The 72,089-nt window shown below is 39.5% G+C and overlaps 3 protein-coding genes and 1 long non-coding RNA gene across 5 annotated transcripts in view; all 4 read left to right on the top strand.

The window, feature by feature from the left end:
- LOC311095486 (nuclear factor 7, brain-like) overlaps positions 1 to 14,401 on the top strand; it is a 15,961-nt gene extending 1,560 nt beyond the window's left edge. The window contains exons 5-6 of the mRNA XM_084134016.1: positions 26 to 144; positions 12,184 to 14,401. Coding sequence (XP_083990142.1) covers positions 26 to 144; positions 12,184 to 12,728 — 664 coding nt within the window. The 3' untranslated portion in view covers positions 12,729 to 14,401. The remainder of the gene's footprint in view (positions 1 to 25; positions 145 to 12,183) is intronic.
- Positions 14,402 to 21,866: 7,465 nt separating this feature from the next.
- Positions 21,867 to 27,586, top strand: LOC311094818 (uncharacterized protein). The gene is made up of 17 exons (XM_084132991.1): positions 21,867 to 22,116; positions 22,215 to 22,268; positions 22,546 to 22,608; positions 22,698 to 22,813; positions 22,970 to 23,089; positions 23,232 to 23,279; positions 23,413 to 23,490; positions 23,582 to 23,659; positions 23,793 to 23,797; positions 24,381 to 24,441; positions 24,528 to 24,578; positions 24,656 to 24,700; positions 24,819 to 24,883; positions 25,323 to 25,518; positions 26,843 to 27,046; positions 27,273 to 27,361; positions 27,479 to 27,586. The coding sequence occupies exons 1-17, from the start codon at positions 21,972 to 21,974 to the stop codon at positions 27,537 to 27,539; spliced, it is 1,479 nt and encodes a 492-aa protein (XP_083989117.1). The 5' UTR covers positions 21,867 to 21,971; the 3' UTR covers positions 27,540 to 27,586.
- A 3,868-nt stretch (positions 27,587 to 31,454) lies between these two features.
- LOC311095496 lies at positions 31,455 to 34,073 on the top strand. The gene is made up of 5 exons (XR_014608840.1): positions 31,455 to 31,949; positions 32,438 to 32,505; positions 32,683 to 32,789; positions 32,927 to 33,030; positions 33,319 to 34,073. It is a non-coding gene; the product is annotated as an uncharacterized lncRNA (long non-coding RNA).
- Positions 34,074 to 57,966: 23,893 nt separating this feature from the next.
- On the top strand, positions 57,967 to 62,972 carry LOC311095492 (sialidase-3-like). 2 transcript variants are annotated; one of them, XM_084134027.1, is made up of 3 exons: positions 57,967 to 58,042; positions 61,236 to 61,499; positions 61,609 to 62,621. In XM_084134027.1, exons 2-3 carry the CDS (start codon positions 61,251 to 61,253, stop codon positions 62,581 to 62,583), a joined length of 1,224 nt encoding a protein of 407 aa, XP_083990153.1. In that variant the 5' UTR covers positions 57,967 to 58,042; positions 61,236 to 61,250; the 3' UTR covers positions 62,584 to 62,621. The 2 variants fall into 2 exon arrangements, with proteins under 2 accessions (XP_083990153.1, XP_083990152.1); XM_084134026.1 differs by lacking the exon at positions 57,967 to 58,042 and adding an exon at positions 59,948 to 60,245 and having other exon boundaries at positions 61,609 to 62,972.
- The last annotated feature ends 9,117 nt before the right edge of the window (positions 62,973 to 72,089 follow it).

Below are 72,089 nucleotides of genomic sequence, written 5' to 3'. Positions count from 1 at the left end.
GTTCTGACTCCTGAATGTTCCTCAGAGTCCAGATCTCACAGCCGGATCCACGGATGAGTTCTGGAGCTTTGATTCATGTGTCGCGTTATCTGGGTAACCTGCCGTTCAGAGTCTGGAAGAAGATGCTGGAAACTGTCCAACACAGTGAGTCTCAGCAGATTTGACACCAGTGCAGAAGATGGTTCAGATATAAACACACACAACATTAACATTTGATAGAAATATATTTAATAATCACTTGAATTTCTAAGTGAATCTGAACTGTATTTCAGAAAATCATCAGATCATTCAGCGAACTCATAATGAAAAGTCTATTCCTCATGGTTCATGTTTATGTATTAGGATACAATAGTGTTTTTTGAATACTGATATTAAACCTGAAGCCTCAATCCATTCTGACCATTGTTATGATAGCATAATTTATGATCTCTTTCAACAAAAGGAAAATGTTTTACATTTACATTTCTAAAACTTCATATTTCATCCTCTAAAAAACTGAGTAGTTTTTTTGTGTACTTCTACTTTTTAAAGTAGTTTTTAAAATATGTAATTTTACTTTTACTTAAGTACGTTTTGTTTGAAGTATTGTACTTCGCTACATTTTAAATCATAATGCGTTAATGCGAGCCGTTGAATTCTTATGAAGCGAACCATGGCCAGTGTGGGAATAATTTGGATGTAGAAAAAACGTGTGGTTGTCCTCGAGGATAGATATCCAATTTGCAAAAAATGTGGATGCAAAGTGGCTGCAAAAAGAGGAAACAAAGAACACCATAGCTCCGTGCAGATAAAGGTATGTCAAGGTCGGTCATTCCTGGGATTTGGTAATATTTCAGTCCCCCAGACATTTTAAAGTGGTGGTTCACCAAAATGAAATATTAACCCTCTGGGGTCTGAGGTGTTTTCTGGGCCCTGGAGGTGTTCTGACATTTGTGCTTATTTCTGTTACTTGTGACATGTTCATGGCTAAAGTCTGATTACACTGTATTTAGCACAAACTCTGCTACAATAATATATCAGCAGCATGTGTGTAAAAGTTTGTAGTTTTGAGATAATGACGTTTATGCGTGGTTTGTGAAAAAACAAAAAAAAATTGTCACTGAAATAAGGTCATGAAACCCATACTGATTATTTATTCACAAGAAAATTGTGTCACGTAGCCAAGAATATTTGCTCCAAAACTATGTGAAAATCATCCTGACAACTCATTCAGATAAAACAATATATCGATTTTAAATTTGTATGACGTTTTGTGTAAGAAAGCTTTATGCGAGTAGGCATGAACACATCATGAATATTGATGGATTTCATAACTGAGAAAGACAAAGACCCTCCCCTAATGGCCCTATTAGGTGCTATCAGGCCCTATCAGCTAAAACCAACACGTCCCTCATCAGAGAGCCAGACGAACACAGTTAGAGTCTAATGGGGAGAGGACGCTTGCGCTGTCTGTTCGCCGCTTCTCCAGTCGCGCCGAAATAATGCCAAGTTTTTAACCTTTTAACCTTTTACTATCCTCGCCACCGACCAGTGGACCTTTTTTAAAAAAAACGTTTACTTTCCGGACCACCGAACTGTGGACCTTTTTGGATAGCTATCAGGTAGCTTTCAAGTTACCGCTAGCAAAACACCTGCTCGGAGACTCCTTGGAATCGGTCAACGCTGCTGCTACCGCAGTCGGAAAAGTCTCCTCCTGGAAAGCCTGGACTCAACTTTTCCATGCCATCGTGAAGTGCATCTGGGAAGCCTGAAACCACTCTCTGGTCAGCAACACGAACTGTCGCTCCACGCACACGTCATCAGAGTGCTGTCTCCTACCAGATAAGTAGTTTGGACGTCTCCATTGCAACACCTCTCAGTGAGCTGAATGGGAAATGTGGAGTGGACTCCAGTCTGCTACGGCCAGTACAAAGATTTGTTGCATCATCAAGCAGCAAAATTGAACTCTTAAATGCACAGTTTATTACAAACAAATCCTGCCTCATTCATGACCATATCCTGGATAAATGTCTGGATTATATGTGCATTACAGAGACCTGGCACCAACCAAATACCTTTTCTTCTTTAAATGAGAGCTGTCCCCAAGGATATAGCTACCTCCAGAAAGCTCGCAGCACAGGGCGTGGTGGCGGCCTGTCAGTCATCCATCGCAGCGATCTGGAGCTATCTCTGCAACCATTACCTGAACTGTCTTCATTTGAATGCCTTGCATTTAAATGTAAGTCCCCTTCCCCTGTGCTGTTCCTCCTCATCTACTAACCACCAAAACCAAACCTATCATTTGTCACTGAGATGTCAAATCTCCTCACAACTTTCTGCACATCCTCCGCCGATGTTATAATTTTAGGTGATATGAACATCCATGTTGACACCTCCCTCCTGCCGTTTTGCAGCTGAATTTCTTCAACTACTGGACTGCTTTAACTTAAAACAACTTGTTGGTGTCCCCACACATACCAGGGGGCATACCTTGGACCTGGTCATTACAGACTCTGCCCCTCTCACCAACCTGCAGGTGTATGACCTAGGTGTGTCTGATCACAAGGCCATTTCTATGGATTTGCCATCCCCATCCAGCCTCTCCAAGCCTAAGCGGAATATCTGTTTTAGAAACCTAAAAAACATAAACCCAGAACTCTTGGCAGCAGACTTTCAGCATCTTTCCACACACTTTTCATCAGCCTACGAAGCAGTGGACTACTACAACAGCCATCTGAACAGCCTCCTGGACCTCCATGCCCCTGTTAAAACAAGAACAGTCACCTTCACCCGCTCAGCACCCAGGTTCACAGATGGGCTTCGTAAGATGAAGGCAGCAGCAGTCCTTGATCAGCGTTTCAGAGCCTCTGGCCTCACTGTCCACAAACAAATTTACCAGGAGCAACAACAAAAATATGCACAGTCCCTCAAAGAGGCAAGGTCACAGTTTTACTCCGATGCCATCAGAAACAGCACAGGAAATTCCAAGCAGCTTTATTCCACTATAAACCACCTTCTCAAACCACAATCTCCCCCATTTACTGGCACTACAGAAGAGCAGTGCAATAAATTCATGGATTTCTTCACATCAAAAATTGCACATATCCGCTCTGCCCTTTCTAGTCCTCCAAGCCAAACTGTTCCCCCAACATATACCGTCTCCCAACCCCTAAACTGCTTTCCTGAGGTTTCATCAGAAGAGGTGCAGAACATCATCAGGAAGATGAAATCCTCCACCTGTCCCCTGGACCCTCTCCCAACCTCCCTGGTAAAAACCCATATTACTGTCCTAAGTCCCCTGATCACCGCTGTTATAAATCATTCCCTCCAAACTGGTCACGTTCCCCCTGTCTTAAAAAATGCCATTATCACACCATTGCTCAAAAAACCCACTCTTGATCCGGAAGTCCTATCCAACTATAGGCCCATCTCCAATCTTCCCTTCATATCAAAAGTACTTGAGAAAGCAGTTGCCACCCACCTTCAGGACCACCTCAAACATAATAACCTCTCTGAAAAATTCCAGTCAGGTTTCCGCTCTGCCCACAGCACAGAGACTGCCCTCGTTAGGGTCACAAATGACCTCCTCATATCATCCGAAGCTGGCTCTCCCTCCCTCCTCATCCTCCTGGACCTTTCTGCTGCATTTGATACTGTTGACCATGGCATTCTTTTAAATCCGGCTCCACCTCACTACTGGACTAAATGACACTGCCCTCAGTTGGTTCAGATCATACCTCACAAACCGGACAGAATACATCTCCCTGGGCCACTCCAAATCAAATCCACACACAGTTACTTGCGGTGTCCCCCAAGGGTCAGTCCTTGGCCCCATCCACTTCATCATCTACCTCTCTCCCCTTGGCCAAATCATCAACCGTCAAAAAATGTAATTCCGCTGCTATGCCGATGACACACAGCTCTATGTAAATGCTACAGCTGAAACCCCACCCTCACAGTCATCCCCATCAAAACGCACCACCTGTCTGGAGGAGATAAAGGTATGGATGGAGCACAACTTCCTTCAACTCAATAGCTCCAAAACCGAAGCCATCCTGGTTGGCACTCCTCACCAGACCAAATCATCTTCCATAACCAGCATCACCTTTTCTGGCACCAACATTCCCCTCTCATCAACAGTCACTAATCTTGGTGTAAAAATGGACTCCCAACTCACTTTTGAAGCACATATAAATCACCTATGCAAGACCTCTTTCTACTACCTCCGTAACATCTCCAAACTCCGCCCTATTCTCACCCCCTCAGATGCCGAAAAGCTGGTTCATGCCTTCGTCTCCTCCAGACTGGACTACTGCAACGCACTTCTCATTGGGATTCCTAGAAAGAGTCTGCAGAGGCTTCAGTACATCCAAAACTCTGCAGCAAGGATCCTGATGAGAGTGCAGAAACATGAGCAAATTACCCCCATTCTCCACTCACTCCACTGGCTTCCCATCTCCACCAGGATTGAGTACAATATTTCCCTCCTCACACATCAATGCATCCATGGACATGAATATAATGTATTATTATTATTATTATTATTATTATCATTATGAGCAACCTTGCACAAAGAATGAGGAGATTTAAAAAAAGAATGGCTTTTTGATTGTTTGGATTTATTTACAACACAACATAATCCAAAGATACAAAACAAATGACCAAAAAATGCACATTATTTAACACACTGAACTAAAGACAGAGACTTAATCAGTCACACACCTTTGTGCCATTCCTGAAACTTAGTACATACCTATAATTTCCAAGGTGTTTGATTTTTCACTTTACCATGTTCATGTACTCATGTGAATGTTGAAGTCAGCAGGACTCATCAGTGGGGCATCTGGTCTCTGTAAAAAAACAACAACAACAACAACAAAAAAACAGCTGCGAACATGCTCATACCAAGAGAAACTATAGGGCTGCACGATTTTGGTAATACATTGTAGATTTTTCTGGTTAAAATTGCGTTTTAAAATTTACAAAATACACACACACACACACACACACACATACATATACAGTATATATATATATATATATATATATATATATATATATATATATATATATACACTGCTCAAAAAAATTAAAGGAACACTTTGAAAACACATCAGATCTCAATGGGGAAAAATATCATGCTGGATATCTATACTAATATGGACTGGGTAATGTGTTATGAACGAAAGGATGCCACATCGTTTGATGGAAATGAAAATAATCAACCTACAGAGGATTGAATTCAAAGACACCCCGGAAATCTAAGTGAAAAAAAGATGCAGCAGGCTTGTCAATTTTGCTGAAATTTCATTGCAGCAACTCAAAATGGTACTTAGTAGTTTGTATGGCCCCCACGTGCTTATATGCATGCCTGACAACGTTGGGACATGCTCCTACTGACACGACGGATGGTGTCCTGGGGTATTTCCTCCCAGATCTGGACCAGCGCATCACTGAGCTCCTGGACAGTCTGAGGTGCAACCAGGTGATGTCAGATGGACCGAAGCACAATGTCCCAAAGGTATTCTATTGGATGTAGGTCAGGTGAGCGTGGTGGCCCTTCAATGGTATCATTCCTTCATCCTCCAGGAACTGCCTGCATGCTCTCGCCACATGAGGCCGGGCATTGTTGTGCACCAGGAGGAACCCAGGACCCACTGCACCAGCATAGGCTCTGACAATGGATCCAAGGATTTCATCCCAATACCTAATGGCAGTCAGGGTGCCATTGTCTAGCCTGCAGAGGTCTGTGCGTCCCTTCATGTATATGCCTCCCCAGACCCTCACTGACCCACCACCAAACCGGTCATGCTGAACGATGTTACAGGCAGCATAACATTCTCCATGGCTTCTCCAGACCCTTTCCTGTCTGTCACGTGCTCAGGGTGAACCTGCTCTCATTTGTGAAAACCACAGGGCACCAGTGGCGGACCTGCCAATTCTGGTGTTCAATGGGAAATGCCAGTCGAGCTCCCTGGTGCTGGGCAGTGAGCACAGGGCCCACTAGAGGACGTCGGTCCCTCACGCCACCCATATGAAATCTGTTTCTGATTGTTTGGTCAGAGACGTTCACACCAGTGGCCTGCTGGAGGTCATTTTGTAGGGTCATTTTGTAACTGACCAGATCAATATCCCAGGAGTTTAACTGACTTGATGCTATTCTCTGATTAAAAAGTGTTCCCTTTATTTTTTTGAGCAGTGTATATATATATACACCAGGTTTGTTGTGCCTTTTAGGCATATACATGCAGTGCTGCATAAAATATTAATAACAATAACCTATAGCAGGCGCCCTATCAATCGTTAAAAAGGAACACTTCAGTAACACTACACTAGAGAAAAATATATTGATTATCATATGTTAGTTCAAATGTTTACAATCGTTATGGCGTTATGAAATGGGATTGGAGTAAAAACATGAAGCCTAATGTTTGGTGTGTTTTGCTTTTCAAATGTACAGCGCGACTGACTGCAGAGTGCAGAGAACATTTACTGAAGCGATCGAGCCGCTCCAAACTATGAAACATTATTGTTACCATATTATACATATCTACGTTGGAGTCCACAAACACCGTATTTAACAGTAAACCCGGGTCTAAACATTATAATATTCACCATATTAGAGTAAACACTCACACTAGCCTACTTTTATATCATGCTGTGTTTTATTATCGAACATAAAAAAATCCTTGTGTCGTACATGAATATAAATTTCGCATTGAAAGGTAGCCTGCCTGTCTATAGTTCATATTTCAACATGTTTCTGTCGATTTCATACATTTCATTTTAGTCTAGCAACAGTTCAACTGCAATGTGAAGTTTATACAACAATAACACTAACTAATATAATTCAGAATCCATTTCTTACCTTAAAATCTTTCTTGTCTTCAAATCGTGTTCTTCTTCTGAGCAGGGCCGTTTGAAGGAATTTGGGGGCCCCAAGCAAAATGGACATGGAGGCCCCCCCCAATACACCCCCCCCCCCACCGCAGCATAGCCATAGTTCTCCCACACTTTATATAAATAAAAAATGTTTACAGTGCAAATACTGCAGTTGCATATACTGTGCATAAAATTTTGAACATTTTCAACAATTGAACATTTGCAGTAACCTTGAAGTAACTGTTCAAGATCCATTGGTAACTTAAAAATAATGTCATATTTGCATAAACTGTCACTACAGAAGCCTATATCCCGACACTAGCACATTAAGATAAGCTATGAAAAAATCATGTTCCTCTGCCACTTTCTGGTTGTTTATAGATGGATTAACTTAAAAAGTATTTATTAAGTAAAAATACTTGTTTGCTAACAGTTAAATGACAATTAACTAAAGATTAAATTAAAGACTAACAATTTACCATCTATTAATGATGGTTATTATAATAAAGTGTTACCAAAAAGATATGTTAGCATTTCCATATTTTGATATTAGAAGGGAAGGGATGCAGCTGCTTTCACAACTACCCAATGCTTAAAAACATCCCGAGCTAATGTTTGATGCACAGAATTTATTGTGTGGTTTTCCTAACCCCCATTTGGGAAATAGATTATAACGGTGGAATAGTTAGTTGAACAGACAACTAACATAAACATATTTTTGCTAGCCTAACGTTACCTGCTGCAAAAGTACACCATTTGTACAAGACAAGTGGAGCTATTTTATCCAGTGTAATTTATCACTTATTACTATATTTTATATTTTTTACCTTTATCTTATTTCTTTTCTGGCTTCCTGAAGCATAATTCGCTTCATGATAACTGCCGAGGAGGTTTAGTATTTTGCCGGCAGCAGAGATCAAGGGGGGCCCCCTTGAGGGGGATCCCGATAACAGTGTCATTGCACTTTACTGCATTGACTATCAAAGGGGCGCTCACACAGTTTGTCGTTGCATTTTATTCTTAACCAGTCGTTGTCTTGGGGCCCCAGGCCAGCTAGGGGCCCCAAGCAATTGCTTGGTTTGCCTACCTTGTCGCGACGGGCCTGCTTCTAAAGTAAATCCAATGTATGCTCAAAGCTTGTCTTCCAAACTCAACGAAAAGCAGAGGACTGATGAAGTTTGGTGCTTTGTTTTTGAGGTAATGAGCGCGTTCGTGTTCCTTAACGTGGAGATTTGCATGTCAATCTCTTTTGCGCGCGCGGGTGTGGTCACATTAAAACTAATGAGCAAGCGTTTGAGAAACTGGACATCTTGTTGGTTGTAGCGAAGTCCCACTACAATTGAAAGTTCAGCTGGTTGAGGCGGCCAAATATGGATCAGATTCCGATTAGAGAATCAGGAGTGGAGAAGAGATTCTTGATAATAAGGCCTATAATATAAGGTACTTCTCAAAATAATAATTACAACAACAATAATAATACAATTTATTTAAACATTATTTAAAGACTATATTTTTTGTCCATGGTTTAATTTAGTAAATCTGTTTTGCAGCACTTCCCCAAAAAATAAAAGGATATAAGTTTAAGTTTTCATTTGATTACCACTGTTTTGATAATATATTTGAATTAAATCATAAAAAGAAACATTGATTTTCTGAATAATATACATTTGATAGGACTCTATTATTCTTAAACATTTGAATTCATTATTAATGTTAAAAATAAGTTGTTAATCTAATTCATTATCAATTATTGAATTTAGTTGATTAGACATGTTTTATTGAAATTTTAATAAACAAAACAAATGGTTTCAAGTTTGTTATAATAAAAGCATTTGTTCAACCAAAAAAACAGTTTTCATTCATTTAACTGTCATTTTAACTGATGATAATAATAATAATAAACATAATGTAATAATACTGTTTATATATTTAATAATTGATTAATACCAGAAACTGTGATATTTTCTGAGACGTTGTCATACTGTGAAAATCTCATCCCGTTACAACCCCACACAGGAGAGTCCCCACCACACCCCCGCTGTAAAAAAGTAACTCAGTAACTTTTACTCTGAGTACATTTTAAATGAGCTACTTTTTACTTTTACTTGAGTAGATTTTTAGACAGGTAATTTTACATGTACTTAAGTAAAATTTCATTGAAGTAGTAGTACTTTTACTTGAGTAGAAAATTGTATTACTCTTTCTGAGAGACCACTGTTATGATAGCATGATTTATGATCTCTTTCAACAAAGTCTTTATATGTGTTTTACATTTACATTTAAATACATTATATTTCATCCTGTAATCTGATGTTCTCTTACGAGAGTACTCTCGTGTTGCGTAAGTTTAGCTTGCGCTACGGGAAAACTCCTTTTCTCGAGAATACTGAAGCAAAAAATTATCCTTAATTTTTAGAATGTAAAACGCATTTGCTGCAGCAGGCAGACCTAGGCGAGACCGCTCGCGCGCCTATTGGCTGCTCTGCGGCAACTGCTGCAACCTATCAGTGCGTCAGACATGATGTCAGCGCCAATGAGAGGCTCGCCTCGCGCTGTCGTCATGGCCTGCCAAAATGGGTGTGGCCTCAGCCTATAAAAACCCATCGCCCAGGTTGCACAATGACTTTGTCTCCTTTCAGCGAGTGACTACACGTCGCTGGATCTCTGAGAGAAGAAGCCGCGCTGTTGAAGCTCTCAGAGCTACCCTCAAAGTTGGGTCTCAGAATCAACTGGGCCAAAAGTATTCTATCCCCCAGCCAGGAAATATCTTTTCTGGGGATAGAGTTGGACTCCAGAGCTATGGTGGCGTGCCTGATGCAAGAACACGCGGCAGCGATCCAGCACCTAGCAGCAACATTTACTGTAGGGAAGAATCTCCCCCTCAAGAGTGTTTCAGAGGATGATGGGTCTCATGGCCTCAGCCTCGACGGTACTGCGGCTGGGTCTGCTACACATGCGCCCTTTTCAGCTGTGGCTGAGACGGCGTGTGCCAGCGCGAGCGTGGGCTTCAGGTTTGCTTGGTCTTATGGTGAATCAGACATGCGTAGCAGCTCTGAAACCGTGGATGAGAGCTGGCTGGTACCAGTCCGGCGTGAACCTGGGCATCGCCTCACGAATCAAAGTAGTCTCGACAGATGCTTCCAACACGGGTTGGGGCACCCTATACGAAGGGAGATCTTCAATGGGCCCGTGGTCAGACGCGGAGAAGCGTCTACACAAACTGTCTGGAGATGAAAGCGGTCGAAAACGCCCTTCAGTTTTTCCTCCTCACGTTAAGGAACCACCACGTTCTGGTCAAAACGGACAACACGTCAGTGGTGTCCTACATAAATCGCCAGGGCGGCCTCAGGTCCCGGAGCCTTCTTGCAATAGCAAAACGCCTCCTCATATGGGGCCAGCACAATCTGTGCTCGCTGAGAGCGGCGCATGTGCCGGGCGTCCTGAACGTGGGCCCAGATATGCTATCCAAGGCAAAACTCTCCCCAGGGGAGTGGTCCCTGCACCTCCTGATGGTGCGAAACATCTGGGACACTTTCGGCAGAGCAGAGGTAGACCTGTTTGCGTAGCAAACCAACGCTCACTGCCCAATGTTCTTTTCAAAAGAAAGAGACGCGCTGGCCCTAAACTGGCCCAGGCGCCCTCTCTATGCATTTCCTCCGGTCGCCTTGTTACCAAAGGTAATCAAGCGAGTCAGGGAGAGCAAATGCTCGATACTCCTGTTCGCACCGCTATGGGAGAATCAAGTCTGGTTCCCAGAACTGATGGAACTGGGGAACATAGTTCCATGGCCGATTCCGCTGAGGAAGGACCTGTTGTCCCAGGCCCAGGGCGCAATTTGGCACCCATACCCCGAGCTGTGGGCCCTACATGTGTGGGCAATCAACTATCATCATTTCACCTCCCGGAGGGAGTGCTGAACACAATCACAGAGGCTAGAGCTCCGTCTACTAGACGGCTCTATGCGTCCAAATGGTCAGTGTTCACTGAATGGTGCTCAGCTCATGACTTAAACCCGCTAGATTGTGAGGTAACGGTGGTGCTTTCTTTCCTATAAGAGCTGTTGGACAGCGGGAGAACCCCATCCACGCTCAAGGTGTATGTGGTGGCTATAGCGGCTTTTACGAAGCCTGTGTGTGGCCAGTCGCTGGGAAAGAATGACCTCATAATCCGTTTCCTCAGGCGAGCTAGGAGGCTGAACCCTCCTCGGAGCTAAAGTACCTGTCTTTCAAAACCGCTTTTCTGCTGGCACTAGCCTCAGTAAAACGGGTGGGCGACCTGCACGCGCTCTCGGTGAGCGCTACGTGCCTGGAATTTGGGCCTAATGACTCTAAGGTCATCCTCAAACCAAGGCATGGTTACGTCCCAAAGGTGTTTGCAACTCCTTTTAGAGCGCAAGTTATTTCCCTTTCGGCCCTCCCTGCGTCTGACAGTGAGGCTGGGGTTAACTTCCTTTGCCCAGTAAGGGCTTTAAGGATTTATGTGGAGCGCTCTGCTGCCTTTAGGCAAACGGAGCAGCTTTTCGTTTCGTTTGGTGGCCGCGTCAAAGGGCTAGCCATCTCGAAACAGACCCTGTCCAGATGGATAGTAGACGCTATTGCGTCAGCTTATGCGTCCAAGGGCCTGGATTGCCCTTTGGGGGTTAGGGCCCACTCGACTAGAGGTATGGCCTTGTCGTGGGCCTGGACAAGTGGGGTCTCACTTCATGACATTTGTATGGCCCTGTGGGCTTATGCCGTTTCAAGGTGGTCATACTGCCTTAACTGTATATATATGTGTATGCACCTATCTCATAACACTGAGTCTTCCCACCCTGTTCTGCTGTTTCGATCACTTCACTTATACATGAGCCCTGGGCTACTGCCCTTGGGACATAAGTGTTGGAATCTTAGCACGCATGGCGTTTTACATAGGGTTCCCGTAGCGCAGTGGTTCTCAATTCCAGTCCTCGTGACCCACTGCTCTGCACTTTTTGTATGTCTCTCTTATCTGACACACTCAGTTCAGTTCATGGAGTCTCTCCTAATGAGCTGATGATCTGGTTCAGGTGTGTTAAATAAGGGAGACATACAAAATGTGCAGAGCAGTGGGTCACGAGGACTGGAATTGAGAACCACTGCCGTAGCGTAAGCTAAACTTACGCAACACGAGAGCAAATGCAGCAAATGCGTTTTACATTCTAAAAATTAAGGATAATTTTTTGCTTCAGTATTCTCAAGAAACGGAGTTTTCCCGTAGCGTAAGCTAAACTTACACAACACTCGTTCCCTCTCTAGAGAGAACCGAGGTTACATTAGTAACTGAGTGTCGTTATTCTTTTTGCAGCTCCGTTGACTCTGGATCCAAACACAGCAGCTCCTCGTCTCACACTCTCTGCTGATCTGACCAGTGTGTCGGTCAGTCGTGTAGATAAAACACTTCCTGATAATCCAGAGAGGTTTGATGAGTATCAATGTGTCCTGGGATCTGAGGGCTTTAACTCAGGAACGCACTGCTGGGATGTGGAGGTTGGTGACAATACACGCTGGATTCTTGGAATAACAACAGCATCAAACCAAAGGAAGGGAGAGGTTTTCTTTAACTCTAATGTCTGGTGTGTGTGGTACATGAACAGCAAATACAGCTTAAAATCCCCAGAGCAACGCCGCACTGTCTTTACTGTTAAACAGAAGCTTCAGCGTGTGAGAGTTCAGCTGGACTATGACAGAAAAACAGTGTCATTCTCTGATCCTGTAACTAAAGACTGTCTGCGCACATTCAGGACATCCTTCACAGAGACTGTCTTTCCATTCTTATATAATCTCTGCACAACTTCCCCTCTGAGGGTCTTACCAGTTAAAGTGTTTATTACAGCAGAAAATCACAGTTAAATCTGTTTCTGCTTCTAGATTAATACAGTTCTGCAAATTATGTTTCAATAATAACAATAATAAAATGTCAATTTATTTTTATCCAAGGGCCATTTAACTATAAAATGATACAGTCTTTGTTAATATACTTTTGTTCTGTTGCCAAGGCTTCAAAATTAAAAATGTTTTCCTTTTTTTTTTTTTTTTTTACAAGATGGTGCCATTTTCTCAGGTTTGGTCTATAAAGCATTTTTTTTAAATGCAATTTTTTTTTTCCTGTTTTCTGATTCTGCATAATTAGAGTCAGTGGGATACATTATTGTGTAATAATTGTGTGTGTTGTTGGGAATTATTTGAATTTTGAAAGATATTATGAACCTACAAATACACTTCCAGATACATACACACGCACACACTTACACAGAGGCCCAAAGGAGTAGGGGGAGGCTGCAGACCTGGAGCCGGTAGATCTACGCCCCAAGCAGTTTTATGCCCCAGGCAGTTTTACGCCCCTGCTGTTCCTGATGTGTCCAGTAGGGGGAGACTGTACAGCGACACGAATTGAGGTATATTAAATAATCTGCTAAAGTTATTGTTGTTTAGCAATGATGCAACATTTATTATTTATAAACGATTAGCTTGATAGAGCTAGGTAGATATCAATTCATTTCTATATAGCAATGGATGGTTCTATAGTTTATTTCGAGAGACAAAAGTTATGGACGGTCAGGTTGATGTTCTGTCTGGCTTAAATTTAGCTGATCACGTGTAGGTTTAGCTGCCCCTCGTCTTTTCTACTCAATTTCAAAATTAATTTTTATTTTGAATTTTCTTTTGTTGCCTGTCTTTATCTTGCGTGAGATGGCCTCTTCTGGTAAGACTGTTTACTCCTTTCTGGTTTGAGTTGTTTCTTATAAATGAGATTATCTAACTATCTAATTTATATCTAAATATACATTTTTCTTAAAATAGCTTACTGATCTGGACTAAAATGTAGGTTGTGTGCACTTAATGTGGGATTTATCATACTCTGTCTTTACCAAGTTCTATTCTACAGAGAATACAGAATACCAAGTTCTACAGAGACATACATGGACATGTTTTTAATGTCATTTTCAATTTTCTCTGCACAGTCCATCATCACTGGCCAAAAGAAATCAAAGTGTCTTTACACTTTTTCCAAAAGTGTTCCACCAACAAGTGCCTGTGCCGTTGTACTTTGAAGATCAGGAGCAAATTGATTGCAATCCACACTCACCTGACATAAATTCTGGACAGCACACCCACACACACTGTGACAAGATCAAATTCACCATGGATGTCCTTTTTACATTTTTTAAATGTTTAATTTAATTTTATTTTATGAAATACCCACAGATATGTGGGTCTGTGACTCTTATAGGGGATCTACAGTGATTCTGCAGGGTCTCCAATAAGTCTTATAGTTTATCTCAGTTGCTTTGGTGCATTTCTCAGATCACAACTGAAATCACATCATCTTGTCACTTGTGCACATCATAAAAGCAATTTCTCATTTTTTTATACAAATTGCAAATGCTTCCCCTAGTGAAAAAGAAGTGTGCTTAACTGTATTGAAAGCATACTTTTTGTGTGCTTAAAATAATCAAAGTATACTTTTTGAAAAGTGCACTTGCAGATAATATAATACAATTAAAATTAAAGACCACTTAACTGTACTTAAAGGGAATACACTTTAATGACAATATTTATTAACACACTTAAGTGCACTTTTTACAAATGCACTTTGTAATAATATCTAATTAAGTTTAACTTAAAGTAAGTACACATTCATCACAATATTTATAAACACACTTAAGTGCATTTAAAAAAATGCACTTTGTAATAATGTCTAATTAAGCTTAACTTAAAGAAAGTACACTTTCATCACAATATTTATAAACACACTTAAGTACAATTTTTACAAATGCACTTTGTAATAATATCTAATTAAGTCTAATTTAAAGTAAGTACACTTTCATCACAATATTTCTTAACACACTTAAATACACTTTTTAAAAATGCACTTTGTAATAATGTCTAATTAAGTTTTACTTAAAGAAAGTAAACTTTAATCATAATATTTATAAACACACTTAAGTGCACTTTTTACGAATGCACTTTGTAATAATATCTAATTAAGTTTAACTTAAAGTAAGTACTCTTTCATCACAATATTTATAAACACACTTAAGTGCATTTTTAAAAATGCACTTTGTAATAATGTCTAATTAAGCTTAAAGGAGAAGTGCACTTTTAAAATGAAAATTCTGTCATCATATACTCACCCTCATGTTGTTTCAAACCTGTATGAATTTCTTTCTTCTGATGAACAGAAAAGAAGATATTTAGAAGATTATCAGTAACCAGACAGTTTTTGGGTCCCAATGACTTCCATAGTAGGAAAAAAATACTATGGAAGTCAATGGGACCCAAAAACTGTCTGGTTACTGATAATCTTCTAAATATCTTCCTTTCTGTTCAGCAGAAGAAATAAATTCATACAGGTTTGAAACAACATGAGGGTGAGTATATGATGACAGAATTTTCATTTTAAAAGTGAACTTCTCCTTTAACTTAAAGAAAATACACTTTCATCACAATATTTATAAACACACTTAAGTGCACTTTTTACAAATGCACTTTGTAATAATATCTAATTAATTTTAATTTAAAGTAAGTACACTTTCATCACAATATTTATTAACACACTTAAGTACACTTTTTAAAAATGCACTTTATAATAATGTCTAATTAAGCTTAACTTAAAGAAAGAACACTTTCATGACAATATTTATAAACACACTTAAGTGCATGTTTTAAAAAATGCACTTTGCAATGTCTACTAAGTTTTACTTAAACATTTTAAATAATTATGATTTATAGTGTTTTAAATTTATTAAAGTTAAAGTTATAAGTTATTAAATGGATTTTGATGTATTGACTAATATATAAAATAACATGGAATTAATTAAATTAATGGAAAACATGGAAAATAATTGATTTTAATTCCAACTCAAGTGTGTTGTCCAAAATTAATTTGTTAATGTATTTTAAATGTGTTTTGTTTATAATATATACTGTGTGCATTATGCAGTTGAAATGTATTTTTCCAATACATCTGCTTATACAGTATAATCCAGTACAACTTATTGTTGACATTTTTATCACCAGCCCTTGCTCTATGAACTCAACTAGTGTCAGCTTTCTACATAATATTTGAAAATAAAATGTAATGTATGAGAGGAGTCTAATAGTAATGTGTTGTAGCTACTTTACATCTGTGAACATAATACTTTCAATATCATTATGTTGTTCTAAGTCAATTAAACACACATTTAAAATTGTATTAATTGCGAGCAAAAGTTAAACAAATGTAAACAAAATGAATTTGCATTTAAATTCAGTTAAAATACATTTAATTTTAATCACACTAGACTACATTGAAAAATAAGATTGACTTTTAGTTAGGTTAATGAGTAAAGTTGTGAACTTACAGAGTTTAACAACACAATGAGTTAGAACAACTTCAACTTAAACAGAAAAGCTGAAATAACATTTAACCAGAGTAGGGGGAGGCTGCAGACCTGGAGCCGGTACGCCCCAAGCAGTTCTACGCCCCTGGCAGTTTTACGCCCCTGTTGTTCCTGATGCGTCCAGTAGGGGGAAGCTGTATATTAGTATATGAGCTTTGTCATATATCAGAGCAGCCTTCTATGGGTGATTCTTAGACTATGGGCACTTTTATGTACTTTGGTCATATTTTTAAAAATACATATAATTTTGGACAAAATCCTCTTTTTTTTTCAAACTAACAATAAAACCTCTTTAAAAACTTTTTACTTCCATTCTATTATGATTTTTTCATACTTTTAAACCTCCTTATCGGTGTCAAAATCACTGTTTTCTCCTTGTTGCACACCCAGACTTTTTAACTTCAACAATGAAAATACAGTTTAAAAATATGACTTATCTGGTAACTATTAATATACCTAAATTAAGCACTAGTAAAATAATTAAAATACATTATATTTAATGTGAGACCACCATCAATATTACTTTTTATACAAAATATAGCTGTCCCACAGTATTGGTCTCATTTCCAGCACAACACTGTTCTATTATACACAATGTCCCTTTAAAAAGTTTGTGTGAAAGATTGTTTAGGTGGTTTCTATGGAAATGTTCAGAGACATCAGAGCACATGTTGGACATGAAAGCAATTTAATATTTTCATCAAGAACAAAAGAAGAAAAATCAAGGTAAATATTGCTTGATCAGTTAATATATTTATTCTACGTCATTTCCAAACATGCTGTACCTTCAAGGGTGTTTTTAAAAAGTTATTTTTTTTTTTTTAAAGTTAAATAAGAGTATTTTGCATACATGAAATGCTAAGTATTAATTCAAAGCTAATCAGTGAAGCTGTCTTCCATTTTTTTCTCAAAAAACTACAGAAATGTCATTTCCACCACACTGCCCACTGTGGTGGAAATTACATTATGATTACAAAGTACAACTGATAAGGATTGCAAGAGTAGATTTGTGTAATACTTTTTATATTATAATATTATAATAAATTACAATACTTTTTATATTTATATTATGATATTATTTTTATTTCTAAATTATACTTTTATATTAATTGATTTCATTTAGATGAATGAAAATTCAATTTTGTTGCATCATTATTGCTTATATTTTTGCCTTGCCATCAGTTGTGTCAGTTATTTACAGTATGCACTGTAACCGTTCATCTGTGAGACAAATCAGTTGTATACATCAAACTCAGCACTACACTAAAAACAGTTGTGGTTATGTTTAATGACTTAGTGAATTGAGTTTACTGAGTGTGACAGGTGTACAGTGCACCATTTGGTCCTTAGGGCAGTTAATTTATCTCATTGACAAATATATATTATTGTATTTATATATATAATAAATATACATAATAGTATAATTATTGTACATTGTGGAAAAACGAATAAAACTAGTTACAAACATGAACTTAGACTATTCTTGAGTGGCATAGGTTATTCTGTTTTTTAAATAACAGCTGTATATTGAGATGTGGTGGAAATTACATTTGTTCATGGCTCCCCTGCCTGCCAGTACATCGACGACCATTCCTGATGTGGCTACCCTCCCTGCCAGTAAATTAACCACCAATCCTGATGTGCCTCCCTTAACTGCCAATACATCGACGACCATTCCTGATGTGGCTCCCCTCCCTGCCAGTACATCGACGACCATTCCTGATGTGGCTCCCCTCCCTGCCAGTACATCGACGACCATTCCTGATGTGGCTCCCCTCCCTGCCAGTACATCGACGACCATTCCTGATGTGGCTACCCTCCCTGCCAGTACATCGACGACCATTCCTGATGTGGCTCCCCTCCCTGCCAGTACATCGACGACCATTCCTGATGTGGCTCCCCTGCCTGCCAGTACATCGACGACCATTCCTGATGTGGCTACCCTCCCTGGCAGTACATCGACGACCATTCCTGATGTGGCTACCCTCCCTGCCAGTACATCGACGACCATTCCTGATGTGGCTACCCTCCCTGCCAGTACATCGACGACCATTCCTGATGTGGCTACCCTCCCTGCCAGTACATCGACGACCATTCCTGATGTGGCTCCCCTCCCTGCCAGTACATCGACGACCATTCCTGATGTGGCTCCCCTCCCTGCCAGTACATCGACGACCATTCCTGATGTGGCTCCCCTGCCTGCCAGTACATCGATGACCATTCCTGATGTGGCTCCCCTCCCTGCCAGTACATCGACGACCATTCCTGATGTGGCTACCCTGCCTGCCAGTACATCGACGACCATTCCTGATGTGGCTCCCCTGCCTGCCAGTACATCGACGACCATTCCTGATGTGGCTACCCTGCCTGCCAGTACATCGATGACCATTCCTGATGTGGCTACCCTGCCTGCCAGTACATCGACGACCATTCCTGATGTGGCTCCCCTCCCTGCCAGTACATCGACGACCATTCCTGATGTGGCTACCCTCCCTGCCAGTACATCGACGACCATTCCTGATGTGGCTCCCCTCCCTGCCAGTACATCGACGACCATTCCTGATGTGGCTCCCCTCCCTGCCAGTACATCGACGACCGATCCTGATGTGGCTACCCTCCCTGCCAGTACATCGACGACCATTCCTGATGTGGCTACCCTCCCTGCCAGTACATCGACGACCATTCCTGATGTGGCTCCCCTCCCTGCCAGTACATCGACGACCATTCCTGATGTGGCTCCCCTGCCTGCCAGTACATCGACGACCATTCCTGATGTGGCTCCCCTGCCTGCCAGTACATCGACGACCATTCCTGATGTGGCTCCCCTGCCTGCCAGTACATCGACGACCATTCCTGATGTGGCTCCCCTCCCTGCCAGTACATCGACGACCATTCCTGATGTGGCTCCCCTGCCTGCCAGTACATCGACGACCATTCCTGATGTGGCTACCCTCCCTGCCAGTACATCGACGACCATTCCTGATGTGGCTACCCTCCCTGCCAGTACATCGACGACCATTCCTGATGTGGCTCCCCTCCCTGCCAGTACATCGACGACCATTCCTGATGTGGCTCCCCTCCCTGCCAGTACATCGATGACCATTCCTGATGTGGCTCCCCTCCCTGCCAGTACATCGACGACCATTCCTGATGTGGCTCCCCTGCCTGCCAGTACATCGACGACCATTCCTGATGTGGCTCCCCTGCCTGCCAGTACATCGACGATCATTCCTGACCTGCCTCCCTTAACTGCTAGTAGGTCCTTCATAAAATCACAACTACGAAACAGCGTAGTTGTTAAAGCAAATTGCCCTCATTGTCACATTACTATTCAAAAAAAAAATTTAAGTAAACATCTGGAGAGGAAACACACAAAATCTAGGGATGACATTACAGCAAGCCATCACCTTTATTCTGACTGCATAGACCGAGCTAACGGTGTCTATGCAGTCCAGAAACATTTTCTTTTTTCGAGTGTTCCGATCCATGTTGTGTACAAAATCTGGGGAGCGGAGCATAATGTAAGATGTGAGTTGCCATCCTGTCAAGTGGAGATCGACTTAGCCAGGAGGAGTGGACTAAGCCACTACAAATGCCATCACCTCAAGTCACTAGACTATTGTGGGTCATTTGCTGATGATCCTTCTCTTTCAGAGAGTACCCTGACAGAAATGGTCAGGCTAAAATGGTTTGGCAATGAAAGAAAGAGAGATTGCCTACAAAGGCCAAGCTTGGCCACCCAAGACAACAAACCCTTGTCTGTAGTGACAAAGGCGACAATGCCATCTTTAAAGAGGTGCATTTCAGTGTATGAGCCACATGCATCATATTATGCCCAACTTGGAAGAATAATGGTCACATATGATGTAAAGCAGAACTCCTGGCATTGTCCTTGTGCCAGGTCAAGAAGATCCTGCCTCCATAAATACATAGCAAAATGGCACCTGTTCCAGACTGAGCATCAGCTTTTCAGGACCGTCCAAAGCACAGATCAGACCAGTCTAGTTCATGAAAGTGTAGATGACGCAGGCCTACTGTACCCCCCGACAAAAGAGCTGGAATCTATGATTCAGTATGTCATGAACAACAAGACCATCCCTGCAGCTCTTCCTGAGCACCTGCGTCTGCCTTCATTTTCAAGCACATACCCAACCAGCCTCATTCCTGATGAGATGTTCTGCCACAGATGTGCTGGAAATGTACCTTTATCAGACCCTCTGCTCATCACATCAAAGGCCAAAATTCTTACAAATACAAGAATTATCCATGGTAAGTAATTTTGGTGCCAATAGGATCTATAAAATACATACTGACATCAGTTCTGAATATGTCCTAAATGGTATTGTAGTATGGCTTAATTTTCTAACATGGTATTTTTCAGACGTTGCCACCTACTCAAAATGTTGCCACCAATGTGGAATCCACTACAGGTATCAAGAGTGGAAAGATGGCCTGCATAATTTTAATGACAGTGTCATTCTTGACCTCCCTTTATGTATACATCTTCGAAACATGCTACAGGTTAGGCTATCTTAAATAATTTACCATTACCTCTAGTAAAAGTAATGCTTTGCAAGGTTTTTCAAGAAGTGGATAGCAATTATTGATTGTGTTATCTGAAATCATAGGCCCACACTGCTGTCGGGAGAGTGGTTCAGTGTCTGGAGGTCACTATAGGGGAACAGTTTCCTCCAGCCAAAACAGTGCTCCATGCCTATCTCCATTTTGAGGCACTCACAGGTCCCGAGTATGAATACTCTTGCGTGACATGTGGGGATCATCCACCCATTGTCATCATGGATCTCCACAGAAAAGGAGCATAGAAGATAGACTTAAAAATGAGCTTTATAAGAAAAAGGTCAAATTGATTTCATTTATAATTTCTGCGACTAGTGTGAAGGGTTTCTTTGGCTAAGTAGCATGTAAGTATTTTTGTTGCAACTGTATTTTGATTTGTTTTTTAGGTATCGGTGATAAGGAAACTGTGCAAGGAATGTGGTGTTGATTCCATTGGCTCAAAAAGTGACCTCCTAGAGAGGCTTTCATCTGAGATGAAATCTAGACAGACTTATGATAAAGTATTCGAAAAGATTTGGGGTGCCTCTGGTAAGAAACAAATGCTTGTGTTTTGGTATGTTTGTGACTGCCACTTTAAATTTGTAGGCCTTATACTTTTATTACTGCTGCCTGACGTAGATGTTTTTTTCCCAGGAGGATGGGCTGTGGTCATGTGCCCTTGTGGAATTGTGTATAGCATCAAATGCTGTTTGCGCGCAGAGAGTCCGAGAGACTTTGCAGATGTCCTCCTCTCATGGAAACACATACCCAATGTAGTAATCTATGATTTTGCACGGGGACTGGCCACACACACCAATCTTCGCTATCCTGAGACGTTAATCTTCACGCCACATGAAGGTCGTCTAGCTGACCCAACAGATGGGAACATAAAGATGGCAAAGGAAGGAAAGCTGAAGATCTCCTTGCCATGGCTTACTATAAAAAAAAACAAGTCCCAGACAGCCATGGCCACCCAATTACAGGCTCAGCAGAGCACTATGTCCTTAATGACAAATTTCATGAAGACAATTCAAAAGATGAACGGGATGCTCTCCGCAAGATTGGTCTTGTAGCTCAACTTGCTGGTAAAGTGAATAGCCAGGTTGCGGAGCAGTTCTTTAGCAAATTAAAGAAAAATAATTACTTTCTAAATATGACCCTTCCATCAACCCACGTCTTCCTCATGAGAAGTATCATCCACCACCACAACAGTCAGAAGAATTTGAGAAGACTAGAGGCCTTAAAAAAAGTATTTGGGACAGAAGTGGTGCTGAACATCAACCACCAGGCTATTCTTGGTAATGTTTGAATTACTGCAATACGACTTTAGAATTGGTTCTAAATATTACTTGTACAGATGTTGTCATGTACCAATATTTTGTGTTATCCAATTAAGCTGTTTCAGAGTCCTCTACTCAATCTGGTGAAACAGACGTTCGCCAAGTGACCAGTAAGTAACACAATAGAGGATCAAGCCACTTTATGGCTCTTGTTTAGTCTGTTATTGCTAAGCATTGCGAAGTACAATGTAATGTTTCCTTATTTGCATGTGGTCCAATATTATATCATCTTTTAATATCAAACTCATCAATTAACCCTTTTATATCAACGTCTGATATGTACTTGATTTTATTGACGTCTACATCTGTCATTTCATTGTTGTAATTGTTGTATTGCATTTGTATTCTGTGTCATTAACTAATAATCTAATTTTGCATGCCTTACAGACCTTAGTGGCTCAGAGGCAACAGTGGATTTGCCAGACTTTGATGCCCCTGCTACAGGCATGGGTATGGATAAAGTAATTGCACTAACTTACAGTCATTTTCCATTGCAGTTCATTTTTCATGACCGAGATTGTTTCGTTTTATTCCCATAGAAACCTCTGCAGATGTGAACATGGAGGAAGTGGATGAGGATATGATTGTGGAGGATGCAGATGAGTATTCAGCTCAACCTTGGATGAAGCCTCATAATCTTCTACAAGACAAATTGGTAGTTGTTCATGTCTTCACTATCAATGCTAAAACATACTGTCCACAGTAGCTTGTATTGTGACATCCACGATTAACTAAAACATCCATTTTATAAAGACAAGTTGCCTATTTAAACAAAATATGAAGCATTTAGTCTTTCTTTTGTCCTTTGCAGCTCAGATACATCCTGGACACGGGGCGGCTGGCCGATGAGGTCATTGTGAAGGAGGGAGTGATATGCCTCTTACGAGAAGATTTTTGGACACTGGGTTTGAGAAGGGAAATGGAGTCTGATGTGAGTAGTAACGTTTTCATGTAGATATTTTTCATGGACCAAAAAAAGTACAGCTGTGAGCGCAATGTATGCTCTTTGTTTTCTTTGTAGAAAGAACATAGACTTTTGTGTATGTGCTAACTATTTTGATTATTTCTTGCAGATTGGAAATGCCTGCATGAAACTCATTTATGAAGATGCTCGAGCACATGTATATATCTTTTTCACATGATTTTAAATAAGCTATTTGTAGTTTATACTTTTTTTTATTTTTTTAGAATTTTTTCATTTCAAATATGAATGGCAAGTGATAGTCTTCTTAATATTTCCATTTGCTCTCACAGGGCAAAGACATATATACTGCTGATATGTATGTTGTTACTACATGGAAAGACAGTGTAGATCCCTTAGCCTACTTTCCAGTGAGTATTGAATGCATAAATCATACTATTTGACATCTAACGTAAGTCGGAAGTAAAATAATTTTTCATATTTGTTGATCGTGATTTTTAGGATGATGCTGACATGAAGGATGCACTTGTGTTCCCTCTATGGACAAAAGCTGCCGGCCCAGAACATTATCTCTTATGTGTAAGATTTTACAAGTTATGGTGTAGCTCAAAAAACATTTGCGTATCACGTTTTATACAGCTTTGACTACTTATTATTGACTTATTTTATGTTGGTTTTACATTGGGGTGTTTTTACCCTCTATATCATAAAGCAAAGGTAATTTAAATGTGAAATGGATTGTCATAACACTCTCTGCACTCCCTAGCTACAACCATGATTATGCATCCCTATAGGTACTGAAGCCACTCTTAAGAGAGATCCTCCTACTAGACTCCCTGTGTAGTAATCATGAGTCTGGTTTTGGAGATGACCTTTACAGAGACATCTTTAGGTCCACAGCTAAGATATAATTGCCACGTTCCTATGGCATGTAATGTAGACATGCGGTTGCATTGTTCCAGCAGTCTTTATTTATTTATTTATTTATTTAGCTACGAGAGTATGTGTTATCATATTAATTTACAGTTGCCACGTTCTTATGGCATGTAATGTAGACATGTGGTTACATTGTTCTAGATAGAAGCATCTATCTTAATAGATTAAACCAGCAAAGCAAAATCAGGCCTCTTTGTAGATGAGGACGTCCATGTTCTGTGGGAGAAAATAGACTCAAATGGGTGTGAGCAGAGGAGTAAAAATGCTGGTTTAATTTATGGCCATATGATATACTATTACATAGGCTTTGTAACATTGGACTCCTCATGGCTTTTTGTTAATTTGTCTTTTACCCAAATCTTAGGAGTATTGCACATCGTCTTGACCCTGGACAGTGGACAGAAGTCACAGGATTGGATATTGGGGTGACACACAACTACAATACTACTGTACATATTTTCAGCTCTGTGTATGTTTTTATTTCACATTCTAATATATTTGTATCCTAAAGGTCTTTCCTCAACAGACCAACAGCATTGATTGTGGAGTTTTCATGCTCATGGTAAGCTATTAAAACAGGCTACTAAAGCTATTTTTTTCTTTCTTTTTTTCTGGAAATTAATCTTTACTCTTTTTCAGTATGCCCTTTACACTGTGCTGAACACTCCATTCAATTTCACTTCGGTGAGCTTTTCTATTTTCTTCCTTAGAAGGTTGCTATAAAGTTGTACTTTATTGCTGGTCATTGAATTCTAACAATACAAATTAAATACTAATCCTGTGACATTACAATTTCTGTTAGCTTGACATGCCTGCAATCAGGGAGTGGTGGTGTCTACGTCTAATTGAGCGGTTTGAGACAGAGGGGTATGTGTATTAGTTTTTTACATCTCAGTTTGGTGTTTCATTCTTTGTTCCTTCTTTGTCAGTAGAAATAATTGACCAAACGGAGGCATTACAGGTCACTAAATTATTTATACATGATACATTACTTATATGTAATTATTAATTATACATTAAATCAGGGATGGGCAACTTCGGTCCTGGAGGGCCACTGTCCTACAGAGTTTAGCTTCAACCCTAATCAAACACACCTGAACAAGCTAATCAAGGTCCTCAGGATTACTAGAAAATTACAGGCAGGTGATTTTTTCAGGGTTGGAGCTAAACTCTGTAGGACAGTGGCCCTCCAGGACCAAAGTTGCCCATTCCTGCATTAAATTATCAATGCAGCCTTTTTATTGTCCATAACAAGAGTTGTCCTATTGAGGGCCAACAAAGTAGATTTTTTCTTTCTTTTTAAAAGGCATGGGAAAAGGTTCGCCCACTGGACCGAGGAGGCAAGATGCCTGACTGAAGGGACATTACGACCTCTTTACAGGTGTTTTCCAGGATTAACACATGACTTGCCACAACATGTTGTTGCCGAGAGGAACCGAATGTTGTCCAACCAGGCTCTGGTGGACTTAATTGTGGCAAGAGGAACCGATAACCACATTCAGGTACATGCATCAAGAATGCATTTTTTTTAACTGCATTCTAAACCAATAGCTTGTCTAGTAAATAAATGTAGCGACTGAGACAAATCAGACACAATTATTTGCCATATGCACACACAAATCTTTAAAAACTTCCATCCGAGAGCAGGGTCCCAACCCCCCAGGCGGGGCGAAAGGGGCCTGGTTGCCATGGCCGCGATCAGATAGGATGTTTTTATGACTCTCAGGAATGCTAACAAGTAACTAACTCTGCCACAGATATCAGAACAAACTCTCCTGCATTCATTTATTGATGAACTGACTAACATGAAATGAACATGCATTCCAGAACATTTTGAGAATGATTTACTGTTGTGTGTTTTGTGTTTTGTCTTTTAATAATTCTGTTGATACTATGATCTCTTTGATACTATGTAGTTATTACAGGACCAACTGTCAATGTAACTCCACTTATACCATGTTTGGTCTCGATAAATTGGTACTTTGAAGATTGAAATGATTGTGTACACATGATATGCCAATAGCTGTGCAACACATTAGTATTACTAAGAATCTTCCTTAGTAGTGTCATTAAACACCAATCCAGCATGCCAGTCCGAGTGAGCACGCTTAAGACAAAGGCTTGTAAATCCTGGTGACAGAAGAAACTCCCGCCAGAAATTCTACCCTTCTCATTGGGTGAACCAGCCTGCATAGGGCTGTCCTTTGTCAAGCTTTAAAAGTCACTGACCACAAGATCTGACCCTCTTAGCTCTTGTTCTCGGACCTAAACTGCAGCTCCAAGTGAATCCTGTGGGGGGGAGGGGACCAAAATAGATCTTGCTCCATAGTTCTATTTCCTGTTTCCGGTTCCACATCACTCACCGCTTTACCTATGCATGTATGTATGGATGGATGAATGTATTTATGTTTGTTTAGTGTTAATTATGTTTGTGATTTAGTTAATAAAACTTGTGCACAATTATGAATTTGATTTCTTGATCCTCTGTTTGCATACAAAGTCCCTTTTACGATTTTGATTTCGTTACAGTATGCTCTAATTTCTGTACATGCTAAGGAATAATTATTTTTCAGTGACGATGAAAGATACACTTTTCTTAGAATAAATGAATAATCAAAGAGTTCATTGGAACTGATTAATTGATTGTAATATTAATTAGCTTACCTAAAAGTTAATCTAATTAACTGACCCAAATATTAATAATTAATCATAATTGGTAATTATGGATTATTATTAATATTTCCCCTTAGAGCTAATATTGTTACATAAACAACTTACACATTCATGGAAATATTTTTAATGTCATTTTCAATTTTCTCTGCACAGTCCATCATCAATGGACAAAAAAAATCAAAGTGGCTTGACACTTTTTCCAAGTGTACCATCAAGAAAGTGCCTGTTCCGTTATTCATTGAAGATCAGGAGCAAATTGATGTTATCTACACTCACCTGACTTCAATTCTGGACAGCACACCCACACACACCCACAGTGACCAGATCAGATTCATTATGGATGTCCTTTTTCCAGAGGTAGGTCTTGTGTGTTAGTTGTGCTCTGCATGGTGTCAGATTCACATTATTTGCAATGTCAAATAGTTTATCCATAATGTTAGACCATTGCTCTAAAAATAATACTTTTGTGCTTAATATAGAAAAAGGCACTTTTGATTTTGTTTAAAAAAAAAAAATACCTAAACATGCTAAATGATGCTTGGCTTATTTGGGCTGTGATAAATCTCAATTATTTCTCTGGTAGTCCATCATCTGTGCTCTCGCTGTTGTGGAACATGTGTCCATCTTGGAGGCTGAGGAGAAATTCCGGCAAGGACCTGTCATTGACGCAAGGTACTGTAAGGATCCTATAAAGGAAAAAATGTTGAAACATGACATCCTGCCATTATTTATAAATAACCATTGTTTCTACCACTATTCAACTTTTGCTTTTTTATTTATTTTTATCAGTGAGCGGGAGCACTTTGACAGGAGGATAAAAAAACAATTAAAGAAGAGTGGCAAGCCATAGGAGAGTCATCTACAGGAGTCATGGTGTTAATAAATAACTTTTTTGTGAACAACAATATTGTCTCTTTCTTTTAAATGGCCCTTGGAATTTTAGAAAAGGGTTAAATTGTGTTTGTCTTCATAAAATGCTATGTAGGACATGTTTTGTAGCTGTATTACGACCAATTGTGAATAGTACAGCATGTATGTATGTCTAATGGCCTAAATATGGTTAATACCTAAATATAACTTTATATAAATTCACAACAACATATATCAGTCAGTCTCCTGTATATAAAAACAGTTTATAAATAAATGTAAATAATAAATTCTACAGTAGGTCATAGGTCTGCTGCAGCCTCCCCATATAGTGTTATTTCGCCGTATTTCCTTCTCCCCCTACTGGACGCATCTGGAACAGCAGGGGCGTAAAACTGCCAGGGGCGTAGAACCATAGATATCATATAAAGGCTAGATGTCTTAAAGGGGTGGTTCGGGATTTTTGACATCGGACCTCATTTTTAAGTCAGCCTGGTTGTTATTCATCAGTGGAGACATTTTTTTTTTAAATTATCCAGTCCTTATATTTGGATAGTTAGCCGATGCTAGGCTAGCGCGAGTCAATGGTAGATGTTAGCCAGCCATTAAAAACCGTTTTACCCACTCCACAGTGCACCAAACGCAAATCAATTATAACACTAGACTATCGATGCAAATGTCCGTTGAGAGAATAATGTTAGAAATCAAACTTACCTTTCATCACATTGCATTAGTTATAATTTGTTCCCTGTAATCATAAGCCTTGTCTACAGCAGCAGCGGAGTGATATTGATTACCTAGGCAACCGAGTGAGCCGGTACACACATGTACTACACACACTGTAGTGCGCTTCTGTTCTGTGTTTACTTTTTGCCGCATTACTAACCGGAGCAAAGTAAAATTCCGCAGCTGCTGAGAAACTAGTTCCTTTGGGATCATTGAGATGAAAGGTAAGTTTGATTTCTAACATTATTCTCTCAACGGACATTTGCATCGATAGTCTAGTGTTATAATTGATTTGCGTTTGGTGCACTGTGGAGTGGGTAAAACGGTTTTTAATGGCTGGCTAATATCTACCATTGACTCGCGATAGCCTAGCATCGGCCAACTATCCAAATATAAGGACTGGATAATTTTTAAAAAAAAATGTCTCCACTGATGAATAACAACCAGGCTGACTTAAAAATGAGGTCCGATGTCAAAAATCCCGAACCACCCCTTTAAGGCGGAGTCACTTCCGGCATCACCGGCGGCCATCTAACCACAGGGCTCTGTGAATTAAGGTGAGTGAGCAGCACGCACACAAATCCTCTTATCTCGCTGAAATCTGGACGGATTTACAAACGGTTTGGTTTCTTACAAACGTTATTAACGTGGCTATAATTCTGAATGCTTAAACATTTTGAACATAATTATTCATATGTATGCAGTATAATAGCTACATCTCTGACGTTTATAACAAACCAAACCGTTTGAAAATCGGTAGAAAATTGAGCAAGTTATGGTTATTTAAAAGTACATGCACCATGTTATGAGTGAGCGAGCACCCTGTGGTTAGATGGCCGCCGTGTGCGGATGTCGAGCTCCATTGGCCAGCAGCGCGGACGAGACATCTAACCTTTATATGATATCTATGCGTAGAACTGCTTGGGGCGTAGATCTACCGGCTCCAGGTCTGCAGCCTCCCCATATAGTTTAACCCAGAGCCATAGAGAGAAAGAGTTGCGACACTCTTTGATGTCGCCGCTATGGCTGTCACGTGGTTCATGTAAGCCCCAATAGTTCCAAAACATACGCTGGCTGTCATGTTCTTCTATGGGACAGACAGCAGCGATTGCATTATTGAACGGTAAATATAAAATAAAACACACCCCAAGTACTTTTTCAGCTGTTATTGCATTTTGTTAATGTCAGTTTTGCATTTGGAGATAAGTTTTAGGCTATATTTTTGGAGGGAAAAGCTGGTGTTCATGTTCGCATGGGTAGTAGCACTGGCTTTAGCGGCTCTAACTTAACTTTTCCATATCATTCATCTGATGATGGACGTCTCATGATATTTATTTTAGCACAACTGGGCTGTATTAGGCTATTGATTCCCGTGATTTTGCTTATAAATTTTGATTCAGCCATTAGCCTACCTTTGTGATCACGCAAAGAGGTCTGCCGTGGCGGTCCGTTCAGAATTCGCTTAACTTAGAAGCTAGCTCACTTCTTCTGATGAAAGTGGCCACCCCCAGGACCACAGCGTGAAACATTAGCATGTTAAGACTAAGAATTTAATTTTAATATTAAGCCATACACATTATCAAAACTATAACAGATTAAAAACGAATTTAAGCATTGCTGATACAAATGAAGGTTTTCAAATAAAATATTTTTATTAAACAATGACAGACAACAAAAATGTGTGCTTGTGTGAACAAGAAAAACAAAAACCAGGGGCAGGTGATCCATGAAACAAACTGGACTGGTGATGGCCATAACAATCCTAGAGGGCATTGTTTTCACAAGCCGCTTTACTCAAGACAATAAAACATAATGAAAAGTTAGTATAGCCCAAAAAATTTAATTAAATAAAAGTTGCTATAAAGGTGGCAGCGATTCATTACCGAACTCTTAACGGACGAAGTCGCGCTAGCTAACTAGCTAGCAGGCAGTGCTTGAAAATTGGTTGAAACAACTAACATAAAATATAAATAATTACGCTGTGCATGTACAAATGAAGACCAGTATAAGCATCGCAAAGGGCCTTTGATACAAAATAGACAGTTGACAATTCAAAAGAGGTCGATATTTCAACAACTTAACTCAGGAACAACTCGACGCGCAGCAATGTACGTGAATGGTGTCCAACGCCAAAATGACTGTGTTTGGAACTATTCCGATCTTCAAATCCCGGAAGTAGGCGGTTAAAAGCGCCGCCATTATTTACAACGGAGGTCTATGGGAGTGTCGCAACCATAGACTGTAAAAAAATATGGACGTAGTGTCCGTGACGTCACCCGTAGGTTTCTGAAGAGCATTTTTGAAGCCTAAAGTAGGCGGAGCCGGCCGTCGCCATCTTGGCCTCGCGTCACTCCCGGATAACAGAAAATAGGCAAACAGGCGGGGCGTGAGTGGAGCTGAGGAGCCGAAATCACCTAGCTCGACGTCATAGATATAAACACTGTTTTATATCTATGATATATCTATAAACACTGTTTATATCTATGGCTCGACGTGATCGAGTTAGCTGATGATGTAAAGCCAATAAAAAGTTCCTGTTTTTGCCCTTCGAAATATTATATTATAATATTTAAAAGACACGGCTACAAGTGAGACTGTGTATTGTGATTCTGTACTATTCTGCTAACGTTAGTTGAAAATGTATTATGCAGTAACTTAATATTACTCTGAGAGTGTGTGTGTGACAGTGATTTATGTGCACGTCAGTCACTCTTTATGGTCCGTCAGCGCGGCATCGCTCGTCAAGTTCGTAGAGAGCTTATTCAGTCCATTTTAAATTCTGATTTTGGTCGCCTCTCAAATGGGTTATAGATATATTGCCTATGAAGTTAAAGTAAATGCGCTAGAAAATCCGCGCTCATTCATGTGCATTTATAGCATGGACGGAGAAAGCGCCGACGCCTGCATGATTTCATCTGACGGTACATAAGCATATTATAATCTATAGCCTATCTGTTCCGTGAGAGCAGAACGAACGAGCCTTTATTGACGTTTTTAAATCTGAAAACTCCAAAAAGCAACGAAATTGTCAGACATCCATTAGTGCATGTTCACAGAGGAAAAAGCACAAAACACGGCAGAGATGGCAAGTTCAGCAGCTAACATTTGCTGAGGTGAAGTGACGGCTAGTAACAACAGACAAGCGGCTAGCATTGGCATCAGCGACAACCCACCTGTCACTCAAGTGGCCACACCCTTAATTATGCAGAACTTTAAATATTAATCAACTAAACGGATGAGTTATAAAAAAATTCACCCCCCTCACAGTTGTCATGAAGGGCAAAAATAGCTTTATAGACCAAAAAAACATACAGACACCAGGCTGTAAACACGTTTTTTTCTGCTGTAAAATTTGGTATTTTAACATGGGGGAGATACAGATTTGACTCACTTCTGACATCAGCCTCAAGCGGCCAGTCAATGAATTGCAGTTTAACTCACTTCCGTGTTGGTTTCAAGAGAAAGACGGGGAGGTTGCCGCTTGGTCGCAACTCTTTCTCTCTATGGCTCTGGCTCTACTTCACTAGAGTTTGAAAAATGCGCTATGTTTTGCGATCCGTTTGCGCTGCGTGATGATACTGAAGCTAGCCAAACAAGAGAACAAAAGGAGCACCACGTTTGGATGTTTGTTTGCAGATGAGACGTTATGCTGCAAATAATCAGTCAAGTAAGTTTCTTTAGTTAATTTTTTTTTCACCGTAACATGTCAGTTGCTGAGTGCATTTTAATCGCAGATATTATAAACTCAATAGACTCGGGAGGTGAATTAATCATGTTTTCAATCATTTACATATGATTGCATTCTAATAATGTCTTATATTGTAATGTGAGGAAGGCGTGTGTGGTCGTGTTCGAGGAATTTGGTTGCTGATTTTTTTAAAAACTAAACCGACTTTTTAAATTATTTTAAACAAGCTACTAAACATTTGCTGAATGCTGATCCAATATTGTAACACTCGAAGACGTTTATATACATTTAATACAAATAATCAATCTTATAACCACCATTAATATTTAATATATTACCCACCTCTAGAAAAAAATGCTTGTAATGTGTTCAATTTCATTTTGTATTTAAAGAGTTGTTCAATTACTATTTGTTTTGGAAAATGTAATATTTTTGTGTTTATCTGGATTTAAACATTCATTTTGCAGGATCAGTTCATATTTGTTATTGGAGATACAGTGCAAGCGGTGTGGAATCACAGACCTGTATTGATGAGGTGATGTTACAAGATTTATCATGACAGCACATCCTGATCAAGCTAAAACACTACTTTCAAGTCACTAACTAACGTTATCCCTATAGCTTTTAAATGCTTTGAATCTTTTGCATGTGCAAGTAATAAATTCCCACCTGTGCATTTACACCTGCCCTATAATCATCATATATTTTATAGATAACAAACCAAAGGAAGAAGGCTTGCAGCATTGCTGTGACAACTGTGGTAAATACAGAAACAGGAACATCCTTCATGAAGATAGCTATGTGGGGCAAGCTTAAAATGTAAGAATACCTTTCTTAATTTGCATTGGTCCTGGGTTTGCATGGGTCATATATCTATATTTGTGTAATTGATAAAGTTATGCTTAATTCCCTGTAAAGTAGCAATAAAAAGGTTATCTATTTTTAATCACTTTAAGCCCAGTGTCAGTAAAGATGGCGTAGTCAGTGGAATCCTGGTGTTTGTGGGAAATAGAAGGAACCTTGCCCAGCTTTCTACTACGATGTGGCCCTGGTGACTGAGGTAATCAATCACATCACACATTCATCAACAGTTAACAGTCAAAAGTTTACATACACCTTGCAGAATAAACTGCTTCATCAGGGTAGTACTAAATAAAGATAAAACGTACATTTTTGTGATCCCTATTATTGATAAAATTGTTAACATTTTGCAGATACTGCAAGGTGTATATCAACTTTGAAGCGCAACTGTATATCTGTCTCTTTCATTCAATTGAGCCAAATATAATAATGGACTGGATCTGTATTATAAACAAATTTTCTGTTTTTTTGTTTTTTTTTCCTCAAGGCATTTTTTCTGACTTTCCTGCATCTTTGAAACATTTCCATTCACATATACTCTGGAGAGCATCTGGGACATTGACATAAACAGCACTTTCCAACAACTTAAAAAATTGGGTGACAAATCATTTTGGTTTTTGTGCTTTTGGAGTTCTTCAGTGTTTTTTTTTTCTTCTTTTTTTAGACAAACTTAGATTCACTGTAATGCTGGAGTAAGCATTTGGTCCTGTTTAATGTTGGTGCTGGTAAAGGTTTAAAGGGATACTCCACTTTAAAATGAAAATTCTGTCATCATATACTCACCCTCATGTTGTTTCAAACCTGTATGAATTTCTTTCTTCTGCTGAACATCCCTTTAAGAGCTAAATAACAAGGTTCGGTAACTTTTAATTAGGTCTCATTTGTTAATATTAGTTTATTTTTTAGCCAACATGATCTAACCAAGACTAATATTATCTTACTTAGACTAATAAATGCTTAAAGTATTATTCATTCTTAGTTCATGTTAACTGAAGTAGGTAACTAATATATTTTTGTAAAGCATTACCCAAAGGTCTCTTTCCAAAACTGTTTGTGTTTATGCATAGTGTTTCTTGGGGTTTTCTTGTGCATCAACAGAAAGGTTTTTATGTACTTCTTTTAGAGATTATTTTGTCAGTAAATTTAGAGGGTTTTACATTTAGTTTTGTTGATTGTAACATTGCATTTAATTCACACTTAAGTGTATTGTTAACTGACATTAAAGTATATTTTAAATCACATTAATTGCGTGTCATTACATTTTGTAGTGCACTTTAAGTATATTTTAAAAACACTAGAAGCAATTATGAAAGTATATATAAAGTTGTAATAAAGTACCAATTAAGTTGTTCCAAAAAATCACTCTTAATGGCAACTTATTACATTTTATTTCAACTTAATATATGATATATTTGAAATGAATTACACTTAATGTGCATTAAGTGCGCCGAAAAGATGGCATTTAATTCACACTTAAGTGTATATATTTAAAGTATATTATTTATGTAATAAGTACACTTTATAAAAGTACACTTAAGTGCACTTTTTTTTCCACAAGGGTCGGTACATTCATGCAATTGATAATGTACAACTCTGCTGTTTCCTACATTATCAACTCTTTATGTCATGTTGATCAAAATGTAGGCCTATTATACTATTTCTCTGTTGAATTGTCATACTCCTCAAAACATCTAGGCATTAGTTCCTTGCATAAGTTGCATACATTTCTATTACACTTTATTTTGTAAATGTGTCCTGAATTGATGAATTGCGGAGGTGTATTTAGAATTTCACTAATGAAGGAAATAATGAATTGATCAATTAGGATGCAGCAAGGGAATTCATAATCAATTGCATGAATTTACCAAAGCATTGGCAATTTGTTCAAAAGTACTTATGAGAATTTCAGTAGTGATCTGAGAAATGTACCAAAGCAACTGTGATAAAAAATTAAGGATTCAGGAATTTTATACAAAATGTAACAGTGAGTCCTGCTGCTTGTGAATTTGACAAGATCAAATTCACTATGGATGTCCTTTGTACAATTTTTTTAATATTTATTTATTTTTTATTTTTATCAGTGAGCAGAAGCACTTTGACAGGAGGATAGAAAAACAGTTAAAGAAGATTGGCAAGCCATAGGGGAGTCATCTACAGGAGTCATCATAATTCATAAATGGTGTTGATAAATAATGTTTTTGTGAACAACAATATTGTCTCTTTCTTCTTAATGGCCCTTGGAATTTTAGAAAAGGGTTAAATTGTGTTTGTCTTCATAAAATGCTATGTAGGACACTGTTTTGTAGCTGTATGATGACTAATAGTAAATAGTACAGCAGATATTTAATCGAGGATCCATATGATTACACGGTGCTGTATGTCTAATGGGCTAAATATGGTTAATATCTAAATGTAACTTTATATAAATTCACAACAACATATTTCACTCAGTATCACTCAGTCTCCTGTATATAAAAACATACAGTGAATATTCTATATTCAGTATTCAATGAACTATTCTATAGTAGGTCATATATAACTATTCTACAGTAGGTCATATATCATTACTTGTCATCTGATCCAACTATGTGTATTATTAATTTTTTAATTCACAAAAACAAATAGTCTTCTGTAGGCTGAGTGTAAAGAGTGAAGCCTAACTGAATATCTACAGATATTTTAATCCATAGTGCAGATCTACGCTGTAACGTTTCCATTTAAATGAACAAAAACCACAAAATTGGGCAAAGTCTATGAACGGGACGGTTATTAATGTGTAAGTTTTGAGCGTTTAATGGTGTTAATTTCGCAGTATATCCCCCTACTGGACGCATCTGGAACAGCAGGGGCGTAAAACTGCCTGTGGCGTAAAACTGCTTGGGGCGTAGATCTACCGGCTCCAGGTCTGCAGCCTCCCCATATAGGCCCAAAGCGCAGAGGACGGAAAGGACGGAAGAATGCCCATATATGGGAAACAATGTCGACACCGGAAGCCTCCTTGACTGAGGCAATAGAAGGTTCATGTCACATGATTTTGTTCCTCTGGAAAAAAAACAAGAAATTGTATAGGAACAATGTAACCCAGTTCCGTATAAATATGACTGCTTTTTGACTGTTAGTTGTTGCATTTTTATTTTATTTTGATGTTGTGTGCATCCCTGGGGAGAAATGAGCTCTCTTCCAGTTCAGTTTATTAACTGAAATTATTTTTTGCTCAAACTGCTCTGCAGTATTATCTTAACTTGAATAGCTTGACTCAGATACTAATCTGGGGTGCGTTTCCCGAGCAACGACGTAACTCGCTGCTTAACTACCATAGTACAATGCATCGTTGAAGAAATCAACTAGCTAATCACGACTGTTTCCCGAAACTGTATTGTCGCAAAGTGGTCGTTCAACCACGTTGGTTCCCTTTCGAACGGTCACTTCGTATTGCGTAGCTATACGCAGTGGGGGGAAACTCCTTTTCCTCGATTTACTGAAGCTTTTATTTAAAACGCATTTGCAGCTGCACAGCTAGCACATTGAGCGCGGCCTGCTCATAGGCTGTGCTGCAGCAACTGCTTAAACCAATGGCGCGGGCGCCTCTGACAGGCCACCAATGAGCAACATTGCACGTCAGAGCTCCCCAAGGGGGCGTGGCCTTAGTCTATATCAGAGCCCCGAATTCGCCATTATAGCAGATTTCACTCCTTCAGCGACAACTGCATGTCTCTGACCGATACTGTAAGCTTCGCCGTGGAAAAAGCCCTTCAGCCTGAGCGAGCATTCTCAGCGGACTACGCACTCAAGCCGTTTTCCCCCTGACGCCGTCTCACCTGTGGCTATCCGGCGACGACGATGAGATATCCTTTTACTATGCCTAGTTCATCCTGCGCCACGTGCGGACTCAAGCTGCACGAGGCCGATGGACACGCGAGCTGCATTTCCTGCCTGGGAGCCGCCCACGCGGAAAATGCGCTCTCCGCCGGCGGATGTGAGGCCTGCGAAAGCATGCCGATCTCCGTGCCGCGCACCCGGCTAGCTCTCTTACGAGACGGCGATGCCGCGTCACCCGCTCTTCCCTTCCCGGAACTACTTCAGCCGCGGAAGAAGAAGCGCAGCAGCCAAAGGCCCCCCGAGACCATGGAGATAAGCGAACGCACGCCGGCTGCGTCCCCGCGTGCTTCGCCTTCTCCAGACACGACGCCCTCTCCAGTTCTCTTCGAGGGAGGCCTGCGCCCCCCCCACCACGTGGCGGGCCTTGTCTCTTTCGGAGGATCGGGCGATCACGACGACAGCCTGTCAATTGCCGCGTCTGAGGAGGAATGGCCGGGCTCTCTCGACCCCGTCACAGCTTCTCAGTCATCAGGCAGCATCTCAGCGACCAGGACTAACTCCGACGCCGAAATGCTTCGGATCCTGACGAAGGCCGTCGCGGACCTCGACCTCGAGTGGGCCTCGCCCGAGGAGCCGCCCCGTAGTCGGCTGGATGGCTGGTTTCTCTCGGGGCGCCAGCAGGCCCCACGTCACAAACCAGCGCCATTTTTCCCCGAGGTGCACGAGGAGCTGACCAAGGCGTGGCGAGCGCCCTACTCAGCACGTGTGGGTTCGTCTGTTTCCGCGACACTCTCATCAGTGGATGGTGCAGCAGAAAAGGGATATGAGTCTTTGCCGCCCCTCGAGGAGGCTGTGGCAGCTCATTTGTGCCCGAACACGGCGGCTAGCTGGCGAGCTAGAGCTACCCACCCCAACAAGCCGTGTAGAGCTACATCAGCCCTCGCCGGACGCGCGTATTCCGCTTCTGGCCAGGCTGCATCGGCTCTACACACCATGGCCGTGCTCCAGGTCTACCAGGCCAAGCTTCTCCAGTCTATGGACGAGACTGGCCCGGACCCGGAAGCCTTCAGCGACCTGAGGAGCGCTACGGACCTAGCCTTGCGTGCTACGAAGGCTACAGCACAGGCCATAGGTAAGAGCATGGCGAGCTTGGTTGTGTTAGAGCGCCACCTTTGGTTGAATCTGACGGAGATTAAGGAAACGGACAAGACACGTTTCCTCGACGCCCCCGTGTCCAGCTCCGGCCTCTTCGGCCCGGCGGTCAAAGGGTTTTCGGAGAGATTCACCGAGGCACAGAAGGCGTCCCAGGCAATGCGACACTTCCTGCCGAAGCGCTCCAGCTCAGCGTCCAGCAAAGCCAAGCCAGCCTCTTCGCCGCACCCAGTCAGACCGGCAAAGCAGGTATCTCAGCCCCGCCCTGCGGCTGATACCTTCCGCCAGCCGAGACCGACAAAGCGCTACCCGATGCCCCGGCGCCAAGGCCCGCGGCCCAGCGGGGTGAGTGATCCGGTACCGCCGAAGTCGTCCTAGCAAGGACGAAGAGAGAGGGCTCGTGTCTCGCGCTCGCCGGATCACCCTCAAAAAGACCCACAATACTTCCCACAGCTCCCTGTTTAGCTCAGGCGGCTGGGGTTTTTACTATTGTAAACAGGCCCGCAGCAGTGAGCGCGCCTCTACAAACAAACGCCGTTTTCACGGCGACCCAAATAAAGCACAAAAAGAGTATGTTTCACAAACACAACCCATGGTTTCACGGTCCCCCTACACTAGGTGGCCCCCTCCATGTTGTAAAAATGACTTCCCCACAGGCGAAAGCTTGTACACTCAGTCAAACACTCATTATGTGCACAAATCACAATATAAGGGCAGTGAGTCCCCACAATGTAGGCGACTCATCCCATTCAGTGGTTCAATCCCTAGCCACACGGGTGCAGGCCTGGCAAGCCATCCCCGGTGTGTCGAGTTGGGTCATAAACATCATAAAGCGAGGCTACTCGCTCCAATTCGCTCGCAGACCTCCAAAATTTCAAGCGGTAGTCGAGTCTTCAGTGAGAAGCAGCGTGGGTCACGTGCTTCGCGCCGAAGTGCAGAATTTGTTAGCAAAAGGGGCGATAGAATTAATCCCTCCCGCGCAAACATATTCAGGGTTTTACAGCCGTTATTTTCTAATTCCGAAAAAAGACGGCGGTCTCAGACCCATACTAGATTTGAGACATTTGAACAAAGCTCTCATGAGACGGCCGTTCAAAATGTTGACTATCAAACACATCCTAGCGCAAATTCGCCCGGGGGACTGGTTTGTGACAATGGATCTGAAAGACGCATACTTTCATATTCAGATAAACCCTCATCACAGGCCATTTTTGAGATTCGCCTTCGAGGGTCAAGCCTATCAGTACACGGTTCTGCCCTTCGGCTTGTCCCTGGCACCCCGTACATTCACGAAGTGCATGGATGCAGCGCTCTCTCCCCTGAGACATCAGGGAGTGCGCGTGCTGAATTATCTCGACGACTGGCTGGTGCTAGCACAGTCGAGAGCAGAGCTAACAGCTCACAGAGATTTGATTCTCGGCCATTTGAAATGCCTGGGTCTCACAATCAATGTTGCCAAAAGCAAACTGACGCCCAGCCAGACTGTAGTTTTTCTGGGCACAGTTTTAGACTCAGTGGAGATGACAGCGCGGCTCACACGAGAGCGCGCGCTCTCAGTGCAGGCACTAGCAGCCTCGTTCAGAGCGCGCGAGCGCGCGCCCCTGAAAAAATTTCAAAAACTTCTCGGTCTAATGGCAGCAGCATCGTCAGTACTCTGTATGGGATTACTGCGCATGCGCCCGCTGCAGCACTGGCTGAAACGCCGGGTACTGACCCATGCATGGCAGTCCGGCAGCCTGCGCATCATGGTGAATCACGGTTGTTTAAGAGCCCTGATTCCCTGGCGAGCTCAGGACTGGTACCTCAAGGGTGTGACCATGGGAGTAGTTTCCAGAAGGAAAGTAGTGTTTACAGATGCATCCAACCTAGGTTGGGGTGCTCTGCACGAGGGCAAGCCTGTCTCCGGCCTCTGGTCGAGCACGGAGCAGAGCTTACACATCAACTGTCTGGAAATGAAAGCGGTTGGTTTGGCCCTGAAAGCATTACTAACAAACCTAAAAGGCCACCATGTCCTGGTCCGAACGGACAACATGTCAGTGGTGGCCTATATAAATCGCCAAGGCAGCATCAGGTCAGGCAGCCTGTATGCTCTGGCGAGAGACCTCCTTAAATGGGCACAGAGCAATCTGCGCTCTTTGAGAGCAATGCATATCCCAGGAGTCCAGAATCTGGGCGCGGATATGCTCTCACGGGGCAACACTCCCCCAGGCGAGTGGTCCCTGAACACTCAGACGGTTCGTCTGATATGGAGTGTGTTCGGAGAGGCCGAAATAGACCTTTTTGCCTCGAGATCCAACACTCATTGCAAAATGTTCTTCTCGAAGAACAGGGATGCGTTGACCCATCTTTGGCCCAACCGCCCCCTCTATGCTTTTCCCCCTGTCTCGATGATTCCACAAGTCATCAAAAGGGTCAGGGAGAGCGGGTGCCCAGTACTGCTGGTGGCCCCTCTCTGGAGATCCAGACCGTGGTTTCCGGAGCTGATTCAGCTATCAGACACAGTCCCTTGGCCTGTTCCAATGAGGAAAGATCTCCTCTCTCAGGCGAAAGGGACGATATGGCATCCGCGACCCGATTTATGGGCCCTCCATGTGTGGCCCCTAAACGGGTACCCGGGGACCTTCCAAAGAAGGTCCTAAACACTATCTCCGAAGCCAGGGCCCCGTCTACTAGGCGCCTATACGCTTTAAAATGGTCAGTTTTTTCCAGCTGGTGCTCGAAAAACTGTATAGACCCAGAGTCATGTGAGGTAGATGTGATATTATCCTTCCTACAGGAGCTGTTGGATGCAGGTCGCTCCCCGTCCACGCTCAAAGTGTATGTGGCAGCTATTGCAGCGCAGCATGCCCTGATAGCTGGCCAGTCGATAGGAAGGGATGATTTGGTGGTGCGATTTTTGAAGGGTGCTAGGAGAATTAACCCCTCCAGACCCCCTTCTGTGCCCCTCTGGGACCTCTCCAGGGTCCTGGGGGCTTTAAAGGGCCCACCATTCGAACCGCTCCAGTCGGTTGATTTGAAACCTCTCTCGCTAAAGACTGCTCTCCTGTTGGCACTGGCATCTATCAAGCGAGTAGGAGACCTGCAGGCGCTCTCAGTGAGCCCCTCATGCTTGGAGTTTGGCCCAGGTGACTCTAAGGTCGTCCTCAAACCCAGGCATGGTTATGTACCTAAAGTACTTTCAACTCCGTTTAAAGCACAGGTCATTACGCTATTAGCCCTTCCCCCCTCTGCCGAGGACGGGGAGGTTAATCTTCTATGTCCTGTCAGAGCACTAAAAATGTATCTGGAGCGTTCTGCATCTTTCAGACAGTCAGAACAGCTATTTGTCTGCTTTGGTGGCCGATCCAAAGGCGATCCAGTCACCAAGCAAAGGCTGTCTAGATGGATTGTGGATGCTATATCGATGGCTTATACCTCGATGGGTCAGGTTTGCACTATAGGTATTAAAGCCCATTCGACGAGAGGCATGGCCTCGTCGTGGGCTTGGTCATCTGGGTTTCCTATTCAGGATATTTGTGATGGGGCCGGCTGGTCCTCGCCTTCCACATTTATGAAATTTTATAATATGGAAGTTCCTTCTCTGCATGCGAAGGTGCTTTCAGTATGATGAAGGCCTGGCAGTGCCCGGTTTTCTCTACAGTGTACTGTGCATATTCATTCACAATATATAAAACCCGCTTGCTGGTTATATTTCATTTACTAAATAACCCAGACAGTGTCTGGGCTCATTAGTATATTGGGTTGGTAGTGTTACTGACACATATATGTTATAAAAGGCCCGACAGTGTCTGGTCTATATATATCAAACATATATAAGGTTTCTGGCTGATATTGGGCTCAGGGATCCTGAGTTCAGTGGCAACCAGTTACTTTTAGTGCGGCGTTTTGCATGGCGTCCCCACTGCGTATAGCTACGCAATACGAAGTGACCGTTCGAAAGGGAACTACTCGGTTACTATCGTAACCTCGGTTCCCTGAGATAGGGAACGAGTATTGCGTAGCCGGCCGCACTATAGTAACCAGGTGAGTTGTCGCTTCAGTCGTGGAACCTGCTATAATGGCGAATTCGGGGCTCTGATATAGACTAAGGCCACGCCCCCTTGGGGAGCTCTGACGTGCAATGTTGCTCATTGGTGGCCTGTCAGAGGCGCCCGCGCCATTGGTTTAAGCAGTTGCTGCAGCACAGCCTATGAGCGAGCCGCGCTCAATGTGCTAGCTGTGCAGCTGCAAATGCGTTTTAAATAAAAGCTTCAGTAAATCGAGGAAAAGGAGTTTCCCCCCACTGCGTATAGCTACGCAATACTCGTTCCCTATCTCAGGTCCTAACCGAGGTTACGATAGTAACCGAGTAGTTTATGACGTCGCGCACGTGGTGGAGTAATAACTTCTTTTAATGAATCTGTTTGAGATCGAGTTAACGCTAGATGTTTTGCTATAAATTACAGACATGACATCTGAGGACTATTTCTCATTTTTCTCAGTTATTTTGCTTTATTTCCAGATTCAATCATAGGCTCGTTCTTACATAGTAGAGCACGTTCACACATGCGCACTCTCCAAAGACGGTGCTTTAAATCTCTTGACAAACTAAAAGACATAAATTACATTACAAATAAAAAAACACAGGTTGTACTGAATGCCATCTTGCTTATTTTGCTCAAGATAAGGATTTATTAAGTCCACATGTCATGCAATCTAGAAACTCTGCTTCTAACCACAGGTCGAGATCTGTCGTTCCAACTACACAACTTTGCGATGCTGTTTGCGAATGTTCGTTAGAACGATGGTTTCGGGAAACACTGACTCGTTGAACTATGCTGATAACAACGGAACTTGCGAACATAGTTGGCTAACGATGCTTTTGGGAAACGTACCCCTGCATGAGTACATGTGTCTCTGTGATTTGAGGTATAATACCAGAATTTTCCATCACGTGTTGTCTAGCAATATGATAAAAATATGTTTTTTTCTGTCCTTTTGCCCCAAAGGTGTTGAAACCACCAGTCTGCTATCTAGTTTTGCAGCTGTGGCCCAAGAGGTCACAGTGCTCTTGTGGATAACAAGGAGGAACTTCCCCTTGCTTTCCTGATCAACCAAGTGAATAAGAAGTGTGACATGTTTCCTGATTAGTCAAAGAAACTTCTCATCTTTCTCAGCACTGAAAGATCAGAAATCATACATTTACTTTCTATTAATGTATCCAGTAAGAAGAGTGTTGTCCCAGTGTTGTCCGTCAAACCCACGATCGCAGTGATTTCCTCAGAGCCAAAGGAATTCCAGGCACTCCCGTGAACCAGAGATGGGGGACTCGAGTCACATGTCTTGACTCGAGTCGCAAATTTATGGACTTGAGACTTGCTTGACTAAATTAAGAAAATGACTTGACTTTAACTTGAGATCCAATAACTCAAGACTTGACTTGACTTGATCTGTATGACTCAAGAATGACTTTAGCCTATATACATTTTTATAAAAATCATTGCAACATCAATTGATGAACAAAATGAAAGCAACATAACCATTGACGCCAGTCATCAGATTCTGTGCGATTGCTTGACGCTGCACAAGCCCAGGAAAAAAAGATAAACATACAGTGCGGGGAGTGCACTAAATACAACAAATCTCCCAGCATCGTTTCTTTTTGGATATAAACACTTCGAAATTGACCATATTCATAAAAGAAGATTTGCTGTATGCATAATAACTGGCAAGGGATATCAGACATGACCATCACAACCTTGAACTTCATTCACCACCTCTAAAAGTAAACTATGGCTCGTTTAACCTGTTAGGTATAGTTAATTTGACTAGCGATTGCAAATGTGACAATGATTTTATCCAACAGCTCAGTAATCAAAAAGTGAATATTGTAATGTGACATTTTAGACATAATATTGTAAATATTGTCTGTTTTTGCTCTATTTCTCCAATGACAATAGTTCCAAACAAGCCACAGAAAAAGAGTTAAGAGTTATGCATTTCTGATCGAATCCGGGGTTTTTGTGATTCAGTGACCCAGTTACTTAGTTCCAGAATGAATCTGCCATTTAGAACAAATCAGTTGAATGAATGCTTCTATGACTCATTCATTAAGACGGTGATTTGGCGCCACCTACTGGCGGTTTTAATTTCATAATTAAAAATATTATTATCATTTTTCTTAGCATCTCTAAATGCTAAATTTAGAGATGCTAAAATTATTATTTTTAAATCATTAATCTCATAACATTATTTATCTGTTGCAGTGTACATGCGTGGTTAGAAAAAAATTGTTAGAACATAGTTAGAAAAATGCCCCTGGAAATCAATTTAAGGGGTCAAATATTGGCCATTAATGGGAAAGTTAATTTCTGCCGGTGATATTCCATAAAAAATAAGCAAAGTTAAACATATGACATTTACTATAAAACCAATATAATTAATAGACTGGTCCTACCAGAATTTTGTATATTTCATTACAGAGAGTCTGGCCACCCTCCATTGACAAGCATTAACTTCATTGAAGGCGGGCACTCTGTTGAAGATTAAAACTATTGGATCAGCCCAGAGCCACTCTGGATCTGCCATAACCAATCGCTAACATTTGGTCGTGACGCACGACTAGCGCACGACCTTAACGCCATACGCTTAGCTACCAGTGGAGCTAACTGGTAGATTACACTCTTGCCGTATCCGGTCGGCAAAACAGCAAAAACGTCCTTCTTGCAAAAGGAACAATTCGAGTGCCGTCTTCTGTTCCTGTTTTAGATAAAAAGCCAAGTCTAACTCATTCATTGTAGCGGCCAAAGCCATTTCAAACAACTGGTATTCATCCATAGGCATCTTGCAATGTTTACTAATGACTTCGATGTCACAGCGCTGTCGTCATCTCACCTCTGGCCCGCCTATATCAGATAACCCGATGTGATTGGTGCAGCTCGGATCAAGGGGCATATTTAATGAGCATCGTTACTCGACACCAGAGCAACTCGCTGAGCAAATTCAACTTGTGCTCTCGCGAGAACTCTGGATTACCAGGGTACTTATTCACAACCATATACATTATAACGTGCACATGAAATAAATTTATATAAAATTAAACCTTTTCAATTATTACCCTGGGTTACAGAAGCAAAGAGGAGAGCGCAGACGTGCAGCAGAGAAAATACCAGACACAGCAAGATCACTGTTTGTGATGCTCGAAATATAGGAAGAAAAATATAAATATTAAATTGCTTGGGGATTTATATGAATGCATCTCTGAAGGAAACTGACACTGGCATTTTCTTTTCCTCTGTATAAAGTCGTGTTTATAAGCGCAGTTGCTTTTTTACAGCAGTACACAAAGAAACGCTTCTTTTCCATGAGCGCCACCTGCTGTCAGAGAGTGAATATGCATTTTCATTCAGCCTGTCTGTTTTTGTTTTGATGCTGGTGTCTTATGTAACAATTTCACAAAACTAAAGTCAGACCATTCTGTATTTGCTCTAAGTCTTGAAATTACGCAATCTAATTTAAATAAAAAACAACGGCTCATGCTTTTTTCAAGGCCAGTTAGGACTGTTATAGAGCAACTTAACAACAAATACATTTACTTAAAGAAGAAGAAGAAGAAAAAAAAGGCAGCTGGTATCGGAATTGCCATGAAAAATCTATAGGTAGATCTAGCCTTTCATCAAGGCCGAGTTCAGGGATCTTGGGCTTGAAAGGGTTGGTGACCACTGCGTGAAGCAACACTTAGGCTACTGTATTTGCACCAGTGGTGGGCCGTCGGGGCCAGCAAGGCCTTCTCTGCTGGCCTAAACACTATCAGAATCACTGACTTGCACTTTAATATATTTTTTCCATGAATGAGTATTAAATTATTCCCAATAGTCCATTCTCTAAATTTCATAGCATTTCTCTTGGTTGCGCTGCTTCCAGTAGTGTATGTTTATGTTAGAGTTTTTATCCAATCATATTTCAGCCATCATGTGTTGCCAGGGTCAAAGAAATCTGCCTTGAGGCCTTCAGAATCGATAGTTGGAGACACCATCCGCTGCAGACTGTAGCGCGGTGATGTCACGTATTCACGTCACGTATGCACGTCACGTATGTGTTACCACGCATGCGCAAAGTCTGTTTATAATACACACGTGTGCACGCGCAGTTCATTTCAATCACTTCCGCTGATGGATTCGATGACAGTAAGTCAATAAGCATTATTTATGCTTTTAGACATTGATGCAGGGCTGCCAACTCTCACGCATTGAGCGTGAGACTCACGCAATTGACACTTTTCACACGCTCTCACGCCACACATCCATTTTCTCACGCACAGAAAAATTGCGGAGCAAAGAGGTACTTTTAATATTAAACTAATTCCCGGCTCTTAGATTCCGTCAATTTTATTACGAAATTCAGACAAAAATACGTTTGGCGCTTGTAAATGTGACGTGACAGATCGCTGAGCGCCTCAGTTCAAGTGCACGTGAACCGATCATCTGTTACTTTTTTATTTAAAGATGCAGTACAACTTACCGAAAGTATACATAATATCGACCAATTAGTGTTTTTCAACCACGGAAAGAGGTCAATATAACAGCAGGAGAACAATTATGTCACATAACGTTACATTTACCTCAGGAAAGCCATTTAATGACCATAGCATGTTAATTGAATAGAAAAAATAGCTAGAGTGGAGATTTTGCCGAGCACTATATTACATATTTATTATATTTTTACTTATGTCATTAAATAATTGTTATTATAACAAAAACTGCATTATATTTAATTTAATTAGTTATTTTTAACCTTTAATAATACCAGCAGATTGGGCCCTCTGTTTACAGCATTAGGTGAGGTTTATTCAAATAAACATGTATCCAAATTAGTCAATATTGAATCAAAATCGGAATCAAATCACAAGAATGGAATTGAAATCTTGAAATTTTTGTCAAGCAATAAAAACTCTATCCTACCAGTCATTGTACAATGTAAACATTGTAACATGTCATGTTGTCACTAAACTGCATAAAATTCTATTTAGTTACCAAATGTTTTTTATATACATATATATTTTATATATGTGTGTTTTCTTTGCTCCCCTGGCTCTAAAATGTATGTTGTATGTAAAATGTTTTGTTGTTTAAAGCAATTTAAAATATATATATATTTATGCTGTTTTAACAACTGTGCTTTTGTCTTAAGGCTTTTAATTGTAAGAGATGCCATAGAGCGCGTCATAAATGTTTTTTTTTAAAAAAAAAGTTATAACATGTTTTATGATAGGCCTATATGTTAGCATTCAAAATGACAGGGTTTCAGCGAATCTTAAAATGATATGTAAAAGTCTTAATTCGCCTTTAAACAAATTAAGGCTTGAAAGATGTCTTCAAATAGAGCAGAAAGACTTAAATTAATGAAGTCATGTAGTTGATTGTTGCATGCATTGCAAAATAAATGTTGTTCCTCAGTATCAGATCGTACTGTAAAAGTTACATTCCTGAATGTATTGTATGTACTCTAAGTTATGTTAAATAAATTTGTGGTAAAATGAATTAAAAAGTAATGGAGTTAAACATTGTATTTTGCTTTCACTGACATGCAAAATTTTCAGGGACGTTGTCAGCAAGCCCAAATTCAGAGAAGAGGCCCGCTTTGAATGGCTGGACAGTAAGTTCTTTAAATCTAAGTTGTGAGCACTGTAAAAGGTACTTGAGAAAGTCTGTCTTTCCATCCATCTATTTCTATCTGTCTGTCTGTCTGTCTGTGCAATCTATCCATCTATCTGTCTGTTCTTCCTATCTATCTATCTATCTATCTATCTATCTATCTATCTATCTATCTATCTATCTGTCTGTCTGTCTGTCTGTCTGTCTGTCTATCTATCTATCTATCTATCTATCTGACTGTCTATCTATCTATCTATCTATCTCTATCTGCCTATCTGTCATGTCTATCTGTCTGTCTGTGTCTGATAGACTGTATTGTCTTCAAAACTTTCAGCTTGAAAACTACTTTGAACTTCAAACTGAAATCCTTCAAACTTCAAGCTTTTAAAACTATTTCAAAATTTCAGACTGGACTTGACTTTCTTGACAAACTTTTTTTTAAAAAAGTTTATGTTGTTCATAAACAAAGTCTCTTAGGTACATTACAGACAAAGCCAATAACACTCAAACATATATTTGTCTAACATCTTCCTGTTATATGTTAGCCTGGATGCCAGCCGAACTTAGCCCCGCCCACACAATTTTTAGGTCGGGAAGTTCGGTCTGGACTCGACCCGTTGAGGAGCTATTATGCCCGAACAAAAATTGTTCGGACCAATCAAATTGTCAGGGCGGGCTTTATACGATGATGGACAGATGAGCAACGTAATCATCTACGTCACCAACGAGCGCTTGGGTTGAATTCGTTATGACTGCCGCTGGAGAATTGAGATTTCACGAGTTCACACTTACAAATAAGTCAGATAGAATAAATGCATATTTGGCGTGCTGTCCGAGGAGAGGCTCCGGGCTCGGTATTCGGCCCGAACCCAAAGTACTCCCCCCGTATTCCTGGCTGTGGAAGAACAAGCCGAGAGTGAGTGGAGGGATGCTGAAAACTGACAAGGAATGTTAGGTGAGTTGACAGAGTGAATAAATAGATTTATATTTAATGAATAGATCTCATGCTGATAGGGTAGACATGGTGTTTGATGACAAGTTGATTGGATTGATTATGTGAACGTGCTCCTGCTGATCTTTGTTTATGAAACATTATGTGTAGATTCCGCCATCACGTCTGTTATAGAAGATATCGACAGCGCATTCATTTTAAAAGAGGAACAGAGAACCGCGATCAAGGCATTTGTCGATTGGAAACATGACTGAAAACTTACTCCGTTACTCCGATTGGTTGTAGGTCTATCCAATCGAGTGCAGAGGCATTTTCCTTCCTGATTCGGTTGAAACACGCCCCATAATCACAGCTCAATGGAGCAGTATCAGACTCATATTCTGACTAGAATCGGAGTATGACGACGTCAGGCTAGTTATATGTATAAAATACTTAAAAAAAAGAAATTCCTTGTATGACTCTGTACTATGTTAATGCCTTTCTTCAAAATGATTCAATATTGTTTGTTCTGTATTTTATACAATTTAGGTGTTGTGAACTGGAGTGCAATTTCCAGACAATATAAGCAAGAGTTTCGGGTGCCCTGCTCGTTGACTCTGTGCTTGCACTGCACTGCACTGCAATATACAAGGACTGCCCACCTGGGTCTGTAGGAGACGGCAGAAGGGGAGTCCTGTGTGGATTTTATTCCGATAAGGAGGTTGAGGGCTGTTGCTCAGTTGATTGTTTTTTCAATGATGGAGGGGAATTTCAAGCTGAGTAGATTTGAAGCGTGTGTGTGTGTGTGTGTGTGTGTGTGTGTGCGCAGGAGGTAGGGAAGGAGGGAGAGACAGATTTCAACAATCACCAGTCAGAGACTGCTCCGAACTAAGATAAAACAACCAATATATTACTTTATTCTTATCATATTTCCCATAAGCTCAGGGACCTGTTCCAGGCTAAACATTCGGGGCCAAATCATTCGAGTCCCAGCGCCGTCCCTGGTTGATATATTATAACAAATACAGGATGCTCAGCATGTTTTGGTCAGACCTGAGAAGAGGCTCTAGTGTTTGTGGAGACACAACCCTGCTGTGAGAATCATTTGCTTCTGCTGCAGGAAACATCATTTCTGTGAGTATTGCTTCTTATAGTCTAATGGAGAATTATCAACAAGGACAGAAACCATGGAAGAAACCCATATAGGTTATGGTAAACAACAATTTAAGTATAAATTAGATAATAATAACTGTAATAATAACAATATAAAAAGCTTGTTGACAACCTTTAAGTTGGCTTGAAAAAGCCTAGCCAGAAAGTTTGAAGTAGTTTTAAAGTTTGAAGGTTTTCAGTTTGAAATAGTTTAAGTTTTAGTTTGTAGTTTTAAAATATAGATGAATAGATTTTGTTTAGAGATAGTTTAGAGTTTGATTTTATGAGTTTAGAGTTTGATTTTGAGTTTATGAATTAAAAGTTTATGAGTTGAGACTTTGAGTTTATGAGTTTACTAGTTTAGAGTTTGAGTTTTTGAGTGTTTGAGTTTATGAATTTAGAATTTAGAGTTTGAGTTTTTGAGTTTATGAGTGTTTGAGTTTATGAGTTTAGAGTTTGAGTTTAAATTAGTCTTAATGGCTTAGAAATAGTACATAGAATGGACGTTTAATTGAGCCTAACTGTGCGTTGACACCGCCGGCGAGGTCGGCGCGGCGCTTCTTGGACGGTGAGAGGCGTACCGACCACATTAGTTCCCAAGCAAAATAGAGGAGAGGTTGATGATGTGAATTTGATAAGAAGGCACGCAACACTATTTATAGGCTACATTTTTGCGCTAGAAAGCTTGTTTTTCAGCGGGAATGCAAATTAGATTAACACTTATCCATGAACACAAAAGTCACACTACAAAAATGGCTTTTTGTTAGCAAACATGTCACTATAATTGTTCAAATTTAAAAGATTCCATGAGGTTAACTATACCCTACTTGGTCAGTCTGCTCAAATAACGATCAACATGCTTGTTTGCTTTGAATAAAGTAAAAAAAAAGACCAAACATTCGATCTACATCAGAGCATCAGAGCGTCCACAAATCTTTCTACGGCGTGGTTGGCAGGGCGTGGTGGTGTGAACACACAGTAATGGGCTTCAGGGAGTTTAGATATGAATTTTTACAGTTGGAGTTTGTTGAAAGTCTGAACATTCCGTCAGTGTGAGTCTATGGGAGTTTTTCCCAGTTTTGATCATCGTTTTTCTTAGGAAAACTGTAAGTCGGAACAGTTAGAAAAGATATAGCCCCTTACGAAAAATAATTTTATTCAAGTGTCATATTATACTTCTTTTAAACTAAAAACAAGAAAGTTATTTTTTATATTTCTATACGTCTACTTTTTATAATTCTCAAGAAATATACTTTATGTACTTCTCAGAAATATACTTAAAATTGCACTTATGTATACTTGTACTGACAGAAAGGTCTAAGTATATTTAGCCTACTTGTCCCTATATTTTGATCGAGATATACTTTAAAGTATAAGTATTCTAAGTATACTTGGCATGAAGTTGTGTTTAATCTTTTGATTGAGAGTGGCCTATTAAATAATTGTTCACATAGTTTTACATACTGTCTTACATTGTTTGAAAATATTGATTTATAAAGAAAACAGAAATGTTCCTAATTCAAATCAAATCAAATCAAGTATATTTGTATAGCGCTTTTCACAATACAGATTGTATCAAAGCAGCTTCACAGTATTAAATTAAAATAAAATAATACAACAAAGTTTGTTTCTAGTGGAATTTATTGATTGATAGAATAAAATTAAATATCCCCAAAATATCCCCAACTGAGCAAGCCAAAGGCAACAGTGGCAAGGAATGGAAAAAACTCCATCAAGTGACCTAATGGTGTCCTAAAACTCCATCAGGTGACCTAATGGAGAAAAAAAAAAAAACCTTGGGAGAACCCAGGCTCAGTCGGGGGCCAGTTCTCCTATGGCATTTATGAACTAGAGGCCGGATTGTAGTTTGAACTGTGAGATTAACAATATTATATGAATGTGAATGCCTGGCTGAAAAGATGCGTCTTTAATCTAGTTTTAAACTGGGAGAGCGAGTCCGAGCAACGAACAGTATCAGGAAGACTATTCCAGAGTTTCGGAGCCAAATGTGAAAATGCTCTCCCTCCTTTGGTTGATCTGGATATCCTAGGTATGACCAAAAGCCTCGAATTTATTGATCTTAAAGAGCGCGATGGATTATAGGGCGATAGAAGATCCGTTAAATAGACTGGAGCTAAGCCTTTAGGGCTTTATAAGTCAGTAGCAATACCTTATAATCAGTGTTGTATAAAGTACTAGAAAGCAATACTTGAGTAAAAGTACAAGTATCATACTAGAAAAAGACTTTGGTAGAAGTGAAAGTTACCTTTTAGAATATTACTTAAGTAAAAGTCTTAAAGTATCTGATATATACTGTACTTAAGTATCAAAAGTAATTTTCTGATATTTAATGTACTTAAGTAATTGAAGTAAAAGTAAATTATTATTTTTTTTTTTTTAAAGCAAGCGGTTAGAACTTTGACTGTGAACTTTATTGTGGCTTTATTGTGGCTTTATTGTGGGGTGGGTGGGGGGGTTGTTGGGATGTAAAAAAATAATCTTGCATCACAATATGCAATATTGACTAATTTGGATAAATATTAGGTACACAAGATAGGCATTAATTTTTCTCAAGAAAAAAAATCTCACCTAATGCTGTAAACATACAGAGAGCCCTATCAGCTGGTAGTATTATTTAAGGTTAAAAATAATTCAAATTAAATATAATGCGTTTTTTGTCATAATAACAACTTTATTTAATGATATAAGTAAAAATATTTTTCTAGCCAACTAACCTGCTATACTATGGTCATCAAATGGCTTTCCTGAGGTAAATGTTATGTGACATAATTGTTCTCCAGCTGTTTTACTGACCCTTTCCGCGGTTGAAAAACACTGATTGATCGATATTTTGTATGATGAATATACATTTCGGTAAGTTGTACTGTTTCTTTTAACATTGTTCATTCGTGTTTATTAGCTAGTTGAGATGATCGGTTCACGTGCGCTTGGGATCTGTCACGTCATGTCACATTTACAAACGCCAAAACAGTATTTATTGTTCGAATTTCGTAATAAAATTTACAGAATCTGAGAGCTGAGATTTTTTTTATATCATAACTAACCTGCTCTGTCTAGTGTCCTCTTTGCTTCGCGATTTTTCTGTGCATGAGAAAATGGATGTGTGGCGTGAGAGCGTGTGAAAAGTGTTGCGTGTGTCTCACGGTGAATGCGTGAGAGTTGGCAGCTCTGGACGGTCGTCTACGATAACGGGAGGTACTCCAGTAGGTGCTCGTGCTTCCATGGCGGTTTCAGTTGTGCTCTATTTTTTACAGTCTGTGCTTCCTCCTCCTTTGGCATGGCAACAAACAACCATTACGCGGAAATAGAGCGCGCGCCGTGCGGAGCGTGCGTAATGCAATCTAGGAGCAGTGATTCGCCAAACATCCCTTATTGCAGTCGCACACATTTCTTCTGATTTTATTTTGTAGTAACGAGTAACGAAGATGCTTAGTGGAAAAATATCGGAGTAAAAGTATATATTTTATCTAGGAAATGTAGTGGAGTAAAAGTAAAAGTTGAAATAAATTTAAATAGCGAAGTAAAGTACAGATACGTGAAATTTCTACTTAAGTACAGTAACGAAGTATTTGTACTCCGTTACATTACAACACTGCTTATAATTAATACGGAACTTTATAGGTAGCCAATGTATGATGATAAAATCGGTGTTATATGATCATATTTTCTTGATCTAGTAAGAACTCTAGCAGCTGCATTTTGGACTAACTGTAGCTTGTTTATTGAGGATGCAGGACAACCGGCTAATAAAGCATTGCAGTAATCTAGTCTCGAGGTCATGAATGCATGAACTAACTTTTCTGCATCAGAAACTGATAGCATATTACGTAGCTTAGCAATGTTTCTAAGGTGGAAAAAGGCAGTTTTTGTAACATACGAAATATGATTTTCAAAAGACAGGTTACAATCGAGTATAACACCCAGGTATTTTACTGTAGAGGATAAAGTAACAGGACATCCTACGATGTCAAAGTTGTATTGTGAGAGGTTCTGTGGGCGGTTTTTTGAACCGATAAGTATTACCTCTGTCTTGTCTGGATTTAATAAAAGAAAATTACGCGTCATCCAATCTTTTATATCTTTAACACACTCAAGTAAAACTAGTATTGAGATACAGCCTTGGTCAGAAGCTAAGAGTAAATCATTTGTGATTTTAACGAGCGCAGTCTCAGTGCTATGATGCAGCCTGAATCCTGACTGAAACTTTTCATAGATATCATTTTCTTGCAAGAAAGAGCCCAGTTGAGCGGACACAACTTTTTCTAGTATTTTAGACATAAAAGGTAGATTTAAAATGGGTCTATAATTTGCTAGATTATTATGATCTAATTGTGGTTTCTTAATGAGAGGTTTTATAACTGCCAGTTTAAATGTTCTTGGAACATGACCTAAAGATACAGATGAGTTAATAATATTGAGGAGAGGCTCTTCCACTATAGGTAACACTTCCTTCAGTAGTACACAAATTCTGAGTATCTGAATTTTTGAGTAGGCTAGTCCACTGGTAGTGTACTTAGTAATTTACTTTGAAATTTCAGGCTATCAGTGTTTTCACTGTTATGCGGTAGGGGGGCGCTATTACGCATCTTCTGAAAGAGAACAGAATCTCCGGATCAAAACACAGAAGAAGATGATGAAACAAGTGATAGAAGATTGTTCACACAAATGTAGAATAATGTTATCATCAACATTAAACAGCATATAAATCAAAACTGCCTAATGTTACCGAATGAAATGTCAACCCAGGACGAGCTAAAGGACTGTGAAGCTTCGAGGGTGTTGATGGACTCGATCTACTGCATCTATTTCGATCATCGTTCTGATCCCATCCGGACGAAGTCTTTGACTAAAATGCAATCAAAAACACCAGAAGCTCAACTTGATCTGCAATGAGTGCTGAGCGCTTTTTGTTGACAATGTTTCCAGCTGATGAAAACACGCTCGCACACGCTCTGCCATGTGTGGTCAAGTATGTCTTTCGCTGTGTACTACTGCAGTGGTTCTCAACTCCAGTCCTCGGGACCCACTGCTCTGCACATTTTGTATGTCTCCCTTATTTAACACACCTGAATCAGATCATCAGCTCGTTAACCCTCTGGGCTTCTTCGCCCGAAAACGGGCGAAAACTTGAACGTTTCGAATTGTTTAATTTTTTTGCTTTATCGGATGGGGGTGAAACTTGGTGACTTTTGTTTTATTACCTATATGAACACACAAACAAATCAAGGAGATGATTCTGATATGTTAAAGGGTCGTAAAAAAAAAAAGTCACACTTAGCTTCCTCCCGCCCGAAAACGGGCGACATAGGAAATGAATGGGAAATACGAAAAAATAGGAAAACTCAGAGAAACTTTTGGTGGTACAAGCTACAGATCAGCCACTGTGCAGAAAAAAAGTGTACAGCAATGAAGGGGTGACACTCTAGAACATCAAGAGTGCAAATAAGACACCCTCCCCCCCACACACACACATCCACACACACAAACACACACACACACACACACACACAGAGAAATGAACTGGTAAGACTGAAACAGCCAATTTTGCCCCAAACTATATAAAAATTATATAATCATAATAACTCCAAAACTTTAGCAAGGAGAGTCAAAAGGTAGGTATCGTTTGAAAGAACTCTTTTTAAATTTTTTGAAAATATAAATTACATTACATTTGGACATTGTCCTGCCAAGAAACAGTGGATAAAAGACAATATATATATATAATTTTTATAATGATTTTGCATATCTTTCTTATTTGTCATGGAATATCTCAGGAAGGAAATAAGGTAGGAGGAAAATTCTTTTTTAGTAAAGTCACCCTACATGTTAGCTGCATCTGGATAAAAAAATAATAATTTTTTGATAAAGGAATCAAAAGTTACAGCATTTTGAAAAGAGACAGCCTTTTTGTACAGTCTTTGACACCCCCTCATGGGCAATATTTTCTCCATGAAGAATATCTTGTCATAAAAGCAATAGATTATGTTAATTTTGGGCTCATTTTAATTGTAATAATATGCTGTAAAAAACGAAGTGCCATTTTCAATTATCTGAGAATGTTTCATGAGCTGTATGATGTTTTTGACACATTGCAGTACATTATTTTATAGATTATGAAAAAAAGGAAATTCTATTTATCAGCAAATAACTCAGCAATACTTAAGAGTTTTTCAAAGTGGATACATTCACTGTAAAGTTCAGACTCTAAGCTTTCAAATGACATCAACTTTGTGTTAATCAAGGCAAGATTTTTAAAAAAATATGGTTAAGAATATTTTTGCAGCTAGGTGGCGCCTGCTGGCGGTACACTTGGTAATTATATGCATTAAAAAGCTGAGATCCTAAGCTTTAAAATGATATATAATTTGTGTTGTTCCATTCAGTGGTTGCTTAGTAATAAAAAATTCTTTCCGAATGGGAATAAATCAAATAAATAAATAAAAAAGCTATAGGCCGCCTATAGGCGGTTATAGGACATGACACAAATTAATACATTTTGAAGCCACTAGATGGCGCTCTTCTCACTTGAAAAATTTGCCTGCACTCTATTTTGATGTGAAATGTTGCATTTATTGAAAAATAAAATAAAATAAATAAAATAAAAATATAGATATTAATTCTAATTAGAGGTGGGCGATATATCGTTTAAACGATAATATCCAAATTGTTGTCTGGACGATATGCAAAATTGGGATATCGAATATTTCATAATTTGTACAATCCGACCCCCCAAACATGAAAAGAGCTGAAAGAAGTTAAAGAGAAATCAAATAACGCACACTATAACCTTCTAAACAATTATATGTAGCGATTTTTAATACTGTAGGGCAGTACTATTCCCGGAAGCACCCTCCGAGTGGCCCAGCCCATGGTCCCGTGTCGTCAAAAACGCACATTCATAAGTAAATTCGAAATAGTGCGCGCAGAAGCACATGCGCAAACCGTTTTGTAAAATGATTTAAGAATCAGCAATCAGAGGAGGACACGCTGAAAACTGTAATGCTGTTCTCTTCCTTCATAACTCGTACTGAGAAGGTTTGAGCTGCAGAGGAATTTGTGACAGTTTCACCTGTTCAACCACATCAAAGTTTCGTAATTAGTAAGTCCGTGCTTTTTCTCTTTTTGTTCTGTGCTGAAGGGCCGCTGTGCCTTGGTGAAACGGTGTTTGTACGTGAAGAGCTCTTTTCCAAAACGCCATAAACCTAAAAAGCTGCCTCAAAGAACCAGCAAAAGTAATGATTATGAATATGTAAAATATTGCAATAAGATATTTTAATTGTTTATTAATTTCTGTGTCGGCTGCAAAGATGAAGTCGACGATAGGCTATTGACTCGCGATCTTCGCAGTAGGCTAGTGAACGCACCGGAGAAATGCACATTTATTATAGTTTTATTTTGTTTTGGATGGTTTTGTTTAGAACCAGCTTTCTGTAAATATATTTAACATTTTTTAGGCCTGTGAGGCGAGTAGGCTACGGTTCTGTTCATGATGATATAATCTCCAGTTCAAGCACTTTTGTTGTGCTAGCCTATACTTTTTATGTATGAAATCCAGGTAATTGGTTAATGAAAAAATTATTAAAATTAAGACACAATTAATACAAAACGAAATTCGTTTTAAAGAAAGGCTTTGTGCTTTCTGTTTTGAGGTCTCTGTGAAAGTTTGAAAGTCTTATAGTGCCGCTTTCAGAGCGCTCGCGTCCACAATGGAGAACTGTCACATGTTTTTTCCTCATTAATGCAAACATGAAAAATAAAAGACAAAAGACTTTTTTAAAAAGACAAACCATCCATTTTTGGGAAAAATGATGGATTTATAGCGTTTTGGGGAAACATGGATGGATTTATAGCGTTTTAAAAATATATTTTTTTTTTACTTTGAATTTATCATCAACAATATTGTTGTTTGATTTAATAATCACTGTTGCCTAGTTCCGTTTTTTTATTTATTTTTTTGTACGTGGAAAAAGTAGGGGCTACCTCAAATTATTTTTAGTTAGCTCCTTTATTGTTTTTTTTTTCTTTCTATAGCCTACAATAATAGGTCAAATGCAGCAAGTCAAAATACCAACTGGACCTTCTTTGCCAGTTTGCACAAGTTTCTTTGAAGGATGGCAAAAATATCTTCTGAATATCGTTATCGAGATATTGGAAAAACATATCGAGATATTCATTTTGGTCAATATCTCCCACCCCTAATTCTAATGGAAAAAATAGCTCATAAAAATTATATAATTAATGCAAAGTATCATAAAATAAATAATATTCAGAAAACATTATAGAACAAAAATATATTTGATTGGTTATCCTGGGAAAAAGAAAAGTCAAATTTTAAGGCTTCGCCCGTTTTCGGATTGTTTTAATTTGGACTCTGTGCTTGTGTTTTGAGACAGTGACCATAGACCTGCATTATATGACTGACAGACAAGAACGGTTTGACCTAAAAATATCAAAATTGAAACTACTGCGGAAACAAAGACACCTACATCTTGGATGCCCTTGAGGTAAGCTAAAACATATCAAAAATTAATTTCAAAGTGAACTATCCCTTTAAAATAATGATGGTAACAATAATTACACATGATATTTTTGATAAAATAGCATGTTGTTAGCATGAATTAGCATGTTTCTAACATGAATTAGCATGTTGCTAGCATAAATTAGCATGTCTTATCACATTGATAACATGAATTAGCATAATGCTAGCATGTTTTGGCATGTAAAAAATGTTATGTGCTACTTAAAATAATTATGGTAACAATATTACACATGGTATTTTTGAGTAGTTAAGGCTTGATTTCTTTCATGGAATCTACCTGAAGAAATCATGTAAAATCCCCTAAATTATTTAGTCTATGATTTATTTTTATTTTTATATTTTTAGTGAAATATGCTTTTTTTATTTTAAGTTGACTCTCAAAATTGTGTGAATTCAAGTGAATGGAAATGATCTGTTTATATTTGATTTTGAGTTATATAATTAAAAGACTGTATGCTTCTAGCACAGCACATAAACAAACTTGTTACTGCACTACCATTATAGCAAAGTTATTGCTCAATGAACAAAACAACATGCTTAAGAGCGTAAATATATGCAGTTATTCACAACCTAACCATAATCCCTACTCTTCTGCACAATAGTAACGATCAAAACTTGAACATAATACAAACTCTTTCAAATGTCAAACATAACTGAACATTAAACATTAACAGATGTTTCCCTTTACTCAAAAACACATAAAATAACACTTAATTTCAATATTTACTCTCCATTTCCAGGCATGTGCAAAGCATGCTGGGAACTAATAATGGTGTCTATAAATAAAACGGCATAATTGAACTAATTCTCTTAAAACAAATAGGTTGCCTTTTTTCCTTAATTTTATCAGCTTAATTGGTTCCTCAAATCAAGCCTCAAAACTGTATGTTTCCTTTAACAAATTGGAAGATGTATCTCTTGGTTTTATTAGTGACATGTTTTCAATATTTTCTATACAACACTAAACCACAATTTTCTTATCAAAATATACACAATATTTTAATGAAAAGGACAAGACTCTTGATTAATTTTTCTTACAGTGTAAGCCAGTTGCTAGACTTTGCTAGTGAGAGATATTTGAGGAATAAAGCTACTAATTTCCCCAGTTCAACAGACAAGGCTTAAGCTAGTCCCAGACTAAAATGCAAGTTTGAGCTGTTTAAACTGAAAGCAACTTGCACTGACATATCTTTATGTTTATAAAATGTCTACTTAATGTCATAAATGACACCTTGTCCCAAGATGTGTTTGATCAATTTTGACAAATTCCAATGTTTCTCTATGGCGCTGAAAGTCCTGATACTGACCAAGGCCTGATACTGACTTACCGTATTTTCCAGACTATAAGTCGCTCCGGAGTATAAGTCGCATCAGTCAAAAAAGAGGAATAAAACATATATAAGTCACACTGGACTTTAAGTCACATTTATTTAGAAAATTATTTCACAAAATCCAAGACCAAGAACAGACATTTAATCTGGAAAGGCAAGTTATTCAACTACACAATAGCACACAGAACAACAGGCTGAATGTCAAACGTGAGGGGGACCTCGTCATCCATGTTGATAATATGATCCGGTGACACATTGTGCTCAGTTATCTGCTTTTCAACGAACTCATGGACACTGACGACCTTGGCTTGGAAGTTTGCTGGCAGTTTCTGACACAGCGTTGTCCGTGCTCAGATAGAGAGGCGGTTGCATTGCATGAAGCGGTAACACCAAGAAGGCCCATCTGCAAAGTCATTTATATTCATCTCCTTGGCAACTACCAGGGCGTGGAGACGTAACTGCACCGTTAACAAGCCTTTCCCCGGCAGGCGTTGTTCAAGCACCCATCTGTGGACTCGTTCCTCCAGCTCTGGCCTAGAGTTCTCAACGGGTCGGGTCGGCCCGACAAACCCGACGGGACCCGCGGGTTCGGGCCGGGTTCTGGTCGAAAATATAATCAAATGACTCGGGTCGGACCTCGGGCTTAATCTTTTCCGCTAAGTGAAAAAAAAAAAAAATCATTTATTAATCATCGCTGCTGTTCACCGTAAAGAAAGTCTGGCTGCTGCGTGCAACGTGCATTATGGAGAGGGGCGGGGGCAGACCTGACGCCGCTGCGTGCATGCCTTTAGCCTGGAGAGAAGAAGATGGAGTTGGCGAAAAGTAAACTTGTCGCAGGTGAATTCACCGTCGCTACTACAGCCTATTTAGATATTTTAAAGTTTATTGTTTCAGTTGTTTGTATTGTTTGTATTATGAAAAGGCGTGAACTTTAAAGGTTGGTTTGAATTCCCGTCTGCTGGTCATGATAATACGCGTATGAGAAAAAAAAAAATCCGACGCGCGTCGGGCCGCGGGCCGGGTTCGGGCAGATAATTATGTTGATGTGTCGGGTTAGATCGGGTCCGGGCTTTAAAAGCCACGGGCCGGGTCGGGTCGGGTTGTAATTTTCAGGCCCGTTGAGAACTCTACTCTGGCCATCTTGCTTTCAGCCCGTGATTAGCTTTCTTTGTTTTCTTCATTACAGTTAGAGAAACCTCTGCTTTTCACCAGTCCCTCACAAGTTTCTCACTCACTCCAAACTTTCTTTCTGCTGCTCGATTACCGTTTTCGGCTGCATATTTTACTACCTGCAGTTTGTAATCTGCAGAATAGGATTTTCTTTTGGGGGGCATTTTGTTTGTGTTCAGTCTTTCTCAGTTGTCTTTAAGTTAATGTTTCAGTTAACAGTTTTTCAGTTTTCGGTACATTTTTTCAGGGGTATAGGCTACAGGAGCAGCATAGAGCGCCCTCTCATGGCTGTAGACGGCAATGTTTTCTCTTGGTTCATGTCAGTCAGTATGAATTAATTTTGATATATAAGTCACACCTGACTATAAGTCGCAGGACCAGCCAAACTATGAAAAAAAGTGTGACTTATAGTCCGGAAAACACGGTAATCTAAGCCCTGTCTGTGAAACCAAGCCTAAAAGGGTTATTGTATAAAAGTTTTGACCCCCTCAATGAAAGTCTTTTTTATCAAGCCAACATAATTCTGAGAAAAGGTCTAAAATAATTTTGATTTGATTTGAGTTGGTATCTCAAGCAGTGTAATTCATACATTCATACATGTGGCTGAAGTGCACGGTGATACTGTTACTGATACCTCTTTATTCTTTCTGTTTATAGGGCTAGAATTTTACAATGGCTAACAATACATCTTCAAACAGCAATTCAATTCCTCTCAACGACATAACAACACCAAAACCATTATTCAAACAGGAGGCAAAAGTTAATAATGAGCAGGTGACGTACAGAATTCCAGCTCTCATCTATATCAGTGCCAAACAAACCTACCTTGCCTTCGCTGAAAAGCGGAAAACTCCTGACGACATTGATGCAGAAGTGCTTGTGATGAGAAGAGGATTGTGGAAGAATGGCGAGGAAGTTGAGGTACCAGACACGTTTAACCAAAATCGTAAAATATTTTTCATAGACAATTTTCTTCACAACTGAACTATTTCATAGATTCTTTTCACATGATGTCACGTTTTTATTTCAGTGGGACAGTGGTCATCGTGAGCTCAATTCAGGGCTTCTACTAAACCACCGCAGCATGAATCCATGTCCGGTCTATGAGAAAGATTCTGATACGCTCTTCCTGTTTTTTATTTGTATTCCCATTGGTGTCTCTGAAGATGATCAAAAAAAAGCAAGACAGAACCAGACACAACTTTGTTACATAACCAGTAAGGACACTGGCAGAAGCTGGAGTGATGTTACGAACTTGAAAGATGTGATCAGTGAAAAGGAGAAAAACTGGGCCACCTTTGCTGTTGGACCAGGACATGGTGTTCAAATGGAGAACGGGAGACTGATTATCCCAGCATATGCGTATTATTTTGATTCCAAGTGTTGTTCATCATGTTGTTCATCATGTTGTTCATCATGTTGTTCATCATGTTCTTCCCTCGAATCACGTGCATTTGCATTCTACAGTGATGATAAAGGAATCACTTGGCATGTAGGAGAACAAATGGAAGGTGAGTCTGGTGAGTGTCAGATGGCTGAGATCAAAGACGACACACTGTACTGCAATGCTCAAAGTACATCCGGCCACAGAGTCGAGGCTCTAAGCAAGGATCATGGACAAACTTTTAATAAGCCTACATATGCACAGCTGACAGAGACTGGTGATGGTTGCCAAGGCAGTGTGCTGAAAATTATTTCCTCTGATAAGAAACCATGGCTGCTCTATTCTCATCCATTTTGTAAATGCAAGAGAAAGGATCTCGAAATCTATGTGAATAAATCACCGTTGAATCCCATCATGCAATGGGAACCCATGCAGTGGATCAACGAAGGTCCAAGTGGATACTCGGATCTGGCAGATTGTGAGGATCAAAAGTACTTTGCCTGTCTCTTTGAATGTGGTCAGAACAGTGAAGTTGAAAAGATAGCCTTCAAGCTTTCCGATATCAACAAAACTACGGATTTACCAAGTTCATGTTGCATAAATTGTTGTGTTTTATTGTGATTTTTTTTTTTTTTTTTTGCTAGAGTTAATTTGTTTATTAACCCTTTAACTGTCACCGTCCCGTATACGGGACACCTAAGTTTACTTCACTATATTACAATTAAATCCTAATTTAATCATGACAAACTATATATCGTTGGAAAGGTCTAAGACTCCTTAATAGATATTTCAGCACTGTTTTTTGTTACAATTTATGCAGGAACAGTAATAGATTAATTTATGACAAGAGCGCACCTCAAAAAATCTACATCATAACAGGCGTTTCTGGCGTTTGTCACAAAAAGTCGACGCACACACTTTTAATAATTGAAACTTTGGTTTTCATGCTAAAAGTTCATAATAAAACATTTAATCTAGTATTTGTCAATAAAAAAAATTTATATAAAATAATATCCTCTAAAAAGTATAATATACATATTATCCTCTAAAATATAATATTATCTTTTTTATTGCCTTTTTTATTACATCACATATTTTAGTAGTTATCATTTTGTGCAGAAAATGTCTGAATGTTTAAAAATTAAGTTGTAAATACATCAGTTTCTTAATTCAAATAGCAAATTATATTATAACCAAACAAATATGCTTTTGTTATTTTAAGTGTATGCCAATAATTCTGAAATATTCCATTTTAAACCCTATATATTCCATTCACCTGAATTTTTCAGTATGTAAACAGTAAACATATTTTCATTAGTTTAGCTATATTCTTTGGTAATTTCATAACATTACATAAACATAAAATAATTACATTCTCTGAATGATTAAATACTTATTTGGAAAATAAATGGAATCTAATTAAACAGAATAGACTCTTACACCGTGTCAAAATCCATTAGGGCCGGTTCACACAGAACGCGTTTTTGCATTTAAAGATTGCAGTTTTAGGCCCTATTTTAACGATCTAAGCACATGGTCTAAAGCACAGGGCGCAAGTGCAGTCTGAATCCACTATTGCGTGGCGAATGGTCCAAAAGGGTTGTCCCTGTTCTTCTAATGAGTAATGGCGGTGTTTTGAGTGTAACGGGCAATAAACCAATCAGAGTCTCATCTCCCATTCCCTTTAAAAGCCAGTTGCCCTCGCGCCATGGCGGATTCGCTATTTACATGACGGAATTTGCAAACGGAAAGACTGAACGCTTCTCCAGAGAAGAAACGAATCTGCTCGTGTGTGAAGAAGCAGAACATCTACGGGACAAGCCGGATTCCAGCATATTTTTATGTACTTGTGTGCTGCTGCTGTGTGTCGAATAATAAGCAGAGTCTATAGGCGCACATTATTAACACGCTCTGTAAATAAAATTGACTTTAGACCAGGTTTCAGTTGGTCAATGGCTCAGTCTATTTCAGTTTCCTCAAAATAGCAACGCTCCAACAATGCGCCAGAACACACCTCATTTTCAGACCAGCAGCCCATGGGCGCACAGATGGGCACAAATGCATCTGCTATTTATACAAGGTGATGCAGGATGTGAAAATGATAACTGCGTCGGGCTGAAACTAGCAAAACACAGTTTCGTCGTGCTTGGCGCTGCATTGCGCCGGGTGTATGATAGGGCCCATGGTGTACAGAAAAAGGAAAATTTTTTATCATATAATCAATCATATCTTCTTTTGTTCATCATCATATAATCAGACATATTTGCATTAATGTTTCCTTTGATGATTTTGCTTCTCAAATACATATATATCAATGATGTATCTATATTTTTGACTTATCCTAACCTTTTGTTCTGAATATGTTCTGCAGACGTGGGCAAGTTTCCACTGATTCATGCAACAAGTTGTTTTCCTTCAACCCTTGTATGGTGTTCGGGTCTGTAGGACCTGTTTTCATTTTTTATCAAAAGAAAAATGATACGATTAATTATTTTTTCAACCTCAGACTCATTGGCCTTGGCTCATTTTCTGTGAAGAACATATATCAGAACACATTTTCAATGACCACACGCTGTATACCCCCCCCCCCCCCCCCCCCCCCCACACACACACATTTATATTACACACAGGATGTGTGGGTCCACTGGACCCGGGGCTAATAAAAGTGTGGAAATTTTAGGTCATGTTTACCTTTACTCTGTCCTCCTCCTCTCAGGGCCTGCTGTTATTGTGTGTGTGTGTGCGTGTGTGTGTGTGTGCGTGCGTGAGAGTGTGCGTGCGTGCATGTGAGAGAGAGATTGCGTGTAAGTGTGAGAGAGTGAGTGCAAAAGTGAGTTTTGTTTCCACCCCTGCCGTTCCTGCACAAGGTTGCAATTCTTAAATGTGGTCTAACAAAGCTAAAGAGGAAATATTAACCATAAAGGCTGTTTATATTGCTTGTAATTGGGATGAAGTAAACATATGTTGAGTATTTTAACATAAATTGTTTGATTACCGTATGTCAAATTAAAACCCCCAAAATACAGCGGGTCCACCAGACCCACAGACACTGGCTGAATAACAAAAATATGAACACCACACAAGGGTTAAAGGGTCATGAAACCCTAAACCAAATTTTCCACATCAAAGGCTGTGTTTTTTTTTTTTGAACAGATATAACCGCAAATATGCCTTGAGTCCCTTTTTGTTTTCATTTTAAAAAAGCATAAATATTATACTTTGTGCACAATGTAACAGACTTTAAAGCTTTGGCATTGTTGGAAGAAGAGATAGTACCCAAATAACATTTCTGGTCTTTGCAAAAAATAACAAAAAGAGGTTTGACAGACAAAAATTTACACTTGTGCACAAAAAATGTATACACAGATTTATAAGATTTATAAGAAAGTACTTGTCTTTTAGATTCTTGTCAGAGTTATAAAATCCAAATAAGACATCCTTGAACACCAAAGAAAAAAATTATTAATAAAGAAGCAAGTACAAACAGACAAAATTTCTTCCGAAAAGAACACAATCCTAAAAAAGGTGAGGTACAGACTCGTCTTCCACTCCACAGAAGAAGCAAAGGGGATCCAACTCAGGAAACATTTTTTTTTATATAAAGATTGACTGGGTAAAATCGATGTAACAACTTGAATGATACCTCTTTAACCTTATTAGTGATTAAATATTTGTTGGATAGAGACCACACTTTCTTCCAAGGAATATCATTAAAACAATTACTCCAATATAATATTACAGAAGGGACAGTGATAATATCATTCTGAAAATGTTGTCTAATCTTGAGAAACCAAATGAATATTATTATTAAACCAATCTGAAAAGAAAAGTGTTTTATTTTTATATCGAATATCATGGTTATTCCTAATAAAATACCTGTGGGGACTAAAATTATGTTTGTAAATCAGTGCCAGGCCAAAAGGACCTGCTTATGGAAATTTGACAATTTGACGGGTAATTTAGAGATATTATAATTACATACTAACAGAAAGGGGAGACCACCAACTTTAGAAAAATAGCATTCCATATTGAATCAGAATCATTCAAGAACTGCCTCAACCAATTGATTTTAAACGTATTGTTTAAAGAAGCAAAATCAAGAAAGTTAAAACCGCCATGTTCAAAGCTATTTATGACAACAGATTTTTTGATGTAAAGTCTCTTGTGTTTCCATAAAAAATCAAAAAGCATTCTATCAACCTCTACACAAATTGTCTTGTCCACATGCAGAGAAAGAGCAGGGTGGGTCAATCTAGAAACACCCTCCGCTTTCCTTGTAAAGACAAGTCTCTTTGGAGCCAGGATTTTTTTTCTTCGCTTTAGTAATTACTGGATTAAAGTTTAAATTCCTTCTCGCATTGACATCTTTACAAACTGTAACACCCAAATAATTCACTTGAGACTTAACAGGAATATTGTGCAGCAATGGAGCAGAATAACACTTTAAGGGAAGAAGTTCACATTTATCTAAATTCAGAGAAAGACCAGAAGCTTTTGAGAACACTTTGATAAGATCAAGAGCAATAGGATCTGCAAGTCGTTTTTTAAAAAAGAGTGTGGTATCATCAGTTGAGTGGCCATCAAGAACAAATAAGGCAATACCGGGCAACCTTGTCGAACCCCGGTTAAAGATATGAGTAGAAGTTTGTACAAAATGTGCCGATTTCCTTAGGATCAGAAATAACCTTACCATTTAAATTTAACCCTTTCACGCATAGTGGTCACTACAGTGGACAGCTATTAAAAAAGCATTTTCTTGAATTTGCACGGGTTTTTATGGCAAAGTTGCACATCAATCTCTTCATTGGACCCTGGTGCATCATCCTATAAATTGCAACCAAGTGGCAAGCCTTTGTGTTTCGATTTTTTCCCCCTCCAAACCAAGATGGCCAAGGGTCAGTCAGACATACCAAGTTGCTCCAGAATATCCACCCCTTCCTTCTATCCTAGGAGACTCTTGTAGGTAAAAAAAATATTGCAGCATCAAGCAATATCTAATGAGTCATATCACAGTAAAATTTTCCAAGTTTTGATTTTAGATTGAGAGAAAACTCTGATTAATCACATGTCCACTGTAGTGGACTTCATGCATCAATTGCTATATTTCAGCTACAATTCATAATTATAATGTGAATATTGTTTTTGAAATTTAAAACTTAAAAACTTAATATGCATTGACTTTTTCTACTGTAAATAAATGTATTTGTATTATTAGAATGTAATTTTCATTGACATCGAACAAAGTCATGTGATTACATAATATATGACACTTTTAATGCATTACTTTACTTGTTAGATCAAAAAGTAATTGATTTTATAATGCATGTTATTGTAATCTGTTTTTTTACTAATAACATCAAAAAGAAATCTGATTACGTAATGCATATTACTTGTAATGCGTTTCCTTTCTCATAACATCAAAAAGTAATCTGATTATGTAATGTGCGTTATTGTAATGCGTTTTTTTACTCATAACATCAAAAAGTAATCTGATTACGTAATGCATGTTACTTGTAATGCGTTTCTTTACTCGTTACATCAAAAAGTAATCTGATTAGGTAATGCACATTACTTGTAGTTAATTACTTGTTAGATCAAAAAGTAATCTGATTAGGTAATGCATGTTACTTGTAACACATTACTTTACTTGTAACATCAAAAAAGTAATCTGAATGGGTTATGCATGTTACTTGTAATGCGTTACCCCCAACACTGATCATTTCAGATGAGATTGAAAAAACGTATCGCTAGGTTTTCTCAGAGGAGGGCTATGATAGAAATGTGCATGTCCATCTTGAACATAATCAGAATTATCAGCTAATAAGGGTAAATATCCATACTCTGGTGCACTGGAGGGAGCATCTGAGTGGTTTCCACAGTTGTACCTCGACAGGCTGTAGAAAATTCTGATGGAATCACGTCCTCATGTTCTGATATCATAGATACGCGAAGTGCAACTTGTATGAAGTTGTATGAAGCCTTTGCAATATTTCGCATTTATATTTTTTGTATATATTTTATAGTTTTCACATGATTTGATATAATTGTATTGATTAGTTTGTTAAATTCACATACTTTATCTGTTTGATTATTGTCTTATATTTAATACAGTATATCTTCAGTTTAAACCATAACAGCATGCTGTCCACTCATGTGGACATCTGAAGATCTCTTTGATTTGTGAAATTTGTAAAAAAATAAAAATAAAAATTCCCCTCCTTGCGGGCCTTTTCAACAGCCGGCCACAGCAACTTCCTCCTTTCTCGGTCAAAAACAGTGAGATCCTCAGTAAAACGAAGACCGTTCGCCCGCAGAAACTCTGACGATTTCGCCGCTCTCCACACACCATCTCTCATCACACGTGAGGAAAACTCAATAAAGGAGAACTTTTATTTACATCCTGTTTTCGTTCGAAGTCCACAGTAGTCGATTGTCAAGTTCACGCGCGTGATCATAGGTAACTAAACCTATGCGCGTGAACTCGACAATCGATTACTGTGGACTTCGAACGAAAACAGGATGTAAATACAGGTATGTGCGCTGGCTGAAATAACTGAAATATGAATTTTTATTCATATCTTTCACATCTACTGCAGTCAGATTCACCCGTGTTCACTCTGAAGGAATCACTCACATTGGCTGTGCACTTGTAATGACACATCAAGGATGTTAAGAGGCTAAAAGCAGGTTTAAAACTTGCCCCATTGAAGTCAACAGGGTGCAAATTTTAAAAAGAGGATAACACTGTGTAGGCAACACCGATTTTTGTCGTTGTTCTCTGTACTGACAGCACTCCAAATTTACAAAAAAATGAGCTCAATGTTAAAGTTGACCGGAGTTCTCCTATAATGATCGCGCTCGGCCTTGAGGTATTTGGAAGCCTCTTCCCAATGCGGGGGACAAAGTCAATCTTATCTGGAAGAGTTTTGCTCTCCTCTGGAAAGATGGCCGCACAAATGCAGATAGATTCGGTTCTGGCATTTTCATTTTCCTTTTCAGGTACTCCATGCAAATGCAGGTTCCAGCGGCGAGAGTACCTCTCCAAGTCTGCAATTCTTATTTCGTAGAGCTCAATCTTCCTTTCTTCAGTATTTAGTCTAGCTTCGACGTGTCTGACTTTCCCTTTAATATCATTCAACTCGGCACATACAAAGTCCACCGTCTTTTTTAGCCCTTCAATTTTAAGAGCGTTGTCACCCACCATTTTCTCCAGGGCATCCGAGCGTTTATTTATCAGCTGTGAGAGAGTGGAAATCACAGCGTTGTCTTCTGCTTCTCAATGGGAGATGAATATCTGTGGAAGCTCCCATCGGACACACGTGAAGCACGCGACATCTCTTTTTCTTTCCCTTTGTCTGCAGCAGATTTCATCTTTAAGTTATCGAGGGGCAGTATGAAGTATTTATTTAAACAAATACACATAACAGGATTGTAGTTTGGCTGTTAAAAGAAGATTTGTCAGCGGAGCCCGATGAAGGCAAACTTAGCAGGACGCCATCTTGGAACCCCCTCCACAGGCTGTGAGGTGGCAGAGCACTGTAGTGCTTTGATGACTCATCAGTGTCTCATAATTATTCATGAGACTGAGTATTCTTATCCTATGAGAAGACACTGCATCTTAATTATTCATGACACCACGTGGATCTTTCCAATGACACACGTCAAACTGTGATATCGCGTAGTACTAGTAGATGAGAGAGGCAATCATGGGACGCAAAAGTGTTTGTTTTCGTGGTGCAAAAGTTCCAGTGCGTTGCATATGTTTTCCCCCCGATGCTGCAGGGCTAGACTCTGTCTGCGGATGGTTGGCTGGCCATCAACCACGGACACATCTGAACTGTGTGTGTGTGTGTGTAGCAAGTGCAGCTTCGATAACTGGAGAATGGTGGACTTCGGCCTTGTTCACCAATGCAGGTTGTGTCTTGCGAGTGATGCGGTACCAAGTCCCGAAGACTTTTCTATCCCTTCAGAGGTGTGTGTGTGTGTGTGTGTGTGTGTGTGTGTGTGTGTGTGTGTGTGTGTGTCTGGGGATTCAGGAGGAGAGAAGTCCTCCACCTCCACAGAGCCCTGCGTACTGCTGCCACTGCAAATTTCAATGTCACTGTCCATCTTTACTATGGGGGTTCATGGGGCGCATAGAGGCTATATACAGAACATTTTTCTTTTCTTTTTTTAAGCGGAAAATTAATTATTTTTAAATATATGCATTTATAGTGTGTATATAACCAAATATATATTTTATAATTATACATGTACATTAATATTTTTTAAATACAATTACAATTACTGTAGGCTATGTAGCAGGGCATTCAGTTACTTTTGAAAGGACAAAAATAGGTTGTCAGTGTATTTCATTATATTTTAACTTTGCCAGCTATAAAAAATCTAGCATTTCCTCAGTGACAGTTGATATGCATGGACCACCTGACAGTGGCTCAAACCTCTTTCTTTCTCACACTCTAGCTCACTGCAAGAGAGCTCTCCTACACGTTATTCTAGAATATTTACTCAGAGATAATAGAAGTGATTATTAACTGTTATGTTAATTTTTTTTTATTATAATTTGAATTCTGATTATTTGCCCACCCAATCCGGTAAATATGATGGACCCGTATGAGAGTTCAAATCTCCACTGATGGGCGGTAACTTGGAAATCACCAGATTTTTGCTGGACAATAGCCATGTGACGTGCAAGCTGATTGAATGTAATAAATAACAGTTATATAATACCTATATAATAATTATATAGTTATATAATATGATTTAATAGAGATAAATCATGTGTTAAGTGTCTTTTGCAACACCCTAAACATCTTTCCTGAGTTTCAAAGAAACTTCTCACCTTTCTCAGGACTGAAAGATCAGAAACGTCTTTGAAAATACTGAGGGGAAGTTATAAGCTGAGAAACAAATGTCAAGAATGTACTTTACTTTTCTAGTTTTTCCATGTTTGTGGTTGACTCTGAATCATCCCAGCTTGTCCCAGAGTGGCAAGACATATTAAGAGAAAATGAAAAAATAGGGGAAATGGGAAAAAAGAAAGAAAAAAACATACTTGATAGTTTAATTTTTACTTCACTTTAAATGCAGGTAATATTGTATGTATACATGTTAAAACATTATAAAATATGCTGTAATGCTGTACTCACCTAGCCTGGCTCCGCCCTCCTACGTACTTCCGCTCAATTTCATTTTCCTTCAGTACTACGTCTGGGACTGCTGTATATTCTTAGGTTTCCAGAAACCAATTTTTTGTAGGACCAATCAGTGAACAGAGGGAGTGGCTGAGTCAGTTTGAATTCAGTAATGGCAGCGGAGAAAGACGTGAGAAAAGCTATTCGGTCCGTTGTTGCAAAACTGCCGAATATACAGAAGTTAAAGCCGGAGCAAGAACAATGTTTGCTAAGTTTTGTTGGTGGCCATGATGTTGTGGCCCTCCTCCCGACGGGGTTCGGGAAAAGTTTGATTTTCCAGCTCACTCCGCTAGCACTAGAAGTGCCATAATTCCATAACTACAAGAACTGCGCAAGCGGTCATTTTGATCGCTATTCAAAACTCTATATCTTTAATGATAAATCCCCAATTGAGAGATTAATGCATTTATTGTATTAGGATGTCTTTAAAAAAACAACAACACCAAACTGTACATTTAAACAAGTTTAATTATAATTTATAAATAAATAATATTCGTAGATTCCCTGAACAAAATGTTTTCATGTTTCCACTGTTTGATCGCGCCCGCCGACACACACACACACACACACACACCATATTCCAGCATTGCAGCCTGTATAGCCTTAATAAAATATAATAATAAAATAGTCAACCTAACATATAAAAATTCCACTGCTCTGTTTCTCAGTACTAGTAGGCTACAATTCGTACCATTTTATGCGTGTGAAGAGGATTATTTTTTCCGTCGATATTGGAATGTGAGTGAAGTTCAAAGCCTATGATAAAGAATAGTTTAGCATCCAAATACATCGCAAATGTTGAAACATTTTGATTCTAATTAGAGAGTTACGTGAGCCTAACGCCGCTTACTTTCACTTTCGCTTATAAAGCATTTAATTTTGGCTTTAGTTATTTTTTCATTCTTGTTCTGTTCTGAATATCATTACATTTAA

The sequence above is a fragment of the Abramis brama genome (genome assembly GCF_963993115.1).
Source record: "Abramis brama genome assembly, chromosome: 13".
Taxonomy (NCBI): domain Eukaryota; kingdom Metazoa; phylum Chordata; class Actinopteri; order Cypriniformes; family Leuciscidae; genus Abramis; species Abramis brama.
The sequence above is the reverse complement of the archived record's forward strand: the minus strand, read 5'-3'. Positions and strand labels throughout refer to the sequence as shown.

Bases quoted from the DNA above. Each gene is read 5' to 3' on its own strand.
- LOC311095492 (XM_084134026.1), top strand. From the start codon at position 61,251: ATGGCTAACAATACATCTTCAAACAGCAATTCAATTCCTCTCAACGAC. The intron at 61,500-61,608 runs GTACCAGACACG...TTTTTATTTCAG, and splicing joins AGAATGGCGAGGAAGTTGAG to TGGGACAGTGGTCATCGTGA.
- LOC311094818 (XM_084132991.1), top strand. From the start codon at position 21,972: ATGACCCTTCCATCAACCCACGTCTTCCTCATGAGAAGTATCATCCAC. The intron at 23,280-23,412 runs GTATATATCTTT...TTGCTCTCACAG, and splicing joins ATGAAGATGCTCGAGCACAT to GGCAAAGACATATATACTGC. The intron at 25,519-26,842 runs GTACATGCATCA...TTCTCTGCACAG, and splicing joins GAACCGATAACCACATTCAG to TCCATCATCAATGGACAAAA.